The 69963-nt window shown below is 34.8% G+C and overlaps 9 protein-coding genes across 10 annotated transcripts; 4 read left to right on the top strand and 5 right to left on the bottom strand.

The window, feature by feature from the left end:
* Positions 1-279: 279 nt before the first annotated feature.
* Positions 280-8358, bottom strand: LOC122599817 (serrate RNA effector molecule). Its single transcript, XM_043772401.1, has 12 exons — positions 7781-8358; positions 5293-5417; positions 4779-4827; positions 4507-4581; positions 4345-4419; positions 4208-4255; positions 4028-4096; positions 3141-3941; positions 3010-3058; positions 1599-1861; positions 905-1084; positions 280-684 (listed from the first exon to the last, which is right to left on the bottom strand). The coding sequence occupies exons 1-12, from the start codon at positions 8293-8295 to the stop codon at positions 624-626; spliced, it is 2310 nt and encodes a 769-aa protein (XP_043628336.1). The 5' UTR covers positions 8296-8358; the 3' UTR covers positions 280-623.
* Positions 8359-15427: 7069 nt separating this feature from the next.
* Positions 15428-19622, top strand: LOC122600415. The gene is made up of 3 exons (XM_043773127.1): positions 15428-15682; positions 17637-17964; positions 19191-19622. The coding sequence occupies exons 1-3, from the start codon at positions 15529-15531 to the stop codon at positions 19411-19413; spliced, it is 705 nt and encodes a 234-aa protein (XP_043629062.1). The 5' UTR covers positions 15428-15528; the 3' UTR covers positions 19414-19622.
* Positions 19623-21237: 1615 nt separating this feature from the next.
* LOC122600988 (protein argonaute 4-like) lies at positions 21238-29608 on the top strand. The gene is made up of 24 exons (XM_043773765.1): positions 21238-21309; positions 22139-22177; positions 23335-23568; positions 23799-24004; positions 24099-24308; positions 24940-25076; positions 25157-25254; positions 25328-25425; positions 25503-25671; positions 25787-25903; positions 25986-26093; positions 26207-26269; positions 26357-26470; positions 26549-26714; positions 26803-26915; positions 26981-27118; positions 27213-27343; positions 27455-27520; positions 27772-27835; positions 27914-28025; positions 28165-28238; positions 28423-28517; positions 28637-28668; positions 29195-29608. The coding sequence occupies exons 3-24, from the start codon at positions 23344-23346 to the stop codon at positions 29374-29376; spliced, it is 2718 nt and encodes a 905-aa protein (XP_043629700.1). The 5' UTR covers positions 21238-21309; positions 22139-22177; positions 23335-23343; the 3' UTR covers positions 29377-29608.
* A 1032-nt stretch (positions 29609-30640) lies between these two features.
* On the bottom strand, positions 30641-33162 carry LOC122600989 (putative pentatricopeptide repeat-containing protein At1g12700, mitochondrial). The gene has a single exon (XM_043773767.1). It carries the CDS (start codon positions 33091-33093, stop codon positions 31276-31278), a length of 1818 nt encoding a protein of 605 aa, XP_043629702.1. The 5' UTR covers positions 33094-33162; the 3' UTR covers positions 30641-31275.
* Positions 33163-33551: 389 nt separating this feature from the next.
* On the bottom strand, positions 33552-43313 carry LOC122599080 (serine/threonine-protein phosphatase BSL3). The gene is made up of 21 exons (XM_043771536.1): positions 42701-43313; positions 42085-42145; positions 41902-41980; positions 41714-41793; positions 41523-41617; positions 41336-41435; positions 39538-39607; positions 38781-38882; positions 38591-38672; positions 37856-38035; positions 37443-37713; positions 36782-37010; positions 36535-36705; positions 36197-36435; positions 35971-36055; positions 35777-35875; positions 35116-35315; positions 34949-35024; positions 34729-34864; positions 34171-34310; positions 33552-34080 (listed from the first exon to the last, which is right to left on the bottom strand). Exons 1-21 carry the CDS (start codon positions 43119-43121, stop codon positions 33997-33999), a joined length of 3000 nt encoding a protein of 999 aa, XP_043627471.1. The 5' UTR covers positions 43122-43313; the 3' UTR covers positions 33552-33996.
* A 3050-nt stretch (positions 43314-46363) lies between these two features.
* LOC122602311 (glycosyltransferase BC10-like) lies at positions 46364-49528 on the top strand. The gene is made up of 2 exons (XM_043775012.1): positions 46364-47667; positions 48973-49528. The coding sequence occupies exon 1, from the start codon at positions 46564-46566 to the stop codon at positions 47647-47649; it is 1086 nt and encodes a 361-aa protein (XP_043630947.1). The 5' UTR covers positions 46364-46563; the 3' UTR covers positions 47650-47667; positions 48973-49528.
* A 964-nt stretch (positions 49529-50492) lies between these two features.
* On the bottom strand, positions 50493-55892 carry LOC122599626 (protein IQ-DOMAIN 5-like). 2 transcript variants are annotated; one of them, XM_043772163.1, is made up of 8 exons: positions 55536-55892; positions 54811-54944; positions 54535-54639; positions 53938-54183; positions 53232-53447; positions 52896-53009; positions 51842-52322; positions 50493-50978 (listed from the first exon to the last, which is right to left on the bottom strand). In XM_043772163.1, the coding sequence occupies exons 3-8, from the start codon at positions 54616-54618 to the stop codon at positions 50902-50904; spliced, it is 1218 nt and encodes a 405-aa protein (XP_043628098.1). In that variant the 5' UTR covers positions 54619-54639; positions 54811-54944; positions 55536-55892; the 3' UTR covers positions 50493-50901. The 2 variants fall into 2 exon arrangements, with proteins under 2 accessions (XP_043628098.1, XP_043628099.1); XM_043772164.1 differs by lacking the exon at positions 54811-54944.
* A 1992-nt stretch (positions 55893-57884) lies between these two features.
* On the top strand, positions 57885-59149 carry LOC122599119 (transcription termination factor MTERF5, chloroplastic). The gene has a single exon (XM_043771577.1). It carries the CDS (start codon positions 57939-57941, stop codon positions 59016-59018), a length of 1080 nt encoding a protein of 359 aa, XP_043627512.1. The 5' UTR covers positions 57885-57938; the 3' UTR covers positions 59019-59149.
* A 504-nt stretch (positions 59150-59653) lies between these two features.
* Positions 59654-68929, bottom strand: LOC122599117 (protein SEMI-ROLLED LEAF 2). Its single transcript, XM_043771576.1, has 20 exons — positions 68591-68929; positions 68289-68455; positions 67394-67468; positions 67121-67236; positions 66889-67003; positions 66350-66478; positions 66026-66073; positions 65754-65923; positions 65133-65329; positions 64503-64795; positions 64157-64306; positions 63482-63727; positions 63226-63375; positions 62913-62988; positions 62651-62778; positions 61988-62185; positions 61300-61440; positions 61077-61205; positions 60425-60631; positions 59654-60099 (listed from the first exon to the last, which is right to left on the bottom strand). The coding sequence occupies exons 2-20, from the start codon at positions 68421-68423 to the stop codon at positions 59938-59940; spliced, it is 2865 nt and encodes a 954-aa protein (XP_043627511.1). The 5' UTR covers positions 68424-68455; positions 68591-68929; the 3' UTR covers positions 59654-59937.
* Positions 68930-69963: the final 1034 nt, after the last annotated feature.

Genomic DNA, 69963 nt, shown 5'->3' with positions numbered 1-69963 from the left:
TTATTTCTTGGCTCAGAAACAGCTTTTTAACGAAACAAACATCTAGGAAACTTTTTTGAGCGCAAATTGACATCGAAGGGAGATGAGCAAATAAAATACACACAATAACAGTTTTCCGTATAGGCTAGCGCATTTTTCAGCAAGTATTGTTGTTTACTTGAAATGGCAACTACAAATCACTTTTGTTTTATTTTTGCAAGCAGTCTACTCGTCATATGCAATGAACAATTAAAATTCTCCCACAAATTAGGTTTATCAAGGAAATGCAAATGAGTGAAGTGAAACAGAAATTGTCTCAGATGTCCTATTCATCAATCTATAATGCAAACTCAGTTAACTGAAAGATGTGTTATGCTGTAAATACATAGAAACCCGCCAACACTATCCGACATGAAAAAACAACACCGCAACTAAAATAACAAAGGCATCTTAAAGGTGTTTGAAAATCTGATTTGAATATCCACTTCAAGTTCATTTTAATCTCAACTTCGTCTTCCCCAACAATCAAAATAATACAAACTTTGTTCTTGGTTGCTGGTATTGAAATGTCCCCTAGATAAACATGACCATCATCGTTTGTGATTAGTCCGTGCTGACACTGGCACAGGACTTTCAAAAACCGTCTACAGACTCCTATAGTCTATGACTGTAACCTCATCCTCAGGAGCATCAAGGTCTTGGTAGCTGCAGATATTAAATTAGGTCAAGAAGTCAGTAGTAGTAGTAGACTATATAAAACCATTGCAAGTAGAAGCTGAGATTTGGTTCTTGTGACAAGGACCAAAGGTTTTCACGATTCAAACGGTTTATATTTTGAAACTAAAAAACATTAATAGCAGAAGGGCTGGTATCGGATCATGCATCATTGTATAGACATTAAGCTATAACGAAACCAAAAACTTGCCTTCTTAAGCGACGTGGGTCCTGTCTAAATGATGGAGGTAATGCAATTATTGGAGCAGGGCCACTCATCTGAGGCCCAGTTCGCCCATTTCTACCGCCACTTTCAAAAGGAGGACCGCCCTGATCACGAAGCATCCGCATAGCAACTTCAGGAGGAGCAGGGACAAATGGGCCCAATGGACTGCAATAATATTTACATAAGATATTACACCACATACTGACATACTGTAGCCATTCCAATATACTAACAAGTGTAACATCTACTATAACAAAACACTCCATCCCAAAACAATTGTCCGTCTTCCCATTCTGGTTTGTCCCAAAATAGTAGTCCAATGTGCATTGTCGAAGAAGAGAGCATATGAAATTACTTTTTCATATGTTCAAATTAACATTGTATTGTTGTAACCATACAAAAATGTGTGGAAAAGCTGATATGCTGCCTTGATCTTTCTATGAGTTGAACCCCATACAGAAGGGAACTAAGATTAGATGGAAGATCATAACAGCTATTTGGAAATTGTTTAGAGGACAAAGTGTTTTGGGTCAACCTAAAAAACCCGCTTCAACCAAAACTTGTTTTGACCTGGTAACCAATCCCTTAAACGCTTAACCAGCTTACTTTAACACTACTAGAATGAAAAAGATACAAGGATGATGCATCACACAAACATATAAAGATCAATGAAGCTCACCCAGCACCAGGCACAGGCATTAATACTGGAGGTGGTGGAATGTCTGTAGAAAATGGAGTATGAAGGCCTTGTCCACTAAAGGAATCAAATATCTGATCACCTCCACCGCCATCATTGTTCGACTGGAAGTCCATGGACTCTAGATTCTCACCCCTATCAAATCTTTCACCACCATTGTTTCTGCCATCAAGTTCCCTACGATTACCTCGATCGTCTTTCAATCGGTTACCAATACCAGGCCTATGCCTCTGGGGTCTGTCCTTCTGCAAAGAGATTTAAATATCTTATCAGCAATATAAACATAACAGGTATTGTGCCAGTTGATGATCTAATTGGTATGGAGGTTACATATGAAATGGTATCAGATAAAGACGCAAGAAAAATAGCAAGCTATGCCAGAAACCTTAAGGTTCAAAACTTATACATAAGACCTTATATTGCATTAAGTTATCTTATCACCAAACACTTACCTACACTTACGTTAAAACATTTACCAAGCCGGCAAACCCTATGCATAAAAGGCTCCCTTTCAATAATCAATGAACATTCTATGATGTCACTAACCAGCAACTCAACCAGGAAAAAGGCACACAACCAAAGATGATTAATTAGAGAAACCACACTTGTCTCAGCGGCACTTTTTAAGAAACTAAACTTTCTAGCAAGATCACCAAATATACATTTTTTAGAATAAAAGCCTAGAAAAAGTTATCCTCTAATGTCCAACAATCAGAGAGAGACCCTTTTTGGAAATGAAATCAGTGATCACAGTGAGCAGTAACAAAAATGAATAGGGTACCCCTCTATATATTTATTGGGGAAAACGCTTGTATGGTACTCTTAAGACGTAAATAACTAGTTACTCCACCAATTCTGCTGAAAGATGTGCGACCTCGTTTAACTGTATTATTCCATGTGCAAAGTCTATCCATGTAAAAGTCACAATGAGATGGTAACAAACTCTATACTCCAACTTCAACAAAAAGAAAATCATATCTTATCCTAACTTTATGTAGAGTATCAAACAGATCCCAATCAGATAAACATTCCCTAAAGTATACATATGCAACAATAGTAAGACATGTCACCAGCAAGATTACTGGATAACATATCTCTGGGCAGACAAAATAGTTTTAGCATGTATAGCATAGTTCTAACAGTTGAGATGAAAAAAAACATGAATTTGTAGGAATTGTTGTTCTTATGCCTTATCGCACAATTGCCAATCATTCATTGTTTGTTACCAGCAGCAGGGCATATTCTCCTAGTGAAAACACAAATCACATAAATGTAGGCACCAGTAGCAACTTGGATATTGCAATCATTTAGCATCAACAAAAAAAACATCAGAACCCATACACTAACGATCATGATGAAACATTAACAACCAATATAACAGATGAAAGTTTACCGGCAATGGCTGCTGCATAATTGGTATCCCACCAGGTGCATCTTCATCACTGCAATTTCAAATAATTATAATCAACACCATTTCAGAAAAGACACTTGGAATAATAAAGATTAGCAAAGAGGTGCACATACTTCATATAGTTTTGAAAGTATAAATCTTCACGAACTTTAGAAGTAACCTCCATGGCCAGTTCAGGGTGTTTCAGCTTTAAATGTTTATGAACGAACTCAGCAGCATGAAAGAGTTTTGTGCAACCCTTTGCCCCACAACCATACTTCCACCCATACTTCTCATCCCGAATTTTCCGGACATATGGATCCAACGACTCAGCTGCAGCAGCGTCTATCTTTTCCTTTGCAGTCATTATCTCCAACGGATCCTGGCCCTTTAATCTTTCCTGCCAACGTGAATCTAGTTTCTTTTCCCACTCAGTTCCATTAATTTTCACATCAGAACTTTTAGATTCAGCTCTCACATGACGAAGACCCTTAGCTTCACTTTTCTCGGCCATTCCATAATAATCCAGACCATGAATGCGCCAAAGGTAAGTAATCAGTGTATCAAGTAACTCAACACCCTCGAGACCTTTGACTGAGGTTGACCCACGTATAATCACAACTGGGCCACTAGAGCTACTGTGAGACTTATCTCTGTGTGATCTATCATTGTCAGCCCTAGATAGTATATTATCCTCTATTCCCTTTTCAAGGTCAAGTTTCCTAACAAGTGCTTGTGATTGTTCGACATCAACTTGAATCCGCCTGTGCTCAGAACTGATAGGATGAGCCTTGGGAGCAGCTAAGAATGTATCAGCTTCTCTTGGAACCCGTCCATGCCGTCTTCTTTTGCCTCCCACATCTAATTCATCTTCAGAATTGGGATTACTTGTCTGCCCTGGCTTGTTTGGAGCTGAAGCTACAGCACCAGGCCCTCTGTTCCATATTAAGATGTTAGTGGTCTATTTAGTTAAAAGAGAAATGAGACATCACGCAAAAGCTATTGTAGCAACATCTCTTACAAATCTAATGACCCATCCTGCAAGTCAAGCAAAAACTCCTTAGCCAGCTTTCGGGCGGTTTCATTTCTCCTGAAAAAGAATAGGTTGGAAAGAATCAGTAAATTAATGCTAAAAGGAACCTTTCGAATTGGGAAAAGGAGCTTGTTTGTCTATCATTCTATGTAATACAAAAAGGCGCACCTATCGATAACAGTAAGCAAATTGGTGGGGTGATATTTATCTTTCAACCTACAAATAAAAGCAAGCATCAGAACAGAAAAGAATATGATTAATGCAAGGTAAGATCCAAGAGAACGTAACAGAAGATGCAAAAATACCAATCTTCGCCTTTATGAGCATCAAAATAAGCCCGTTTCTGAGTTGATATATACTCTGACTTGTATTCTTGATACCTGTGGAGCAAATAGATAATCAAGTAAAGCACAAGAAAAGACAAACCACATATTTAGTACAAGGACACCATCTTCTGCTCAATATACCTGCGTTCAGCTTCAGATGGCAGAACATCATCTTCAAGCTCCTGAATAAACTGCTTATAAGACATCAACCCTTCTCTGCAATGTCAAAATACAAGTCAAGTTTACATGCAAGTATTAGCAATTCCTATGACTCTATTCTGCTCAAGAGTGTATCTTGGTCAAAAAAGCATTATACAATCAGAAAGTCTACATTGTCGCGCCAATGTATTGTCAAAGAATCAATGCAAGGAAAATGGAGAGCCAAATGCACAATGTCTCGACAAAATGCTCACCTATGCGTATTGGCATGATCATTGTAACCTCCGCGAGCTGGTTCCCAATCTGAAAAAGCAGATTAAAGCTGATAAAACTTGACAAAACAGTATAAATCTGAACTCATTTCATTCTGCATGCAAGGTAATACTAACTTGTGGCTAGACATTTTCCAAATTAACATTAACAAAATGAATATTTATAAGTAATCAACATATTAATCAGAAAAATACTGCACCCATCATAACAAGAAGCATAATAAGGGGACCAGCAGAACAGGCAGAGCTTAGACAAAATTCAGTGTTACCTAAAGCCTTTTAATCATGATTGTGAGCAGAACAAAACAAAACACAGAGATAACTTGAAGCAATCTTACTTCATTCCTCGACACCAGATGACAAGTTAATATAACATCATAATCCACACTACCGACTGCTTTTAAGAACAAACAAAATACTAACCAGTGGTAAGCTTTAACTTAATATGTTACAATTATTATGAAAAAAGAACTAGGTGGATAAATGTGGTGCTTACCAGATGGACCACCATGGTACCCACCAGATGAGCGACCACCATACCTACCACGAGGCCTGTCATCATGATACCCCATCCTGCCTCCCATATCACGATCATAACCACCAGGGTGATCATATCCAAACCTGTGTAAACAAAGATAAACATTATGAATGCCAAACGAATAATTTTATTAAAAAAAAAAAAGCAAGCACCAGCAGCAAGTATGCAATTTACTTCAAGTAGGCACGTTTGTGTATTGAAAGCGAGATCTGGTACATCCCAATAAGAGATAAATAATAACAGACATAGAATTCATTACACTAATTTATAAAACTAGCAGAGGAACTAGGTCCATTTATGTCAGGTTTTAAGATTAGTTTAACATCATTACAAAAGGACTCGCAGGCACTTGGAAGAGCTCACCAACCCCATCGAATTCTAGGTTCACTGACCAATACGATGATTGCTCACATAAGACGTACAAAAGGATTCAACATCTACAGTGCGAAAGAGCTAGGGGTAAAACCAACATATACTTCATTCCAAAGCACCAAACCTTCATCAGGGATGATTAAGATGAACCAAAACTCATTCTGTATTATGAAAGAGATCAACATATAATACGGTTTATTTGATGCCAGTAACCTTTCATAAAAACTAGATAGACAATGGCATCTAAAAGCTAAGCTATTGACCAACATTACAAACAGATCAAAAGTATGTATCACTCACTGCAATTTAGTTTGATTAAGCTAGTTACAATAAGTGCAGAGAAAGTTAAAATGTGACCATGCATTTAGTGTGTGAAGCCAAGCACCAGTAGTTGAGATTCCGTTCAATTTTAGAAGCAGTCTTAAACTAAGACTTTAAACACTTAACGTAAGTTGTATGACATACACAGCCCACAGTTCAATGTCAAACAAATCCTATCAGTTAACAGACTTCCATCCAATTTCTTTTTTTAACTTTTAAGGAGAACAAGTCATGTAGTATATGTAGCAAAACTGTGAAGAAACTATAATGGCAACCCTATGCAGGAATGCTATAAGCAAAAAAGGATGCATGCATCAAAAAAGAACCAACCTTCATACATACTTGAGATATATATATATATATAAATGAAATACCAATTACGGATATTAACATACCAACACCCTACCGTCACCGGTCAAAGGTTATATAAAAGGACCATAAAGATGCACACAATTTGATAACAATGAGAAAGTATAAAAGCCACAATAAATATGAGATTAACGTAACCAGGAAGGCAGACAATATAAGAGCTTAGCTTTTAAGGCATATGGTGAACTTCCCGTATACTTGTCTTTCATGTATAACAGCATTCTACATATTTTTACATATGCATTTGAGGCCCCAAATGGCTGGAGGCCACAAATGCAAAATCTGATTGTACTCCCATAGTTTGGCACTCACACATTAAATAGCCGAAGAAGATGGTTAAAATCTCTAATTTGATACTTTACAGTCAATAGACAGTTTAAGCTTTACTCTTTTGCACACAGTATCTTGTACCCCCACAGGTAAGCACATACTTTAATGCCTCCGTGTCGGGCCATCAAGCAGAATGGAAAATACATGAGCTCGAACTGTAAATGGATTGTCCTAACTGCAATATGTCTTTAAACGAGAGTAAAAGATGTGTGAAGTTATTATAGCTAAAGACTCTGCATTTTGCAATGTATACATACTTCATGATCTGTATCTCTTAAGTGTCTCTAGGAGAAACAAAACTTATTCAGAGTCAAGGTAAACCCAGTCGCTATACTCATTTAACATTTCAAGAATATTATTTATATATTCAGAGTGCAGAATATATCACGTATGTCAATCCACATTTTAGAATAAGAGCCAGATTCAATCAAATCATAAACTCAATACCGGGTCACCCACTTTGTCTCAAATGGAGCCAAATTCTAAACATCATCAGTGCTTCCTTTTTGAACTTCAAGACTCCTCTTCATTCGATACTCCACCCCTTCCAAATTATAAAAGCACTTTCCCAAGAAACAAACTGTTAAAACCAGGAAAGTGCTCCTGTAATTTAGAACGGATGAAGTAATACTCATCCTCTCAATCTCTCTCTATCTCACTCTCAAAATGAATTATTTAGAACGGACAAGGAAAATACACTCGCTCTTCACTCTCTCACTCGTTGAATCAAGTATTTGAAGCATATGAAATAATACTCTCCCTCACAAAATTTCAATTGTATATGATGTAATACTCTCACTCACAATCAAATATTTGATAAAAATGGGAATAACACTCTTACTCTTACTCTCACTCACACTCCACTCATCAAAAAGCTCATCAGCTGCATCTCTATAGAAATGTCATTATAATTACAAGCAATCATTTATCACAATATAATTACTTACAGGATATATAAACAAAGCGATTTTACGATATAACTTATATGATAATTTATATAAATAAAGCAATTACACAAATAATTTCAAATGAATAGAGAAACAGAATTGTATACCTTCTATCACCACGTCCAAAACCACCACGAGGACTACCACGGCGATCGTCATAACCACCGTCATCTCTACGAGACCGTTTAAACGGATGAAAAGGAGGCGACCTCCGGTTCGGCGGAGAATGACCACCACCACCTCCACCACGTCGGTCACGATACGGTGGCGGAGGCGACATAGGACTAACAGCACGCCGTTTATAATCTCTATGAGGCGGAGGTCCATTAGGTGAGCGATTACGGTGGTCATAGTAATCAGCTCTCCGGTTAGGCGGACGGTCAATGTCTCTGTCATCGTTTCTACGTTCTCGTGAGTCGCGGTCGTGGCGCCGTGACGGTGGCGGTGGTGGCAGTATGTGTGGCGGAGAGTCGTCGGGATTGTTGATTAATTTGTCGTTGTTGTCGGAATCGTTGTCGTTGTTGTGGTGGTTGACGGTGTCAATGTCGTCGGAATCGTCTTTGCGGTCACGGCTAGTGCCACGTTCGACTGAATCGACCGGCAAGTTCATCACATCAGCCATAGATGATATGAAATTAGATGTGAAAAAAAAAAAAATCGAAACCCTAGAATGAGTGGTGTGGCGTGTTTATATATGCGCCCGAATAGAAATACTAAAGATGTCTTTAATAGCTCAGTTTATTCATTTTAAAGAATATAATTAAGAAAAAAAACATAGCTAAAACAATTTAAATTTCTTATAATGTTAAAAAAAAAAAAACAATTTAAATTTCTTAATTCATTTCCTTAAATAAAGAATTTGTTAATGATTGATTTCAAATTTTAATATAGATTTTTTTCTATGAAATTCAAATATAAATATGCTTAAACTCGTTTCTATTTGGGTGAGTAGCGGTGGTTGTTTTTCTCTACCAAGTGGGTGGCAGTTGGGGTTTCCGGCTGGGTGAGTGGTGGTGGTTGTTTCCGACTGGGTGGGTGGCAGTGGCGGCTTCCGACTGGGGGGATGGTGGTGAATATTTACCGGCTGGGGTGGGCGGGGAATGTTGACCAAAAGTTGGAGTGGTATATGTGAAGAATGTTCGGGAAAGATGATGTTTATAGGGATAGAGTGGTAGATTCAAGTCTTGATAAAATTGAAATCCATCACACCTTGTCAAAGAATATGATTTATGTGAATGGGGTGATGTTTACATTCTATAAGAATAAATTTTCTTCTTATTTTTATAACCAAACATAAAATGGAATGAAATTTAGATTATAATTCCATCAAAATCCTTCAAATTCCGCCAACCAAAAGCGCCATCATAAAATCATTTCATTTTAATCAACCTTTTCACATTAATCACAATAACTTCTTGTGTTCTCTTTCATGTTTTTTCCTATATCATTCTTTATATTAGAAGTTTGATTAATGATTGATTTCAAAACTTAATTAAGATTTATTCACTATGAAATTTAAGTATAAATATGCTTAGAATCATTTTCTTGTAATCAACCCTTCTATATTAATCACATCTAAGTTATTTTATTCTATTTTAGTTTTTTCTATGTCATGTTTCTATCAAATATAATCATATTGTAATACTCAACATTTAAAAATAAGGATTTCCAAAAACTTTTGCCTAACGGCGTCAAAGAAAGCGGAATTAAACTTTAAAAGTCCAAACCAGCAAAATCTGTTTGGTTTATTCGTTAAATGGTGTTACTAGCCATATCATCAAAATAAGTCTAAATGGAAATCCATCAGTTGCCCAACATTAAACAACCGAGCATATCATCAATACAAGTCATTATTATCTAAACAATAAGCAAATGTCTAAAACGAGCAGCCACTATGGGTAAACTATAACCAGCTTCAAGATCATCTACCCATGTCTCACATCTTCTCACATCTACCTGCTCACTATTGTTGGACCTGAGGGCACAACACATTTTAAAAGAGCAAGTGTTAGTGTAACATCTCAAACTTTTCGTATTTGACTAATTGATTTTCCGTTAGCCACCGTTAGGTCGTTAAGTTTATGTGCCTTATATGTGATAATTTGATTTGATGTTATATGCTAAATGTGATATGACTAACGTGATGTTTAATGAAAGTAATTAAAGTGTCATGATGTAATTAAGTGCTTGTTAATGTGTTAAGTCTCTCGTTATGTGAGTTTAAGCTTAGAACGATAAGATTAGAAGTTAAGGGTCCCAAGTGCAAAATTAGGAGTTGATAGCCAGGGTTCCAGGTGTAATTAGGTATCCCTAATTGTCACCAAAACTGATTGAACGTGTGTGAAAACCTCCAACAGCTCCTAACTCCCTCCCAAAGCAAACCCATCATCAAAAGTCTTCAATTCTAGGTGTTTCGTCCAAGTTTTGCTTAGATCTTGAATCCTCTAAGTCATTTACAGGTATTGTAGGTATTTTCCTCTCTGAGATCTGATCATTTAAGTCTTGGATTGTATTCAACTCAGGCCATGGGGTGTGGGTTGGTTTATTTGATCAAACGTTTTACCGATTTTGTGTTATTCGGGTGATTCAATGATTAATTTATGTGGTGAATGATTCAAGGATTAATTGGTATTTTCAATGAGTGATTTTGGTCTTATTTTGAGTGTATTTGATGTTCATAAGACCTGGAGATGTGTTAAAGTCGTTTGGAATGTGTTTGGTTAGGTTTTGGGGTTGTTTTTCACGACTGGTCGTCGTAACTCCCGTTACGGTTGTGTAACTCCCGTTAGCTGGGTAATTGCGATAACACCCCCATTGTAATTCCCGTTACACATTTTCGTAACTCCCGTTATGCTTGTAACTCCCGTTACATATTTTCGTAACTCCCGTTAGGGACTGATTTTGTTAACATTTTTAAACGACCATAACTTTTGAACCGTAACTCCATTTTTGACAAATAAACTATCTACGGAATCGTGAGAGAGTCTACTTTCTTATAGTAATGCTTTTTAAAATTGAGGATGATGTCAAGTTTACAGAAAGGTTAATTTAGTGAGTGATTTCCGTGTTCCGTCGAGTTATGTAAGCTCTAAAGTATTAAACGAACCTCCGATGCATCAAGTCTTGTCATGGGTGATATTTATAGGTATCTAGGCTTGAGTCATGACCATAAATAGTGGGTAATTGATAGCTCATTATGTCATTTAATGATTATAGGTAGTCGGGAATACTTGCAAAGCTCGGTAACTTACGTTATCATTTCTTGTGCACTCCATTGAGGTAAGATACACTACTTTGACACGCTGAGGGTTTAACATAAACATAGTTTCATATAATAACATCCCAAATGGTATCTTGTTTGCTTATGGGTATTCGGGATTATACGGGAGGTGATATGGGCTATGTAGATGCATATAAAAAGCCTGAAATGCTACCCCAATGATACGTATTGCTATGAGATGTTATGTATGCTTAATGGATGATATGATATGAAATTAAATGCTATGAAATGTGATGTATGATGATGATATGTGAAATGTGCATGATTACATGGCTTGTTCATCTAGTTCACTAGACTTATTAAGTTGTCATGACACGTGCACGTTTAAGGGCCCAAACGTAAAAGATGTATATGTGATGATTGTTTAGGTTGTGTAAACACCTAAACTATATGTGATGTGAAATCGAGCTCGTAAATTTGATGTGAAAGTGTTAAGCTTAACCCGTACTTGCCCTAGCTCGGTTAAGTGCGTTGATGTGGTTGCTCGGGTGGCTCCTTGCAACGAGGTATAACGTGAAGAGTAATACGGGAGGTCTTACCAGCCCCATTGTCATTGAACATACGGATTACTCCTGGAATTGGCTTGCCATTCCTTAACGACATTGATGGACAGCCGTAAGGTGTGTTCATCTAGTCGGGTGTGACTTCAGTTACACTTAAATGATGTTATGATGTGTTATGTGTTGATGTTAAAGATGTTTAGGCACAATTAGGGTGACCTATTTTGTATGAAAGATGATGAATGAGATGATATGTGATGATATGTAATGATATGTATTCTAATGTTGCAAAGCGATCTTTATAACGTTTTAATTGGACAAATGCTTTCTAAACCTTGTGTATTCTTACTTAGCTAATTAGTTAGCTAACACTTGTTTCTTGAAATGTGTTGTCCCCTCAGGTTTAGCAAGCTAAAGGTTGTTGATGAAATAAAGAGATGCATGGGTAGATAGCAAGTGATGATGACATTAGTTTACCCATAGTTGCTACTCCATCTAGACTTTGATTTATGTTTTTGAAATTTTCAGATTTGGAATGTTTGATGATTGGTTGCTTTATGCTGGGCAATCAATGGGTTTCCATTAGACTTATTCAATGATGTGATGAGTAACACCTTTTGAAAGAATAAACCAAACTGAAATTTCTGGTTTGGACTTTTAAACGTTTTTTCGCTTTCTTTAACGCCGTTAGGCGAAATTTTTTTTGGATATCCATATTTTTAAATGTTGGGTGTTACAGTTAGCTAACGAATTAGCTAAGTAAGATAACACATAATTTATAAAACGTTTGTCCATTTAAAACATTATATAAAAGTCATATTAAGTCGTTAAGGCACATATCATCGAACATATCATCTCATATACATATCATAGCATCAACATCATTCATATTAGGATGTGTCATCCTAATGTGCCTAGTCATCTTTTGCATCATCACATATCACATCTGAACATCTTTATAATTGTGACATAAGTCACGCATCTTGTATAACATATACATCATTATAAGTGAGACATAAGTCACATCCGACTAGATGAACATCCTCACGGCTGTACATCAATGTCGTTAAGGAATGGCAAGCCAATTCCAGAAGTAATCCGTATGTTCAAGGACAATGGGGCTGGTAAGACCTCCCGTATTACTCTTCACGTTGTACCTCGTTGCAAAGAGCCACCCGAGCAACCACATCAACGCACTTAACCGGGCTAGGTCAAGTACGGGTTAAGCTTAACACTTTCACATCAAATTTACGAGCTCGATTTCACATCACATATAGTTTAGGTGTTTACACAACCTAAACAATCATCACATATAAATCTTTTATGTTTGGGCCCTTAAACGTGCACGTGTCATGGCAACTTAATAAGTCTAGTGAACTAGATGAACAAGCCATGTAATCATGCACATTTCACATATCATCATCATACATCACATTTCATAGCATTTCATTTCATATCATCACATCTCATATCATTGCATAACATTTCATAGCATATCATTATATATCGTATCATTGCATAACATTTCATAGCATATCATATGATTGCATAACATATAGTTACATTTCATATCATAGGGACTGCATTTCAGGCCTCAATAGTCATGTACATAGCCCATATCACCTCCCGTATAACCCCGAATACTCATAAGCAACCAAGTTATTATTAGGGAAGTTATTATATGAAAACCATGTTTATGTTGAACCCTCAGCGTGTCAAAGTAGTGTATCTTACCTCGTAGAAGCGTACGCAAACGATAACTAAAGTTACCGGGCAATCAAGTATTCCCGACTACCTATAACAAACATAGGACAAATCAACGAGTGTAAACGAGGCTATACGACCTACATCTATATATATATATATATATGTCAAATAATAGTATTTGTTGACTACTTCCTCTATTTGTAGACTACTAGTCTCTTTCTGACTTCTCAAATCCTTTGTAGACTACTATACTCTTTTGTAGACTACTTTCGCCATCTGTAGACTACTTTCGTATTCTGTAGACTACTTTCGTCTTTTGACTGTATTCAGTTTTGTAGACTACTTTTGGCATACAAGACGACCAAATGGTAGAAAACTTAGTTCTTATGAAATGAAGGAAATTCAAATACCTTTCCAGGGATATAAAGTTTGAATCTTGAAGGTTTCGAATGAATGATTTATGACGTTTGCAAGACAGGTCTGCAGAATTCGTCCAGAACCTGACCACTTCTGGAAATCGACATTTTTCGCATATCTCTGAGCAAAATCACAGGAAACTTTGTTCATAACGAATTTAGGGGACACATAGACCTTTTCAAAAATATAAGATTCATCTCTTTTCTCATTCATATCAAGAAGATATGATTTTTGCAATATGACAACAGAATCAGGCCTTGAAATCCTTATCGTTTTGAAAGCAATTTCGATCATCAAACATACATGGCTAATACCCACGACCTCTACAGTTCATATATACCAAAATATGAATCATTTGACACTATGAAATCGTATATGGATTCATGGATTCATTAAACACATCCGACAATTGATTTGACACCCGTTTTTTGACCTAAATCGAATCACAAACATAATCGAATCCAAATCAAGCCTCTAGACCAGGTGTGAACCCTATGTTGGTCATATTTGAACATTAAAATAACATTAACAATGATTTCATACCTGTAGGAAATCTCTAGACTAAATGATTGCAATAACAATCACCGAATGACCCGAAATTGTCAAATCTAACAGCAAAAACGTTTTCTATCAATCAAAACTCAACAAGTCCAGGTATGGACGAAATATATCGATAGAATTGACTGATTTTCAGCAAATACTTTGATCTATACCTTGGAGGATGATTAATGGATCAAATACGTGCATCGATTAAGCATAAATCCACCCGAAATCGCAATAAACGTACTAGGATTGCTCAAGAGACCAAAGGGGCAACTAGGGTTTGAGAAAGAAAATGGAGAATTTGATCTTTGATTGTAATTAGGGTCAAATTTAACCTTTAATCCCGTTTTTAAGTTTCACCCTATGCTAAAACTAGTCCCTAGACTTCCTTTTGGCTCATATTAGGCTAAAAACACATGTTCGGAATACTTACAACACATCCAACACTTTAAGCACCTCTAAAGGCATTAAACTATACCTTTCAACAAGACATTAAAGCCTTACACATATAGAACCTTCATCACACATAAACCAATTAAGACATATAAACTTGACGAAACTTAACGTTGGCTAACGGTCAAGTCAATAAGTCAATCTTGAAAAGTTTGGGATGTTACACATATTCCTTTTGATTACCATGAAAAATTATTTTCTTTCTTATATGTTGTTTCTCGTAAATTTTGATAATTAAATCCTAACATATATACACATTTGTGTTACTTTATTATGGTTTGGTCAACTCATTAAGTTATTTTTACATACAAAATTTACTTATTTCCTGGACAAAATTCATAAAAAAATTTATACTGCATTCTCGAGTTTTTATTAAAAGAAAAGAAAGGAGAAGTTTGGATAGGGGAAGAAATGATAGATAATTACATAAAAAGGAGGCATTCTCGAGTTGAAAGAAATGAAAAGAAAGTTGATAGTTAAATGTATTCTTGAGTTAGAAGGGAAGAAACAAAAAAGATAAAAAGATACAATTTTACATTTATATCCTTGTAATAATTAAAACCTTTATATAAGTTTGAGGGGTATAATAATAATTTCACCACTTTTCCTTCCAAATTTTGCCAAAAGTGGCAAGAAAATTTTAGGATCAAAACATCCAATTTTTTCTTTTCTTTTAAACAAAACTCAAAAATACAAAAACTAAAAGTTTCTTACCTTTTTTTTTTATCTCTTCAAAATAAAACTAAGAATGCACTCTTGAAGTCGTAGAAAGTTTTCATATTTTTGTTAACTTCAGTCCCTCTATAACCAGGCACCCGCCAATAAAACCCTCACCATATTTCATACTTTTCTAAGCTAAAGAGAAACTAATTCCATTTTTTTTTTCCAGATCTCCATGAAATTGCTGCCAAATACTTGACAGCAAAAAAAAAAACAAAATCATAACCAAAAAAGAATGGAGAGCGGAGGATTTAGCGCAGAAGATCTATCAACAATCGGTGGCATAGCAACTGTATCTTTATTACATTCCTTCATTCCAACTCATTGGCTTCCTTTCTCCATTGTTGGCCGTGCTCAAAAATGGACACTTTCTCGTACCCTTTTAGTCAGTACGTTCTTATCCTTTTCTTTTTTCAATTTTTTTTTTTTGTTAAAGTTTTGATTTTTTTCAAAGAAAAGTTAGTGTGTGTTATGCGGGTGTGTTAGTAGATTCAAGTTTTGTTAGATATTGCGAAGAAAGTGGGGGTAAGAGTTATGGATTATGTATATAAAGAATTAAAGATTACTTTATTTTATGGATTATGTTAAATGTTTAAGTAGAAAAGTAGTGCATTTGATGTGAGAAGGTAAAGTTGATAAAATGGTTTGGTGTTGGATGGTTAAATGGTTTGTTTTGTGTATGCTATGACAATGGTGTGTATATAGGGTTGACTTTTGGTGTGAAGCGGGCCTCAGGTAGGAAATGTAGGAAGTGATTTGGTGTGTCCACGTTTCCCGCCTTTGTCCGCCAAAAAGGGTACCTTGATGCACCTAACACTTTGACGTAGCTGACTTACTCTTTGATGCACAGTGCGTCAAGGGCATCAAAGAGCAGAGTCAATTGCGTCAAAGTGTAAGAGCAGGTGCATCGACTTAATCAAGGTCATTTCACTCATTTGCATCAATTTTAAGTCCCCTTTTCAGATGGGTATGGGCGGGGACATGTGGAACAACAAAAAGCATTCCTTCTTGATTTAAGACTTAATACCCCAATGTTATTGCTTCGAAGTTTGATCAGATATATATCGCATGGTTCAGATCTTAAGTGAGATATTGTTAGAAAATGTTATCTCTGTGTGTACAGTCTGGTACAATTAGGCCGTTTTTAATTGAATCTATGGAAAATATTATCTATTTCATTTTCTGGGGGTCTCCTACCTGAAATATTTGGAGGCAAGGGATCTTAGATGTTAGAGGATGATCTTATTCTTTCTATTGATAATCATATCCATTGGAAAATTTTGGAACCTGTGATTTTGGAGGACTTTTAGTACCGAAATTATGCCATTTTTTTCCAAGAGTCTATATGAATCACCTTCAGTCTAGAGATTTACAAGATACGATGAGTTTAGATATAGTTAACAACGCATGTTGATCTCCATAAATTTGTCCATGTACCAGTGGTATGTTTCGTGATGTCAGATCATTAGACTTTGTGATGAATCGAGTGTGACTGTTTCATCAAAAAGAGAAAAAAGCTTCTGCTTTATCTTCTGATGGTAGATGCCCAAAGAGATCTTACAAACAAACTCTTTCTTACCTAGAAGATTCCATAGTCACCAAAGGGCACATATCTAGCTTCATATATTCTTTTTCTGTAACAAAACAGCTCTTACAGTTTTGTGGGCATTCGATGGTGGTTCAGGGTGAAATGAGACACCCTTTTCATGCATTCTTTTTCGGTTGTCTGCATATATAAACTAGAATACTCAATCGTGCATAATGAACGAATACAAGTAACTTGTTTTTTCTTAGCATTACTGCTTATTTTTGCCAGTTGGTATTTGTGTTGTCGTTGAATCAAGCCCATGTATCATAGATGGGTCACCCTTCCCTGCAACTTTAAAGTTAACTAGACAAAGCAGCTTATCTCATTGAGCTATAAGCATGTATTATCAAATAATGTGGAAACATCCCCTTTTTGAAAACTAGATTAGCTGTTTTAGATTGAAAATCAGTCAAGCGTTAATAAAGTTAACATGTATAGTTTCTTGCGTTATTGTGTCTTGTATAATTAGAGGTATGATGAAGAATATACTCTTATGAAGTATGAACCATCAACGTTATACATATTTGATCACCAACGTAGTTTATGAAATATGTCCAAAAGTGGGGAATATCGTTCACTATATGGTCTTTTTTGGTAATCAAATATGGTGAGCTCAAAAAGTAAGTTCCGCTTGAATACTTCACATAAATAGAGCATCTGTTTACAGGACAGTCCAAATTGTGAATTGTTTAAGAGTTAGTTGTATTATATGCCACAGGGTATACTTATTCTAGATTTACTATGCTGCTTGACAGCTGCTTTTGGTGCTGTCTTGCACGTCTTATCTACATCGCTCCTAGGCATTACTGCAATCACCATATCAAACACCATTGCGGGTGAAGAAACCGTGCACAAACTTGCATCACTGCTACTCGTTGTACTTGGTGGTAGCTACATATTATTGTTTATGTGTGGAAAGGGTGGTCATACTCACGCCCACAATCAACCCATGGAAAAGATGGCAGTTGCTGGACTTGTCCTCGTTCCTGCATTGTCTCCTTGTGCAACCACACTTCCAGTGTTTCTTGCTGTTGGGAATTCCTCCTCAATGATGGTACTTGCTATCATAGTGTTGTTATTCAGGTAATTTTAGTACTTTTCTTAGCCTTGATGGCTGGACACAAAATCTCATCTATATATGATAGTTATACTGGTTTTATTTATAAAAGTTGAATTAGGGCTGCACTTCTTTATATAGATATGCGAATTTTAGCCCGTATATATGAAAACCTGTCAGTTTGGGTTGTGGTTTGATGAAAATTGGTCAAACTAGTAAAAGAAAGATGTCAAACATTTCCGAAAATGGTTCTAAATGTATGCAATCTCTTAATTTATTTTATTTGTAAAAAATAGACCATTTGTTTAATAATAGAGTAATTATAATTATATTTACCACATTAACTGTTAGAAAGTTAAATAAAAAGGAAAAACTATTCAGCCCACCGTATTACATACTTGTTGTAAAAGGGTGTCAGTTACCCATGTACATTTTGGCCCGTTAATCTACCTGTATGTTTTGCCACTCTAGTTTTTAAGAACTTCCCAAAATCCCTTTGACTTGATTGGCATGACTGATAAGGGTAACATGAAAGGGTATTATTATAATGTTGGTGGGTCAATGGGAAGGGTATTCGTCATAAGAAATGTGTCATTTCCCATAAGAAGAAATCTTGGGGCAATGAACTGATAGATTAATTTTTGCTTAAATGAGGTAAATTGACGGTGGGGCCAAGATGACAAAGACGTGCTACTAGGAGTGTTTGCTGCAAACGAACGACTTTCTGACAGTGATTTTAGTTTATACTTGTTCAATTGTCAATATAACTTTTTTGGAACTGCTGAAATTTTGTGGAAAAAAGCTATAAGCCAAGATTAAGGCAGAGAGCAAGAAAAGTATTAATACAAATAAAGAATCTCAAGAGCAAGAGTCCATAAAGAAAGTTAAGTTATGTATAAATACAACCAAATTGTCCGAGAGCTAAATTTAGTATTTTTTCTTAAGGGTTTAGCAATCCATACAGCCCAATTGTGTTTGAGATTTCTGCAGTGATTTGAAATCCAAAGCAATGAAAGTTGCTGAATGTGGGAATTAAATTGTCGTGAACATTTTTACATTGCATCACTAGATGCGTGCATCATTTTTACAGCCAGTGCTAATTAAGTAGACAAACAAGAATCAGAACATTTCTGAATTAGGATTCCTGATTCTTGTTTGTCTTCTTTTAAAAGGATGGCCCTGGTACTGACATATATATAGCTATTTTGCTTTGACAAAATGGATAAATGACATCTGTTTTTTGGATTTGCAGCACCGTAGCTGTGATGACTTCATTGGTTGCTCTATCGTTCTATGGTGCTAGTCAGCTCAAGTTTCACTGGATGGAACGTTATGACAAGCTTCTTGTAGGATCTGTGCTTTGTTTAGTTGGAATCTTGACACTTATCTTCCATGATCATGAGGGTCATACGCATACACATACAGAGGCAGTCTCAATTGGAGAGCATGTGCACAGAAAGCTCTTTATGCTATAAGAATCTTTGTTAGTTTCGTAACCCTTGAGTTCCTGTAAGAAAAGATGTTCACTTTATGGGTAGAAACCAATTGTACTTTCTGTTATGTGCCCCACAGGTTTTCTGTAGTCTCCTTGGTTGTCTTGGAATATTTAGTTGGCATATATAAATCTGATGTATCATGTATATGTAAAGTTAACATCTTATTCTACTCATGTTTTTGGTTGGTATCCAGATTGTGTGTTTGCATTCGGAAGTTGTCGGTTATGTTGATATGCTAGCTCTGTATTTTACTTTGATGTTTACAAAATTCTAAAATATCCCATATATAGAGAGACCCACATGAGAAGGAAAATAATGAGTAGCTACAATAATAAATGATAGGTTATCTTTATAATTACAGGAGATGAGGGTTTTCATAATGTGCTACGCACTTGTATAGGTTAGTCTTTATAATTACTACAATAATAACTTTGGCCGATCCATAATCAAACTTGCTAAACATTACACAACTAATAATTATTAATACAGTAATTTTGAGCGCAATAATAAATGATAATAATAACTACTGGTATTTAGTTACACTCCCATTATTACATTTCCAAAATGATTTCCAAATCAATTATTTCCTAACACATTATTTTTTTAGGGTTTTGTTAATGACAGCCCTTAGGGTAGTCAGTAAAAATTAATTGGGTGTATAAAATTTTGTACCTTGCTGTAGGAAAATCAGGGGGCCAGTATTTAATATATAATGTACAAGTTTTTAAGCATATAATAAGTTGTTAGTAACAGCCCTTAGGGCTGTCATTATCATTTTCCATTTTTTTAAGACCATATCTATATCTATAGCAACATTTTCGTCCAGAATAAATAGACAATCAACTTATATCACACATTACCTTTTAAGACCATATTATATCATTCATCGTTATTTTTACACAATGTTTATATAGTGTATTACTCCCTCCGTCCCAATTTAAATGTCACGTTGACTAACTTTGACCGTAAATAACTTTGTTTGTACTATATAGTAGTTGATGATACTTATATGAACGAAAAGTACATTAAAAACTCAATTCATTCATATATTTTATATCAAGTGTTACATGACACAAACAAAGTTATTTACGGTCAAAGTTAGTCAACGTGACATTTAAATTGGGACGGAGGGAGTATATGTTTTGTTATATGATTGATTATCTTCATCTATTTTTTAATATAGTTATTGGGAAAATGATCCGTACTGCAGACTTTACCTAATCTTAGATACTGTTACTTTAAAAAAAGTTACAAATTAAACTTTTGAATTTGATAAACATACATAGACCCCCTAAATTTTACATAACCTCTTCCTGAATTTTACATAATCCCCCTACTTTACCTAAGATAAGTACTGCATTCTTTACCTAACCTTTCCCCATAGTTATTATGTGATAATCGGATGACAAATATAGTCCGTCTTTTTAATTAAAAATAGGGTTTTGTTAAGTTAATATAAGTTATTTGGGTGCATTAAAATTTATATTTTTTTATGCGAAAATTCAAAGGGTGGTTTTGTTAATGTCAATATAAGTTATTTTGGTACATTAAAATTTATATTTTTTTTATACGAAAATTCAAAGGTGATTTTTTTTTAGATAAAATATTACCTGTAATTTTTATGCACGTAATAAGATATTAATAACAATTATTTTTAAAAAAAATAATATATTGTCATTATTTTTATACACACAAACAAAAAAGCGCGCGTGGATATAACAGAGCGTGTGCGTATCAGTTGAAAACGTCACACACCATTGTAGCAACTTCACCGATAAATACTCTCACTCCCCTCCCAACTCTTCACTATCTTCTTTTTTTCTTCTTCTTCCCTTTTTAGGGTTTTTTACCCCAATTATCATCTGTAAATTTTAGGTAAAATCTTTTACGAATTTTGCTGTTATTCTTCTTCATTTTTGCTTCATTTTCAGCGTGTGTTTACGTATTTTTTTATTTCGTTTTTTTGGTAAGTTCTGTAAAACTCGAGATCAGTGTAATGTTGTTAGTATATATTTCTACTATATTTGTATTTACATCAAAAAACTTGTTAAGTTTTTCGTGTGTATCATTACACTGTTCAATGAAGGTTTTTATATTTATATATATTTTATAAATAATAATGAGCTTCAAATTTTTGATGTTTCAAACACTAAAATTTATTCAATGCCGATGTATTTGTAGGATTTCGAGTTTGATTAATCTATCTACATCTCTATATATATTATATTATATATTTGAAAAACTTGTTAGTGTTTTTTTGGAATGAATCATTATTCTGTTTTACTTATTGATCAAAGTGGTTTTACATAAAAAAGTTTTTATATATATATATATATATTTGTATTTGCATGTATGTCTATATACTGTATATATTTTCTAGGATTTCGAGGTATATATTGTTTTGAAGACTGAGTTGGTTTTTTGTTGTGATTTATTTTAACATTTTACTAAAAAAGTGATGAAACGTGTTCAAATATATATTTTTTTTATATATTATTACAGCATATATATTTTGTATTTATATGTTGTAAATAAGATCACTAGAATGTGGTATTTTTTAAATGGATTTTCTAATTTTTATATAGTAATTTTAATATGGTGCATTTTATATTTCACTAGACCTTATTCTGTTCTTACTTTCTTACTGTATTATATTTCAATGATTTTTTTTTTAACATAATATTATAATATTGTTTTGTTTCAGCGGTTTTGCTGTCCAAGCAACGGTTGTTCTAACGCTGAGGTATAATAATTCTTCGTATTCAATGAAGTATTGTGTGTTGATAATTAAGTGTAGTTTAATCATGCATGAATGTTTTATGTGTTAGAAATAGAATAAATCAATATATTAGTTGCTTATTTGATGTTTATTTGTTGATTAGTACTAAAAAGAGTGTTTATATTATGTGTATATGTTGTATATGAAGGATACTAGTAGTCGAGAATATATGTATAAATTTTAATAGTATATTTGATTTTTTGAACTGGGTATCCTGATATGTGGTGTACATGTATATATATGTGTGTGTTTATAAGTTTTTTAGACTAAAAATTTAGTCATAAAAGTAGTGGTACTTGAATGTTGATTATCTGATGTTTTTTGTTTATTTTAAAGTCGGATTAGATGATGAGTGGTTTATAATGGATGAATGATCATTTTTTGAAGGATTCTGGTGGGGAAGTTCCAATGATTGATCTATTTATAGTTATTTAATGATATTATGTGAATAGTTTGAAATTTTATATGTTATATATGTATGTGTGTGAATATATCCTGAAGGATTTGATTGGTGGTACAAGTGTACCATCAACCATGTACTTCTTTGCTGTTAGTTGTTGATATTAGGAACAGGGTTCTTATGTTTAAGTTGTGTTGATATGCATGTTCATCGTTCATGAAGGGTGTGGTGCCATCGTATGTTGGCATTCTTCATTATTAAATTAATTGTATATTTATCAGATTTGTTGGAATCTGTTGATTAAAAATTACATTCACGTATTTTTTCTTTTGCTATATGTTACATGCTCAGCAGTCTTCATTTATTTTACTGTATTTTTTTTTAATTAATTGAGGTTTTATGTGTTTGGCTTTGTATTGTGTGGATTTATCATCCTTGCAGAAGTTTGGGGGGATCAATGATGAATGTTGTCATGTTTTCACTTTTTTCCAAGGAGAACAAAAAACACATAACAGAAGCGATTCCAATCTATGGTTATCTTCTGTTTTGTGTATTATAATTTGAATAAATTTTGTTTCTTGATTCTGCAACCACCTTTTTTAAGTGTTTTCCATAGGCTATTGCAGTTTTTTGATCATGATATGAATTTTCAGTTGGTAATTTATATACTAGAATGATTATTTATGACTGTGTTGACTTGTTTGACCCATGTTCTATCCAGTAATCAGTTATGGATTCAGCAAATGGCAATGGTGAGGCGACGGAAGCTTTACCACCACCTCCACCTGTTTCTGAAGATGTTGTTCCATTAAAAGGGGACGAGCTGCCCAAGAAGATCATGCGTGTCCCAATGGCTAGGCGTGGCTTTGGCAATAAAGGCCAAAAATCTCAGCTGTTGACTAACCACTTTAAAGTGAACGTCTCTAATGTGGATGGCCACTTCTTTCACTACTGTGTAAGTTTTTGGTTAGGTAAAGCATATTGGACATTTCTATTAGTGGTCAGTCTTAGTTTTAGCAGAGAACATTTCTATCCGTGGTCAGTTAATTTTTTTCTGTAAAAGCGGTTTCTTAGAAACAGTTTAACAAACGACTGATGCCTATTTTGCTCGTCTTAAAGGGGGCTTTGCCGACAATTGTTTTGCAACAATTCTGAAGTCATGTATTTTGTAATTTTACCATACAGGTGACCCTTTTCTATGAAGATGGTCGTCCATTTGATGGAAAAGGCGTGGGAAGGAAACTGCTTGATAGAGTTCATGAAACATACGGCTCTGAATTAGCTGGAAAAGAATTTGCATATGATGGGGAGAAGAGTTTGTTTACTGTTGGTGCACTTCCAAGAAACAAACTCGAGTTTACTGTTGTACTGGATAATGTTAATTCGAATAGGTATGTTTGAATATTTAGAAACAATGAAAATGTAGCAGCTCTAATTCAGACAAGCTGTTATTGAGATGAACTCCTAACAAGTTCGAATATTCAGAAACAATGGAAATGCAAGCCCAGATAATGATGCTGACAAAAAAAGAATACGCCGTTCGTACCAGTCTAAAAGTTTTAAGGTGGAGTTGAGTTTTGCAGCGAAAATCCCGATGCAGGCAATTGCACAAGCTCTGCGCGGTCATGAATCTGAGAACTCTCAAGAAGCTTTGAGGGTGCTCGATATCATCTTAAGGCAGCATGCAGCTAAACAGTAAGCTGTTTAAATTGATATGTAGAATTAATTAAAATAATCGGAGGAGTTGTCTAATTTATTGAGTGCCCTTCTATTGGCTGGGTCTGGGTCGCTGGTCAAAACTGGCGCTGGTTTGACTGGGTAAGTTTTTGTAGCATGGGTCACAAACTCACAATGGATCAGGCTGAGCTTGTTCTTCCTGTTAATAGTTCCCTTTTTCTTGAAACTTGATTTAGTTAATGCGTTTATATATGGTTAAACGACATATATACTGTGATTTAATCTAATATTTTCTTTAAAGAGATCTGGTAGCTTGTAACATTCAAGTGGGCTCTCGGTCACTTTTGACTTATTTGTACTTGGTTTTTAACAAACTTTGAAGTTTACGTGGTACAAAGTATTACCCAAATCAACCCTTTCATCATGATATGAATCAAATTGCCACATCTAATTGAACTAAGGAAGAAAGTTGGTTTACCTAAAGAAGAGCACACATTCAATGTATCTTGGTGATATTGATGGTCATAAGGTCATTAGTTGGTTTTAATTTGAATTCTCCCAAAAAAGAAAAGTTGCAGTTTTATTAGCAGGAGTAAATTATTGGATTATGTATTAATCACCCCCCACAATTTTCTTTTTGAAAAATCAGGGGATGCCTTCTTGTTCGACAATCATTTTTCCACAACGATGTTAAGACCTTCACTGATGTGGGTGGTGGTGTTCTTGGATGTCGTGGGTTCCATTCTAGCTTCCGTACATCTCAGGGTGGTCTATCCCTGAACATTGGTAATCCCCTTTTTACTTAACATTTAAAATTATGGAACCCAGCAGGGATCGACCAGTAACCATGTTTTGTAATTTATCAGATGTAACTACCACGATGATTATCCAACCTGGGCCGGTGGTCGATTTTCTGATTGCAAACCAGAATGTGAAAGATCCCTATTCCATTGACTGGGCAAAGGTAAAGATTTTCCGATAATTTCGTGAGGTGCTACTTTGCAAGTTCTTGCTTTAAACTTGTCTACTGTCAACAGGCTAAGCGTACCTTAAAGAATCTTAGGGTGAAGAATGAGGAGACTAATGTCGAGTACAAGATAACTGGTTTGAGTGAGAAGCCATGCAATGAGCAAATGTATGTTTTTCTCCACCTGTTTGTATTATTTTGCTAGTGTAGAAGCAAGGTATCAAGAAAGTAAGTGGCTTTTGCAGGTTTTCGTTCAGGCAGAAGTCCAAAGATGAAAATGGTGAATTTGAGACTCTTGAAGTTACTGTATACGATTATTTTGTGAACTATCGCAAAATGAGTTTGCGCTATTCTGCTGATTTGCCTTGCATCAACGTGGGGAAGCCTAAAAAGCCAATATTTCTTCCCATTGAGGTAGAATACTAGAACAATGGGACTTTGTTCGAGATTGATGAATTGTTAATTATGAATCTTTTATTAATATAATATCCTTAATTATTTGTAATATAATATTTTTAATTATTTGTAGCTCTGTTCGTTGGTCTCTTTACAACGATATACAAAATCACTCAATTCGATGCAAAGAGCCTCTTTGGTGGAGAAATCTCGCCAAAAGCCACTGGAAAGGATGCGGGTTTTGACTGATGTATGCCTCCTGAACTTGAAAATGATGTTATCAAGTTTAGAAAGGTTTATTGTTTTGTCAGTTTAACTCTATTTTTTTCTAGGCTTTAAAACTCAATAATTATGATGGTGAGCCCTTGCTGCGATCTTGTGGCATTTCAATAAACAACAATTTCACTCAAGTTGAAGGAAGAGTTCTTCAAGCACCGAAGGTATGGTTGTTAAAAATATATATTATACATTCTAAATGCCATACGTGCACGTGTGTGCGCCTACACCAACATTATTGGTTACAATTTATTTGGCTACTTTTATTACGTTCCAGCTGAAAGCTGGGAACGGTGAAGATTTCTTCCCACGGAATGGTCGCTGGAATTTTAACAACAGGGTACTTATTTTGGCTCTTGAATTGTTTCTCTTGGTCCTATACATAACAGACTCGTGATTTATTCTGAGAAGTTATTTTATCATACAGAAACTTGTGGATCCCACTAAAATTGAACGATGGGCTGTTGTTAACTTTTCTGCTAGATGTGACCTTCGAAACCTTGTAAGAGATTTAATCAAATGCGGAGGGTTGAAAGGAATTGTATGTTCTCATCTGATATGAAATTTTGTTGTTTTAATGTATATTTCTGTATCTAATATGCTCTCCTCCGATTTGTAGAAAATCGATGAGCCTTTTGATGTCTTTGAGGAAAGTCCTCAAAATAGGCGGGCACCACCTGTTGCAAGAGTGGAGAAAATGTTTGACAACATTCAGTCTAAACTTCCCGGTGCTCCACAGTTTCTACTTTGCTTGTTGCCTGAGAGAAAGAATTCTGATCTCTATGGTATGTCGTCAACTCGTCATCAGTCTATGCTTACCTTTGGAGATCTAGGTAATTTTTTCTAATAGAACTTTTTCATGTTACTTTGAAGGTCCCTGGAAGAAGAAGAATCTTGCGGAGTATGGAATCGTAACTCAATGCATTGCTCCCATGCGTGTCAATGATCAATATTTGACGAATGTTCTGCTTAAGATCAATGCTAAGGTGAGATTACCATTACTAGCTTCACAAAATAAAGCAGCTAATATTTTACCTTTTTTTGCTTCCAGCTCGGAGGGTTGAACTCCAAATTAGCTGTTGAGGTTTCTACATCTATTCCCATGGTATCAAAGTCGCCTACAATCATTCTTGGAATGGATGTGTCGCATGGCCAGCCTGGCCAATCTGATGTCCCCTCAATTGCTGCGGTAACTTTAACTATTGAAATTTGGATACTATTAAGTACTTCCAAAAATACGATATATGATGAGTAGGTTTTTGTATCCTTCTTTGTTTCTACAGGTTGTTAGTTCACGACACTACCCATTGATTTCTCGTTATAGAGCTTCTGTGCGCACACAATCTCCAAAGATGGAAATGATAGACTCTTTGTTCAAAAAAGTTTCTGAAACAGAGGATGAAGGCATCATGAGGTATGATTCTCTACTTTCCTTCACAAAGTGTCATGAATTGATCTGAATGTATTATTTTATTATCTTCTTCGTATATGTCACCAATAAGGCAATAACTACGTGCATATGCAGGGAACTTCTCCTTGACTTTTATGTGACTTCAGCCAAGCGAAAGCCCGAGCAGATCATTATCTTTAGGTAATTTCTTCAAAAATGATGTGGTATATGGATTTATGTTTTTAACTTCTTTCTTCTAAAAAGGATCAGCTTTATGAAACATGTTTTGATTTTGTAGTCATACAAGTATTGTAATTTTGTTCACGAAGTAGCCACAGATTCACAAGTGTATTATCATATGATGCCTTGTTACTAGATGTTTTCTATAGCATTGGCGTGAATCAAGATTCCTTGTATTGAAGTTAATAACTAGTTTTATGTTGGATTGCAAGGGATGGTGTAAGTGAGTCTCAGTTCAGTCAGGTTCTTAACATCGAATTGGACCAAATTATTGAGGTTTGAGCAAGCATTTGAATTTATTCAGTTATATTCTTTATCACACAGGAACTTTTATAGTTTATTTAAATGGTGCAGGCATGCAAGTTTCTTGATGATAAATGGTCCCCCAAGTTTCTCGTGATAATTGCCCAAAAGAATCACCACACAAAGTTTTTCCAGCCAGGATCTCCTGATAATGTTCCACCTGGTACGTCTTTATAAAATGTGAAAGTAGGTTACAGTTCAAATGATATTTGAATAGATAGTTTACTAATAAACTGCAGTTTTTAGTTTACTAATAGATAGTTCCATTCAATTCTAACATGGTCATGCTTCTATTAAAACAGGAACTGTGATTGATAACAAGGTCTGTCATCCTCGTAACAACGATTTCTACATGTGTGCGCATGCTGGGATGATAGTGAGTATATACTTCAGTTACTCTTTTGTAATGCTTGGAAAAGACATGTTTGGCATTGGGTAGTAAGCTATAGAGTGATAGTTGCTTGTATTAACTAGATGAAAAGGAAGCACCAACCTTTGAATATGTATGTTTAATTTAAATGTGATTGTTGTGCTAATTGCATGAACCAATTTTACAACAGGGGACGACCAGGCCGACACATTACCATGTGCTATATGATGAAATCGGTTTTTCAGCTGATGATCTCCAGGAGCTTGTGCACTCTTTGTCTTATGTGTAAGTTTCTGGGCTTCAATTTATTTCCTCGTATTGTTGGATATTGTTAAATGAAGTGCATGGGTATCTATGTTGGGTCACAACTTACTTTTATTTTCTACGTCAATTTATTGTTTCAGCTACCAGAGAAGCACCACTGCAATTTCTGTTGGTAAGTTCTATCTCGTCTTTTGTGTTCAAACGTATAGTTATGAATATTTTATCCCAAAGCCATTTGTTGTCTCCTCAAATATCAAACTTTCATATTTTAGTAGTTGTTTTTGCATATAAATTTTCAAGATCTATTGCAAACTGTAACTTTTGCGGGTGAGAAAGGGGTTTTACCATGGTCAGATTTTATATCAGCAATCAAAACAGGCAACATATCAAAACATAAGTTTGTGACCATTGTTTTATAAAAAACCATAAAAGTTTTGTGGATGTACTATTGTACTGTTAGTTCATGTAAAAACTTTATTACATCATTTATAGCAATGCTTCAGACCTTCAGTCCACTCTTTTTGTGGATGTACTATTGTACTGTTTGTTCCAAGAGGTTTTTACATATAGCTTCGAAATTAAAGATCTTTTAGGATAATATAATTTAAGCTGGTCTGGTTGAACCTCAAGTTGGGTAAACCTGCTTTTTGCTGCTCCCGTTTGTTATTTATCTGTGTTTTTGATTCTTTTGTATGTAGTGGCACCTATATGCTATGCACATTTAGCAGCCACACAGATGTCTCAGTTTATGAAGTTTGAGGAACACTCCGAGACCTCTTCGAGCCATGGTGGTACTGGTGTTACCTCAGCTGGAGCTGTGCCAGTTCCTCCGCTGCCAAAACTTCAGGAGAATGTCTGCAACTCCATGTTCTTCTGCTAAATCCCCTTGATGGTTATAAGACGAGTTTGTACATAAGTTTGTTGGTATGATGATTAGTGGCTTTCTGTCATGGAATTGATGCGAAGTCTGAACTTCTTTAGGATTTGTGGGTCTTTTAGTTGGTGGTTAGGATAAGCTGCTATGCGGATGTCTATGATGTCTGATCTTAATGCATGTGAATGTCCAGGATGCTTTGTTTGTTATCTAATGCAGCTTTTGATGTTTATCGTGATTTTTGCTTTATAATTATCCTACCAATGTTTACCGCGTGTGATGTGTATAGAGGAGAGTTGTCAAAGTCACTTTCAGTGAATCTGTTCATTGAACCCTTGCATCCCATTTCCCATATCCACATGAAGATAATGTAAACATGTGTTCCTACAACACCCAATGTTCACACTTAAGCGATCTCAAGCCATGCGCATTTATGAGTATAAGGAAGCCAAGTCCTAGCTTTTTGAAAAGCTTCATACTCATTTAGGTGATTCTTTAAGTTTTGCACCCACATTTTCATACTTCTTCAGAAAAAGATATATGCATTAATTTGGGGGCCTTCCACATTGAATTCTACTCCTAGGCTTAACAAAAGAAATTGGGTATCTCACAGGCAGCTAAAGAATTTAAATGGAAATCTCATTCTTTTTTTTTTTTTTTAAATTTTTTTTATATTAATCAGTTTTCTTTGTAATCCTTTAAGAAGAGGATTTACAAAAACTTACTCTATCTTAAGCTCGTAATCACTCAATTATTAAATGATTGAATAGTGTATATGTCTAAGAATTTTGAGACTTACCATTGTAATCCAAATTCTACATCTTCGATATAATGAACCTACAAAATGCACAAAATACTAACATCTATTTTGGCAATTAGGTTATTAAGAAGTAAGAACTCTTCAGCCATTCGACTTCAATAAATGAAGAAGTAGATTCAACAAGGTCTAATGTCATAGTCCAAACATTGTTTCTTTGATCCGAGACACTTCATACACATCAATTGTAAAAAGACAAAAACTCGTGGACGCTGTTAAGGCGTCACCTCCTTGATCAATGATACCACAACTTGTATCAATACATCCTTATATAATGCTTAGGGATTGTCATTGTATCATAACCATAATCCATGGGTTTTTTTTCCAAGCAAGTATTTGGGTACTTGGCCAACATGTCATATAAACTTTCAACCGCTGCCTGTTATTTTTCCACACTTAGCCAACACGCCACATAAATTTTCACCACGGCAGGAACAAAGCAATGCTTGAAAGTTGAAAGATGACACATTAAAATGTGAATAGCACATCAAAAAGTAAGTACAAATGAAAATCATCATTAAAGAAAGGTTCTTATTTTCACACAAATCTCACATTGTATATAAACACAACACCTCATCCTCTATGATGCAATCATCACCTTCTTTCCAAGACATACAACCTCATTTATATCTATATTCCCTAATAAAGCAATTCTACTTTTTTTTTTCCTTAAACTTTTCAACCTTTGAATTACCAAATATGTCCTTACTTTAATAATAACTATCACTATCCATTATCCCTTTGAATGTCTCAAAATATCTTTATCTCCTAACCTAACGTATCTCACACACACAACAAAAAACACAACCATCCTCTACAGTCTTTACCATCAGACACTCACCCACATAGCACTACCAATAGCTCATGAAAGAACCAGCACTACCAATAGCTCAACCTCCCCGTTTGCCAATGTACAGAGGGGTTGTTGACCGGCATTTGGTGCACTTTTCTGATCTCAGGTCTTCATTTTCATATTGTTTGACTAACTAAATGGGGCACGGTCGGGCTTCAGAGGTATGGTTGTTGATATTCTTGTAATATCTTGAGTGCCAAACCAGATACTATACTTGCCATACTCCATTTCTCATCTATGGGGAAAAAGGGGGAGCATTCCTCAATTCTTTTGGGACAAGCTTACCTATCAAAGTGAGCATCGCTCTATCAAGTGATTTCACTGCAATTTTATCAACTAGCATTGACAAACTTGTGACATCAAGCGAGTAACCTCGTTGGTCCATTTCCTTTAGAAGCATTTCCACGTCATCATACTGTTGGTTCTTAAGACATCCTTGGAGAAATACATTATAATTGACCTTGTTCGGTGAGCAACCACTCTCTTCCATTTTAAGAAACAACTGCTTTGCTTCTTCCACAAGGCCCTCCCGGCACAAACCATTGATCATCACGCTATATGCACGGACATCAGGTTGAAAACCTTTGTTAATCAGCCTATGGAAAAGATCCCTTGCAATATCAAGCTTCCTGCATTTGCTTGCACCATCAATAAGGGTAGTGTACACAACAACATCCGAATTTAGCTTGCTATTACCCATTAAATTGAACAAAGAAAGTGCCACATCTAACTGGTTGTTGTTGCAAAGTCCCTCTAGAACTATTCTGTAAGTCCATTCATCTGGAATTTGGCCTTGCGCTCGCATCTCATCAAAGAGTAGCTGTGCATCCCTACAATGTCCAGCCTTAAACAATCCTTGTATCACGGTGTTGTAAGTAACTACATCTAGTTTCAAACCCTTTCTCTTCATTTCACTAAACATATGCAAGGCCTCATCTATCATTGACTTCTTGCAATACCCATTCAGTAAACTATTGTAAGTAAAAACATTGGGGATGATACCTTTAAACACCATGGTATCCAAAACTATCCTTGCTTTGGTCATTTCACCTCGCAAACAATAACCATCTATGAGCGAACTATATGTCACTAGGTCAGGAAGTTTACCTTTCTCAACCATGATGTTGAGGACACTCTCTGCTTCTTTTGTCTTACCTTCCTTGCAAAATGCATCAACCAATATACTGTAGGTACGCACATTTGGAGAGATCCTATAATCATCCATTTCTTTTAACATTGTAGAGGCCTCATCCCACCGACTTAATATACATAGACCAGAAATCAAAGTGTTATATGTGACGACATCCGGTGGAATACCTTTTTGAAAGACCATCTCTTTGAATAGATTGAAAGCATCATCAATCATTTGGTCCTTGCAAAGACCATCAATGATGGTACTATATGAAAAAACATCAGGTTTAGAGCCTTTTTCATCCATGAGCCTAAGCAAAGAAATGGCAGTGTCGTTATTTCCGAACTTGCAAAGGCCTTTGATCATTGTGTTAAACATAACAACATCTGGTTCACAGAGTTTGAGTTTGATGAGTTTCTTGAAGAAGATCACAGCCTCATGAATCCTGTCTTCTAAGACGAGTCCGTCTAAGAGTGTACTAAAAGTGTAGACATCAGGTACAATGGCTCGTCTAAAGCAAAAGCATAAAAGTGCAAAAGCGTCATTGGTTCGACGCAGCTGACAACAACACTTGATGGCAACATTCACAGTGTAGTCATCAACAGGAAGGCCAATGGCACACATATGGTTGAAGAGACGAATGGAATGTGAAAAATGTTTCATTTTGGTTACGGAATTCAAGAGCTGGGTGAAGTATACAACCGAAGGAAGAGGTCTTGTGTGAGTCATTTGATCGAACAGGTGGAGGGCATCTTCCAAATTGGTAACCTTTTGATATTTAGAAAGGGTGGGGGAATGGATATGAAAATGATTTGAAGAACATGATGAAAAGATGTAGGGGTTGGGGACGGATTTACCTTTAAATCTTTTGATGATGAAAGAGCAGCAGCCTAAAGGTGTTGTCTTATTACACATCATCATCGTCCCTCCTTTTTTATTTTTTCTTCTTTAGCAGCTGAGCAACAGAAAGAAACCTAAGCCCTCCCTCACTTCTTGCTTTGCTTACTTGTTTTTCTTTTGCTCTTCTACTTTTCCATTATAGATGAACAAATATTTTAAGTAAAACTCCATGTCGTAACATATTATTATTATAATTTTCACTTTGTAGACATCTTTTTCTTTTATATAAAAGCACATTTTAACATAATTTCCTTCTTTGTAAAACATAACCAATACAGTTTTCAAAACAAAATTCAGCTACAAAAACAGTCAACAAACATTATTCAATAAACCTGAAAAGATATAACCTATTCTACGCGAAGGTATTCATTATACATATTCGGCCACTTCCGTTAGTTTTGTTAAATTTAGCCAAAATGTCACAAATAATCTTTCGCGTTAGTGTAAATAGCACATCAAAATGTAAGTACAAGTGAAAATAATCATAAAAGAAAGGTTCTTATCTTCACACAAATGTTACATTGTACATTAACACAACACCGCCTCCTCTATGATACATTCATTACCTTCTTTCCAAACATATATAACCTCATTCTATCTTTAAACAAAAAACCCAAAAAAATAAAACCAATGATACATCTAACAAGAAACAAAAATCATGTAAAAAGGACTAGCAAAGAAAATCATCACCCATGAAAGAACCAACACTACCAATAGCTCAAACCGCCCCGTTTGCCAATGTACAAAGGGGTTGCTGACCGGCATTTGGTGCACTTTGTAATCTCAAATCTTCGTTTTCCGATTGTTTCAATAACTACATAGGGTCCGGTCGGGGTTTCACAGGTACGGTTGCAGATATTTTTGCAATATCTCGAGTGCAAAACCATAACAAGTATTCTGAGTGATTTTAGGAATGAGCTTCATCTATATCCATGCAAGAGAGCCACGATCATTTGTAACTTGTGGACGACCCCTGGTCGGTGTCGGTGGTCTATTTGCATTAAGCTCCTAACCCCAAGAGAAAAACATACATTAAAAGTCAACATTGATTTCTACATCAAATAGAGAAATTTAAGTTATTAATAGCACAAAATGTACCTGCATCCATGTGTCTTCTATATGGCGTTCAGGAGAAGTTTCAGGTGACGAAATTGCAGGTGGCAATGGATGAATGAGCTTTGGCACCACCACAAGATCTCTACCCAAGACTAAAATTGCACCTGCATTATTTGCAGTCCCTATAGGATACACCCAATGGAACAAACCAATATTCAAAATCAGATGTTTCAATTTATAAATGAGTCAATTGAGTAATGATTCATTACAAAATGGAGAACCATCAGATAAAAAACGAAATAGGTTGGACGGGTCAATTTTCCCCAAAGTGGATTCATAATGCATAGAATCTCCTATATTACATAATTAAAAAATTTAAATCGTTATCTTAATAATTCTGATCATATAAAAATTATTTATTTATAAAAATTACAAATTTGACGGCAGAAGTTTGTCAACCAGACCCGTTTCAGTCTGCACAACAGCTACATATTCTGATCCATTAAAAAAGCCACCCGACAGGCCCATTTTGCCACCTCGGCATATCAGAGCTGTGTGCCAACAAAGTCATGAACATGATCAAGAATTCAGAAGGCTTACCACAATAATTGGTGGCCGAGAAAAGGGTGATCAAATGTCCTTGGGCAAAGCGTTCAAAGCCATCCATTACACATTCATGTGCACGTACAATCAATTGTAGATCATTGTTATTGCAGAACTCCATCACGCGATCAGGCTGTGATAATCATATAATTCATGTACAATGATGAGTGAAACAAAATTTCCCATTTATAATAATTAATAAAAATACAACACTCACCCCAAAAGTAACTAATCCAGGACCTCTGGCGTTTGGCCGCAGTCCTTCCACACTGTCATTTTCTGTTGGATCAGACCTATTAAGAAAGAAAATCATTAGAATTTCTTCTAATAAATTATATTCATATGAAAATTTCAAATAAAGGATATATGGTTCGAAAAACCAACCACAACAAATCCATAAGTACAATTGAACCAGCCTCCATTGTAATCGGTCGCTGTAGATTTTCGATCTGCTCAATATGGTTAATCGACCTCCCTATACCCCCATGCATACAAATGATCTTTTTCTCAATTAAAGCCGCCAAAGGCAACCAGTTGAATAGTCTGTTTATCCGGTGCCATACCCAAATCCCATCTCTTTCTCCCTGCTCAGCATAGATCATGACAATTGCTTGGAATTAGAGTCAGCTTTGAACCATTTACCTAAGTATGTGTCTATTTGGGTGATGTTTTATCTCTAACAGCTAAAACGAGCAAAAGCATACAGTTTAGTTGATTAAAAGACAAGCAAAATGTATCTAACAGATTGTAGGTCACCCAGAATGTAATTCTAATACATGGAAGCTTCCTAAATCATTTAATTTTTAAGGTATTGATTATCACCAAAATAGCATAAGTTTTATATTCATAAATGACGCACTAAATTCTTGGAAATTTTATTGAAAATTTGGATAACGAGGGCTTAGGGTCAATCCAACCTGTCCCATTCAAAACATACACACTTCTGTATTGACCCATCACTCAACCCACCATTTTGCTACTTGTACTGGAAACAGAAAAACCCAAAACCAGACTTGCATCTATAAGATCAAGAACATGAAATTACCATTCGTTCAATGCACTCAATGCGAAAGCCAAACAGTGCATTTATATCAGCAGCTTCGTGATTTCCACGAATTAAATGAACGTTTTGTGGATACTCAACCTACAACATCAACCAATTGCAACACGCATGTGAATCATCCTTCTAACAAAACTAAAAAGCAACACTTCATGAAAAGTGAAAGAGACAGCTAACACCTTTAAAGCTAACAGAAGACTAATGGTTTCCAAGCTGTGTTGACCTCGATCGACATAATCTCCTAAGAACAGATAATCAATATATCTGACCATTGAAGCATACAAATTAGCTCACAGACCAACTTAGAAGTTATAACTAGGTGAAGAACTTGACAAAAAAAAGGGGCTCAACTTCACATTTAGTTATGAACAGTTGTGAGTAATAAGTTCTAGAGGGATCTCTTACGCTATGTCTCCAGCAGTTGATGGAGATCCATACTCGTCAAATAGTCGCATGAGGTCTCCAAATTGGCCGTGCAGATCACCAAATATCTTAATAGGAGCCCTTAATTGCAGAACACTAGGTTCACTTGAAAATATTCTTTCAGAACTATCACAAAGATCCGCGATCTCATTACAATCCAGAAAAAACTGTCGCCGAACAGGTGGTTTCCACCCACGAGGCTTTAAGAGGTGAGCTATCACCTGAAAGATCGCAATACAAACAGGTTCAACAATATTTCATTAACAGTAGATAAATGTTTACTTAAACAGATATACCAACTTTTCATGGAATTTGTTTACCTTTTTAGGCACACTGTTAATTGACATCTGGCGATCCAGAAGCTTTCTTGCTGCGGTTGCATTTTCTGGGGTCCCATAGCTAACTCTCCTGCCTTCATTTTCAAACTGATCTATTGAAAGCTGTCTAACCATCCCACCTAATGCTCCACCAGTCTCTGCAGCTACTACCACCTGCCAATCCAAGGAAATCAGATTGTATAGCACATGATTCTAGATAGAGAAAACATGAACAGGGAAAATAACTGACAGCTCGATGATGCAATCGTATGCCAGCTGGTGCAGAATTAGTTACAGCATCAGATTCAGGTTTTATCATTTGTTTCCCACTAGGAGTAGCCTCAGCTCCACGATCCCTATCAGGAAGATCAACTTCCCCGTTTGACTGACGTGCTTTTGCAGCAGCTAGGGTTTTAGCTATTGCCTCAGCTTCTGCTGCTGATGCCTCAACCAAGTATTCAACACCTTTGCTTAGTCTCCTGCATAATGTCCATGACATGCTCGCTATTAAATTTATTACATCCTTCAAATAATAAGAGTAGACTAGACCGAGCAACATGAAAAGATCAAGCAGCTTCTGTAATGACTGTCGGCAGAACAAAATGGGTCGGTCATGATACATAATCCGTTAACACTAAACAATCACTTGTCCATATTGTAATATTTTTATATGCCAATTAAAAATATTAACTAGCAATGATATTACTATCTTAGAAAGCTATACATGCAAAAAAGCAATTAAAGAGGTCATATACATCAAATATATTTAAAAAACTATCAACCCATTAAAGCCATTTCAGTTAGCTACTTATTTATGTTACTTTTTCGACCAATGAGAGAATCAAAGGTAACCCAAACGAATGGATCAGAACCACCACTAATAAAGTTCATTGATGCTTGGCTAAAACTACCTTGAGCCTGGGAGCATAGCATTTTCAGTGCTGAGATCTGTATACATGTCACCATTCGCTGGTGGAGCAACAGGATCCCCTAGTACAACTGCACCATCAGCATCTGTTTCAGAAATCTGCTGCCTCGTTCTGTCATCAACAAATCCATACCGTCCAGGTAACCTCCCTGCCTGTGCATTAGAGGCTGCAGCTGCTGCTGCATGTGATGCAGCTGTTGTCATTTCAGCAGCAGCTAGGTCTTCGGCAACTAAGAGATCGTCTAACAATACTCCTGCAAATAAAAGAAGCAACACTATTTAAGTGACAATTGGTTGATACAAGTTTGTAGTTTAAAAATATGTTCTACAATCAAGGGAACTGTTCCTTGGATCGTAAAAAAACAGGAAGAATGTGTAGTGTTGATTGGCTCTTACCTCCACGTAAACCACCATAGATAAAGATTAAGTCACCTACGGCAGCAGCTGCATGCCTACAACGCCTTGTCAATTCAACTGCTGCATCTCCACCAGCAGCATCAGCACTGTATCTACCTGTCCGCGGAGAGGTCACAACAGACTTTGTATCACACCACACTCCTGCTGCAGTATCAAGAACTATACACAAAAAATACGACATAGTGAGAAACATGAGAAAAGAGCATAGAAGCAAATATAAACACTAAAAACCAAGATGATATATTTCAACATTCTACTCTTCTATTTTATTTTTTTTTCATATTTTTGGGCTTCCATTTAAAACTAGATGGAATCTTCACCCCCCTTGTCACATAATGGTGATGACTTTACCAAATAAAGGTCAAATGATGTAGAACCATATTGCAAACTTTTTTTTACAATATACCAGTAATATTTTTCCTAGTGCCTTCTGCTTGGCAGTACTAAAAAAAAGAGTTCCAGTTTATACAGCCACTATGGAGCATCAACAATTTGCATCATTTGTTTTTAGCAATTAAAATCAAAAAGATGATTTCTCTATGATCTCAAAGACAAGCATGGCATCTTTTCAGAAAGAGCTTTTTTGGAGCCTTAAAGCAAATAAAAAAATATTGACTGTTTACTTAATGTTGAAACATAAAGAGTTGCTAGTTCCTAGTAACAGGTCCGTTTTATTGCAAACAATGTTGGGTCAAGAGTTCACCAAGATCATACCTGCCACACTTGATGAGTCCTCCACCATGCGTCCACCTCCAAGTGCCCCACCAGACACATGGAGCCTAGCATTCACAAAGACCTGAAACAACATATTAACAGCTTTGAATACCATGGATTCTTGCGTGTGTGTGTGTGCTTGAGACATGAACAGTCCACTATAACTAGTATATGGTATTAAAAAACGCACTGCTGCATGTTGATATCGAGGAGATGGTGAAACCCCAGGGGCAATTGCCCATTCCCAGCGACCATCTCTGTGCTTTGCAAGCCCATAAGCACTTGCCAGAGGCTGCAGATAGATTTCAAAGTCAGAAAAAATAACATATCACAGTGATTATGTTTGACTAGTATGGTACCTGCACAATGCACAGTGATTGATAATTTAATCAAAGACATTTAAATTCTGAGGTAAATCAAATTTAAAAATAAAATTTATGGTGGACAGAGGATGGATTCGCCAAACCAACAGCTTTATGTTATCTAATACACGGGAAATTTAAAACGTGTTCTTTATTTGTTGGAGTATCCAAATATGAAAGTAAGTGACCAAAATAATTTTCATTTGAGAGGGAAGGTAGTATAGTAATTTTGCAGTTTTTAAAAATTCAAATTTAATGACTCTGCTTCAAGTGCTTTATAATTTAGTATAAAATTGAACATATTGGCAATCTACTGTTTGCAAGGTATATCAGAGATAGTTGATATTTAATACCAAAGCAGTAATAATCCATAAGCTTTCATTCTTCAACAATCAAAGCCCTTTCAAAGTTCCCCCCAGGGAATCAGATATCATAACATGTAAATATTGTTTGTTTATTCAATTATTCTTTCAGAAATGCAAGTGATTATGTTTTTTATTCTCATTAACTCTATAGAATTAACACTCACGCATAGAAATTGCATGATCACTTTCGGTAAAATCATAACATATGCTAACGCCTTACCACACTATTCGCATCCCGTCCTCCACAAAGCAAAAGAAGACCATCAGAACGTGCACTGGCAGTAGCATACCTATAACATATTACATATTGCAAACTTATTTAATCAAAGGGAGATCAGCCAAAAAAATTAACTGTGAAGTGTACATATTTATTGAAGTCATCCACAAATATCTTATCTTCCCATAAATAAGAGCCAACACAAAAAAACCATAAGAACAATGAATAAATCATCAACTTAAAGATAGGATATATATATATACACACACGTATACATAAAACATCTCCAACATACACTGATATAGTGCAAAGATGGAATCTTTTTGGCATATTCTTACACTAAAAAAATTGCTCTGATGTTTACACTTATATGATATATTTGGATTTTATTATGTTATGTTAAATATTTTATAATTTATAAACTCATTTAAGAAAAAACATTAGTGAATATGTTATTATAAAATATATGATAGCACACTATGACAAATTTCAAACATTTACGGTACTCAATTTTTAAATAAAACAATTACGATAACATATTGTATATAAATCAATTATTATTTGCTATACATTAGATATGTAGCCCTTTTATAAATTGATACAGATGTGTATATATATATATATATGTATATATATATAAGGGTATAAAGTAAAACTACATTAGCTCAAAGAGTAAAAAAAATGGAAGATTTGAAGTTTCAGTGCATTAAATGAACGTAGTAGAGTTTCAATGTAGTAAATAGTGTAGAGTTCTAGAGTAGAATGTTTAGACCAAATTAAGTGTAAGATAAGCTTTACTATTCATTACACTAAAATTAAATTCAGTGCAGTCTTTAATGCTAAAATTGGTATAGATGATTTGCACTATTACACTAAATTTAGTGTAAAAGATACATTTAGTGCAAACATTGGAATTGGTCTCACACCCATCTGATTGAGTTTTAAATACGATACCTATGTACTTATAAGTTTGCTGTCCAAAAAAAGTGGCTATAAGAAAAGAAAAATCGAAGAAAATATAACCTATATGGTCATATTTACTTCACTGGTCGAAATAGAGCGCAAAAGTGTGACTAAAATGTCAAACATCTAGTCGATAGAACAAATTGTCCACAACTTATTAGTGATTCACAAGGCTTAGTGAATACTCAATTATCAAAAATTAAAAAATGACAGGTAGTGTACAGCATTCATGTGAAACATAATCATTCAAAACGATCAAGACAAATTTTATCAGCCAATTACAGCCTCGCTTTCTGGATTTAGCATATTGACTCTGGGCAAAGACATAGGATGCAGATACGATTTTGTGTAAGTTGCTTTTAACTTACCCAACATCTCAATGCGCAAATAACAAAGTATAATGGTAAAATGACATGAAAACAGAAACGGAAACTTGAATAATTAAAATCTTTTTTAAGTTAGAGCAATTATATATGGGGCATACTACTAACAGAAATAAGCAAGGCAACTACTACAGATGTCATCGCCAACAACTCACAGTTTTAAGGCCATCTTAAAGATAAGAGCCGGAGCACTAAAATTATTCTAATCATGACCAGACAAATCCCATCGCCAACAATTCACAGTTTTAAGGTCATCTTAAAGATAAGGGCCGAAGCACTAAAGTATTCTAATCATGGCCAGACACATATCTTTTTCAGTGATAATTACTTCCCCAAAAAAGATGAAAACAGTTTCTAATCAGCTAACAAGCAGGGAAAGTATTATTAAGAAACCATAGAGGAAGAATAAAGTGAAGGAAAGCAATAACTACAAAAAGAAATGTCAGTAGACATACATGCATGGTGGTGGACCCTCTCCCTCTGGTTCTAATTTCCGCCACTCATACGGCTTGGCAGCTGTATCCAAGGCCCATACATCAGCAAGAGGCCGCTTTCCTATTAACAAAATATGGTATGAATCAAGTCTATAAGGAAAGCAAAAAAATTCACTACAAGTGAAACAGTAGACTTAAGAGGACTGACCATCATTTCCACCAATTGCCATAAGATATCTTTGCCCCACCAGAGCCATGACATGCCCATATCGTGGGCCAGGGCCTGGGCCTTGAACGACCACTCTACAAAGGAACATTTTAGTAACCAACACAAAAAAATGTAACTTTCAAGGAACAGAGATGTGTACAAATAAGCAACAGATTATTTCAAGCTCAGACCTATGCCATCGAGGCCGTTGTTGTGTCAGGTCAAGAACATGGAGATCCTCGGCAGACAGACCAGCTGGACCAATTCCACCCTGTGTTGGATTAAATCAATTACTAAATGCATTTGCTTGTTATGTGAATAAACTAAAAGTTGTATAGCGCGTCTACAGCAAACATGTTTATGAAATCTTGCAGTATACCTGAATAACCACCATAGTACCCACAGCCGTTGCCACATGAGCTGCCCTTGGTGTAGGTGGTTCTCCAAATGGAGTTATTCTGCAAAATTCCTTGGTAGCTCAATGAAATGTAACAAAATGACATTCACTTAAGCACAAGCATTGATGAAAAAGGAATAACATTTGGAGTTAAAAGTCACTAACCTAGACCATTTGTTTGTCAATACATCATAACAGTGCACATCAGCAGTCGCACCCGATAGACCTGTCACAAGAAAAACATATGGAACATGCTTTAAGGAAAGTAATCAGATGCCAAAAAGAATGTGTCATTAAGAATGGAAAATGGAATCTTATCCTGTAGTTCTTATATATGTGGAAAGTTATATACCAGTCAAAAAGCAAAATGCTATTCTAAACAGAAAACCTAGATCAAAGATCCACGTATCTACATTACCATGATGCATTAGAAAGGCGTGCATCATATATACAGACTAAATGCAGTTGCAAATAGACGCTTTACTGCTAGGTTAACGTTGTCGTTACCCAAAGTCAACGGCAACAAATTATTGGCATTAGCATCTAAATACTACGTATATTATTCATTTGGAATATCAATATTAAATATAGATAGCAGCAGATAATGCAATTTCAACACCTCAAATATAAATCAAAAAAGAGCCTCACTTCATTTAATTTAACATGGGTATAATCAATGCCTGGTTATTCAACTAATTCAATCCGAAATATATGTCAACATAATCAAAAGCAGAAATCAATAAAGAACAAAACTTGAACAAAAAAGGAGCAAGAAACATACGTATTCCTGCACCTCCAGCCGAGGTCGGAGTCCCAGCATTCGCAGAGTTACCCTCTAAAGCCGTTGCACCGCCAAATAATATAAGCCTAGGTCCCATATAATTAGCACTTCCTTCCTCCCCAACAGCAGCAACAGCCGTCAAAGTATGTCCACATCTCGGACCAGGACCATCTTCCTTCTTTTCCAATATAGCATTCACAACCGAATAATTTGGCGCATGTCTCGGCCCACCTACCGAACCACCACCACTACTCTGATTCAACGCCACCGGACTGTCCTCCCCTGCCACTCCCACACTAGCAGCAACCCGACTCTCCTCTACCTTCTCCTCCGATACCGTACCATTAGTATCGAGATTATTCTCACTACCACTATTGTGATCAACTTCTAATGAGGACGTCATTGATGAATCCACATCCATATCTTATATCTTAATACCTTAATTAATAAATTAACTAGATCGGAACTTAATTTATCACTAATTAGCATGCCTGATCATTATCATAATCTCTTCAATTATATAAACCCTAGCTTCTAGATCCTTACAGATTCAATTTAATCATCACAATAATTATACTTACATATAACTATATATATAATTTAATAAAAATAATATCAATACTATATATGATAATTATAATAATAAATAATGATAACTGTACTTGGTTGATATATACTTTCTCACTCTAAAACCCTAATATATTCAGTATAATTGTGAATTAGGTTTTAATAGAGTGAATTAAGTGAGTATGAGTTTTTGGAGTTATTTTGTGATTGACGGTTGACTCACCGGTACGGTGGTGAGCGGCGGAGTGACGGAGGTGAATGATCGCCGGCGAAGATTCGTTTGGCTGATTTTTTATTTGATTATTGATTTGGGTGGGTGGGTGACGATGGATATGGGGGAGAATATATTAATTTTGATTTAGATTATTACGTATTTATTTTTCTTAAAATTAAATTTAGAAAGGTTATACAGTGGAGACAGTGGATTACACGCGCATATTATTATTATTATTTTTATTTTTTTTTATATTTTTCTTAAAAATATAGAGCTTCCCTAATGAAACCTTAAATGGGATGGAATAGCGTCTGTTTTCAAAGAAGGCATAATGAAATGTATGGATATTTTATTCATATTAAAGGTTGGAGAAAAAATAAACTTTCCTTTATTAGGTATTATAAATTTGCAAATGATGTTGCTATATTTTTTTATAATGTGATTTTGATAAAAATAATAATAATAATAATAAATCTATAATGCTAAATTGCTAATAAATATTTCACGAGCATGGTACCCTCACAATGCGACGGCAGTAGTGGGAAAGGTGGTCTACTTTATTATGAATTTTAGGTAGTTATGTAAAAAAAAAAATCAAAGGACATATAAGGTATTTTAAAGACAGAAATATCAAATATTTAATATGGGACATTTACTTTATTAGGGAGTAGAGATAAGTTAAAAAGTTATAAATTTATATATGAAAAATATTCATATTATTTTTCTTGTCATGTTTAAATCATATATCATTCGTCAATGAGAAATTTTACGTTTGTTAACATTTGTTGTCACCACCACCACATTATACGGATACCTATTTTGAATATAAATGAAATTTTAAATTAATTGATTTATTTTTGTAAACGAAACATTTTATATAAAGGCTTTGTTAACATGTATAAAATGGTTGTATCTTTAACGTACAATTAAAAAGGTAAGTTGATATTATAAAAAGTATCATTCTTTTAGTGCATGTTTTATGTTTAATTTACAAGCGATTTTATGTAAGAATTTTATTTATAACGTTTTTTCTTTAAGATTGATTCATATTATATCATATGTTTTGTTTATCTACAAACATCATATGAACAAAGTAAATTTTCTTGTTTGGTAAAAAGTTCAATAAAGTCGCAAGAATCCTCATTTACATATGTAAAAAGACAATATTGTTTCTAGCATGAAAGACACGTAAGTTAGTTAACGGGTAAAATTGACGAAGCTATAGTTTGGACTAAGGTTGCAAAAGAGTACAAACCGCAAAGACCCCATTGTATTCCTCATTGTAAAAACATACAAAGTAAATGAATCAAAGTTGCATTGAACTCCAAGTATATATCAAAAATATAAAAAATTTGAGATAAGATGAAGAGGAAAACGAATATATATGTGACTTAACATTATTAAATGGGTAAATTACAAAAATCATATATGAGGTTTGTTCAAAACTACATTGGTCATACCTACAATTTAAAAATTACACGAGCCATACCCATCGTTGTCAAAAACTTACACTGATCATATCTATCACTGACGGCCGTCAATTTGGCCGTTAAGTCAAGTCCGTGTTGTGCATGTGAGGTATCAAAATCGTAATTTCGTGTATACTTCAGGTATCATTTGTGTAATTCACCCTAATAAAAATTATTAAGATAATTGTAGTTATATTTCATTTATTAAAGTTGGTAGATATTCCATATTAAAATTCACACACACACAAATATATATATATATATATATATATATATATATATATATATATTTTAAAAAAATCTATTTCAAAATAAAAATTAAAAAATTTATAAAAGCATGTCATTCATACGATACAAGTTTAGGCTTAGAAATTCTAAGATTAGACTAACGATTAACCCTGAAACTTTAAACACAAAATACTACAAATTGCTAACTTTGAGATATATTCTAAAACCATAAGGAGTATTCGATATTGCTTTACCCCTCTAATCTGAGGGGGATGTCAGCAAACCATACGAAAAAATTATATTGCTTTTTAAAATTATATTTTTTTAAATAGGTTTTTATTAAAAAGAATAAATCATACATTAATAATAATAATAATAATAATATAATAATAATAATAATAATATAAAAGTGAAAATTTTAGTGGTTTTAATGGTTCTCATCTTTGTTATATTCACTATACACATATAACAAAATAATAATGACATGTTTAATAATAATGCATTCTTGTATCAACTATTTTTTTAATATACTTTTCATTATAAAAATTATTGTTTTATAATAAATGTCATATCTACCCAACTTAATAAATGAAGTATAAATAAAACTCTAAAATTCTTAATAATTATTTTTATAGTGAATTACAAGGATAGTACCTGAAGTATGCACGAAATTACAGTTTTGATATCACACATGCATGACACGTGACTTGACTTAACGGTCAAATAGACGACCGTCAACGATAGGTATGGTTAGTGTAAGTTTTTGACAACAGTGGGTATGACTCGCGTAATTTTTAAATTGTAGGTGTGACCAGTGTAGTTTCGAACAAACCTCAGGTATGATTTTTGTAATTTACCCTTATTAAATTTGATATCTGATATGTGAATTCGAAAAAACATAATCCGATATCCTAATCCAAAAATTTAGATATCCAAAAATTAGATATTTAGGATACTTGTATGAGTTTTCAGATATTTCGAATTGCGGATTCGAATTCTCTGTAACAAGTAACAACCCTACGCGAACGGCCGTAGATACAAGTGACTTAGGGTATCGAATTAAAAAATTGAAAAAACAACTGCAAATATAAAATTATTTTACCATTATTAAATCATTGATATAGGTTGTTTGTATATCACTGTGGTTTTCCTTTTTTATTTGTAACATCTCTCCATTTTATCATATCTTTCCTTAACTCCAAAACATCTCACTTTCCATATCTTACACCCACAATCACAATCACAATCACACCCAAAACACACACACATTTCATCACTCCATTTCAAAACCCCTCAAATTCAATGACCCAAATCTCACTCAAACCCTAAATTATTCTCCAAAAAATGTCTAAAAACCATTTCATATTCAATCAAAACACACAATTATGATTTCATCATCACCATCTCCATGGCTTCCGACATTACTTTTATTAACACTATCTCTCCCAATTCTTTTCTTCTTTGCTTCACACATCTTGCCACCACCGCCACCGCCGATCTCCTTGCCGGACGAACTTGATGACCTCACTCTTTTCCGGCGAGCATCCACCGTCGATTCCCAGCCGACCCATAAACCCAAATCAAGGCTTGGATCCACCAACAGAAAGCCCAAGATTGCTTTTTTGTTCTTAACAAATACCAACCTTCAATTTGCACCTTTATGGGAGAAATTCTTTAATGGGAATCAATCAAGTTTGAATCTTTTTAATATTTATGTTCATGCTGACCCAACTGTTAAGACTAAAATCGAAATCCCAGGTGGCGTTTTCACTAAAGATCGATTTATCGCAGGAAAAGCGACTCATCGTGGCACTGCAAGTCTTATCGCGGCTGCACGTCGTCTTATTGCCAATGCAATTCTTGATGACCCAAGTAACCAGTTCTTTACTTTGATATCTCAGCATTGTATACCTTTACATTCGTTTCGATATCTTTATAATACGTTATTTGAGTTGAATACGCATCAAGTAGCCGAATTAAGGGGTTTGAAATATAAAAGCTTTATTGAAATTATTGATCAGGATCCTAATTTATGGGATAGGTATAATGCTAGAGGTAAAAATGTGATGGTTCCTGAGGTTAAATTTGATGAATTTCGAGTGGGTTCCCAGTTTTTTACACTTACACGAAGGCACGCTATAATGGTTCTTAAGGAAAGGAAGTTGTGGAAGAAATTTAGGTTGCCTTGTTTGAGACCGCAGTCTTGTTACCCTGAAGAACATTATTTTTCAACGTTTTTGTCAATGGTGGATCTAGATGGGTGTACTGGTTATACGTTGACTCGGGTTAATTGGACTGATAGTGTCAATGGGCATCCACATACTTATTATCCGAATGAGTTGTCGTCAGAGCTGATTTACAATCTCCGAAAATCGGATTTTGTTCAGCCTTATATGTTTGCTCGCAAGTTTTCGCCAGATTGCTTGGATCCTTTGATGGAGATGGCCGATAAAGTCATTTTCCGGGACTGAATACTTCTGATTTTTCTGGTAATACCTTTTTCTCTACTAACTTGAGTATTTAGTGTTGCAAAGCTAATTGCGGCTAGTTAGATTATTTGTATGTGAAGTTTGGTTGATTTACTAAAGCAGCTAACAGCTTCTATTTATACGCTTAATTTCACTCATTTGATGGGCACTAATGGAACTTTATCATGTTGCACATGTTAGTTTGATTTAATTACAGATAGTGTGAGTGGGATGTTTTGGTAAATATGGCAAATATTCATGTATTGGGGTTTGAGTATTTGCTAAAGTAGCCTCCTTTAAAAGGCTTGAATTTGACATGTTTGATGGGCACTAAAGGAAGTTGGTCATGTTGCACATGTTGTGCTTCATTATTTGAACTATATTGTTGGTAGTATGATTTGGTTAATGTGGCAACCGTTTCTGCGTTGGCTGTATCTTTTTTGAGGGTAAGGTGTTTTGAGGCTCTTTGGTTTTGCGAAATTTAGGAGCAGTGGCGGATCCGCTTTGTGGGTTTGCACTGCCAATATAGTTTGTTATGTTCTTAAGTTTTAACTACAAATATTACATCTTTTCGAGGCTTTTTACAATTTTGAAGCGTAAGTGTACCATTTTGTACCAGTGGTTACTTGATTAGTAATAACAAATACCATAAAGCAGAAACTAAAGTCATGTCCTACATACGAGTAACAGACCAACAGTTCCTTGATGGACTCACAAAGTTACTACCAGCATACCTCTTTTGTTTTTTTGGTCGGAATCCAACAAAACTGCTGTGTATTAGTTAAATCATCTTTTCATCTACATTCTGTGGGGATGTTATCATTTACCTTAAGCTGAAGATTATAAGAAAGAATTGGCCAATATAAATGGGAGCCATACCAAGATACTTGTAAAGGCATCCTGGATAATTTTTGGCAAGCTCCACATTGGGTATAAACTAGATTGGCTGTAGATCAATGGGAATTCTCAATTGGTTCCAAACAGTCTAAAGTACTTAGCGAGTGTTGTCAAATTGGCTGAACAGGTCAAAAGTTGCCCCAGTTTTTTCTTTTGGTGCTCACAACCTCCTATTGTTATTTCTAATATTTCATTTATTAGTAATTGTATTCATATATAATAAATTAATAATCAAGTATTTATGCATGTTTCTGAAAAATGGGCAAAAGAGTGTTTTGAGCAACCTGGCTTGTACTAAAAGTTACTCGTATTTACCCTGAACCTATTAAATTTGCTACTAACTGGCTGGAACTGCCTATTTCCGTCGTCTATATGAAAGGTTCCGCCTTTAACCCTGTTTGATCATGCTTTGGTTACTTTTGTTAACAGGTGAGCCAAATCCAGGTGCCGCAGGAAATCCTTTCAACGGCAGTGTATATACGAATGCTAAAAGAGTACATCAACTAAATTCGGTCACGATATGAGGACGAATGATTCAACAGGGCTCAAGTGATCAGTCGGTGGTTAGCATAAACAAGAACAGCAGCCAAACAGTCCTGTTGTAGTGCAAATTAACCTCAACTTTATCACAAGCCCTCTTGTTCATTTCTGTTTTTCTTTGTGTTGTTTGTATAGTTTTTGCAGTTGTTTGTGCATGTTTTTTAGTGAATGAAGGGCTAGATGCATCTTTGAATCATGATTCTGCAACCATAAGATTTCGAAGAGTATTTTGGTTGGTTTATTGCTTGGCGAATAAAGTGGCTTAGTGTTACTGGGACACGTGTTCGATCTCCGGGATGATCATTCTTCAGGTCTTGGGTAACTAAGGGTCTGTATGAAATTGATGCACATACATACATGTAATAATCTGAAACAGAGAACCCGGAAAGGGGAAGTGATACACCTCTTTTATGCAATCACACGTGTATACAAAATACGTTTTCAACTTCGTGTGTTATAAATTTTGTTTCGAAAACAATATTTATAATGTTTTTGCGGATAAAAAGATGAAAAAAATCAAATGATAGTGAAAATAGTTCGAGTAAGATGATGCAAGTGTAAACATACCTCCCGTTTTGTACACCCTTCTGAGTTATTATGAGAATAAATACAATGAAAAAAACATGTTTGTTTACAATTCTGGAATAAAGTCGTTCATTATACAAGGAATGTGATTACTTGCGCAACTCCTAATTTCATTCAACGGAGGCCTTCAACATTTTTCTTATTCTGTTTAAAGATGCAACCAAATTTACTTCTAATATTATTCTATTTCATCAATCAACCAAATATAACAATGAAATGGTAATGCCTCGTCAAGCTATGATGTTCATTTCATTGCTTCATTTATCCCAATTTTTCACCGTTTCATTCTATCCAATCAAATATACCAGAGTCAAGTTTTGATGGCATGTACCTCTTAATGGAAAAGAGAAGGGGATGAATTGACAAGAAATAAACTAGTCCATCCAGGTGACATTTTGTAAAACAACTTTCAACTTGTCAAAGCAGGGGGCATGCTCCATATAACCGCCACGTCATTTGTTCCCTAATTCCCCAGTCGACTCTGTTATCATCCCTCCATTTTATTCCCACAAAAAATAAAAATAAATAGACCCTCTCACTGGACCAAAAATACTTTAAAAAGAAAAAAAGAAAAGGAAGCAGGGATTGAATGTTTTGGGTTAAAGCAGGGCCAACGGATGGCGGTATAGTGTTCCTCATGGCGTGAAGTTTGCTACGTTAGAGAAACCCGTGGGGTTAGATGGCATACCGAATGCTCTTAACAGATGGAGACAAGTGGTTGGTTTAACATTGACCACTGGTCTGATTAGTTTACCGCTGAAAATCACACATTTCCTCCAAAAAAAATAACAAACTCGAAAAATAAGAACAATTGTCTCGATAGATTGATAAACAACAATTTGGAAATTTAATAGAATGAAATCTGAATTCATACAGCATATGCCGGCAGAACATAGATATATAGATGGTACTAAAGTATTCAGTGAAGTTTTGGCATTGTACAAACAAGACCTCAAGACCTGATGGTTTCCAGCTCTTAATGACATAATATAACACTAGTTACAAATATAATGACAATGAATAATTACAAGGTTACAAGATTCCCAAATAAATTTCATGATCTTTATTCACTTCTCTGGCAGCATGCTTGGCATAGCAACCCGAAAAAATGCTATCTTGTATTAACTGCTCATGTATATACAGATATTTAGATTTGCAGCAACTGTTGATTAAAAGGGTACCATGTTTCTGAGTGGCAGCAGCTGACTGGAGATGTTATGGGCTTATGGCTAGTCAAGTGCTCAGCGTTTTTGCAGCAGCTTTACCAGGTTGTTTGGCCATTTGAGCCCCTAAGCCTTGCCTAGACTTGCCTGTTCAAATAGACAAATTTGAGTTTGTAAGAAGGTGCAATTTAACTCTTTTTTTTTTTAATTTCTCCAAGAACAAAAAATGACAGAGACTATGAATTGGCTTGAACATTGTGGTTTGCAGATGTACTTTAAATATGTCTTTATTATTGCACATATTTATTAGTACAGTATCCAGAGTAACATTTCCACAATGCCAAAGCAGGGCACTCATTCTTATTCTTCTTAAGTTCCACACAGATGTTCTGAAAGGCATCTATCATTCAGCACCAGTTATAGCGATGGCAAAATGAGTGGTCCGGGTAGATCGGTAACATGTCAAAGTGAGTTCCGGTCAAAATGGGCGGCTTTTATATGTGGGTCAAAACAAGAAGGGCTGGGTTGGGCCAACCTGCTTACACTTTTTGGTCCATTTTCTTGCACCTTGGCACCTTGCAAATGATTAATGTACCGAATATTACTCTATAAATATATTCTTACAAAAGTAACATAAGCTCTTTCAAGGCTTAGATAATGTAGTTTAGGACATTGTAAACATTACAATACATGTTCAGTGACTTTATATAAATAAACTCCATGACTTCATTTTTGGCTAAGTTTATGTATTAGCACATTTTTTGACCCTATACAACCTTAATTGATCCATTTTTCGTATAAATAGATGCTGCTATGTCTAATCAAACCTATACAAAACCTCTAAAGCAGAAGGTCTCTTAAATCCTTCAACAATTTCATTTACTATACCAAACCCCACCTAACTTAAGTGCCTTCAACTGAAACTCAGAAATTCAAGTCTACTTTAAAGAAAATGCAATCTATGCACATAGTCTTAACGGTTTTATTATGTGAGTAAGAGATGGACTAACCACCACTAGGCAAAGATCTTCGCTTCTTTCCCTGATTTCCCACAACTGACGATCTCTCTTTAGGATTGCTGTGGGATCTTAACCCAGCACCAGGTCTAGGGCCTTGCTCATCAATTAAATCAACAACTACTGAGTTGAACCTTGGGTCGACACACTCAGTGGCAGGTACTTCTTGCATGCTTGTTGACTTGATAGGGGACGAACCCAAGTCATCAGAAGGTGACTGCCCTGTTTTCTCATTTGACAAATCTGATTGAAGGTTTGATGCATTAGGTTTCTTGCCAGTAGATTTCGACTGGTTTTTGGTGCTATGATCCTGCTCTGGTTTAGCAGAACTCGCTCCATCTCTTGTATTAATGTCGAGAAAGCGATTCTCCCATGGACGAACAGCCATCCATCTCTCTAACCAGTTCCAACCCCAGTTACTTTTATCTGGTTCAAATCCAGATAGGGTTGAGTGTTGTCTCGATCCTGCTTGCCACTGCAACGAATAAACATAATATTGTTACTATGGTCAATAAGGTAGCTCTTGGTTCCTTCCTCTCAGTTGATTTTTCCATTATGTTGAATTTTGTATTGCACATATTAATATCAACATCTTCTATTGAATATCGTATGAAGAGTGGTAACATTAGACATTTTATAAAAAATAATAATATCCATACGAAAACTCATACTACTACATGCATAAGGCCATGATAATAGAATGAAATGATTCATTCCATTTTTTTTCCCTTTTTTTTTCTCTCTCTATTATAATTTTTTTAAAATTTTGGCTCTTTGCTTATTTTATCAACTCACACATTACATTACATTACACCCATTCCAGCCACAACTACAATCATGTTGAAGCAACAAACCGCTCATAAACACAAACTTCCTGCGTGATATCCTATTAACAATAGTTATCCTCTAAAAACTGAAGTCCATTAATTAAGGCCAAAATGTTCAGTGTCTCAAATTTCAGATTTCATAGAAAGATTTGATTATAGCAGAAAGGAAAAAACTTTAAAACCGTTTTATCATAGCCAAAGACTATGACATTCAATGTTACCTGGTGAGCAAGAGCATATGCCATGGCTCTCTCACGTTTAGCGGCAGCCTCCTGTCTCTTTATCAACTTTGCTTGGATTTCTTCAACTGAACCAACACTATCACACCATCCTTCCTGATGATTCAGCAAGGGATGAACCAAAAGTTTGAGTAAGATAGACTTCAGTTAAAAATGGCAAACTAATGGCTAAAAGTTTGGTATGGGCCAGGTTGATCCAAAACATGATTACAAAGTTATTAAATCACTCAGGTGGTTTTATATGTAATAAGAATGTTTAGGTTTTATGGTAATGACAGACAGACTGAAGCTCATATGCTTGATTGAACATAGAGTTACCTCTATTTCTCGAACACGGGCCTCATTTTGTAGTTGCTGTTGTTCTGATTGGTCTTCCAATGCAAGACGAACACGCCTAGCTCTAACACGAGCCTGAACTCTTACCAAAGCTTGCATACATCGAAGGGTTGTTGCAGCTTGCTTTCTCACTGCATGCCCCCTCACAAGAGCTTGTAGTCTCACCAATCCTTTTAGAGCTCGTAAAGCCCGCCTAGCCTGAAGATTGTAAAGAGAATACTTAGGTTATTTATTGTGTCAACAAACTAACTAACCAAAACAATTGCTACAAGGTGAATGCACAATCACAAAAAATATCAGAGAAAAAGACTGTAATGATTAAAATACATCTTTATCTGACTAAAAATAGTAAGCACAACAATGGTGTGAACAAACTCTTGGTATCCCTAGGTGTGAGAAGACAACTCGTATAACTCATGTGTAATGTTCTAACCATCTGGCACACTATTATCACAATTTCCTTTTTCCTTTTCAATTCATAATTTACAAATAACATATTAGCTCACAGAATTCTTTATGAATGTTTAAAACACAGACACAGCAACAAAAACAGTTAAAACGAATAAGAGTTTAAATCCTTATACATCTATCGGTTAATGGCCCTATAAATCTTTACTCTTGGAAATAAACAGGGATAGTTAGAAAGGAAGATTGAAAGCATGATGCATAGTGGTGTAATATATAGTACCAAAATTCCTCGGAAAGCAGTTTGGATTCGTATAGCTGCCCACTCTTCTCTGGTTTGCACTTTAGTTTGAGATGAATTTTGCATTTGAAGTGAAGTGGAAAGGGAGTCAGGCACTGCATAACTATGCCCATCTTCAACTAGGTCAGTACGATTTTGATTGAGCTTGTTTTCAAATGAGTTACCATTGATCTCTACAGAATTCTTTCTCTGGTGCCGGAACTTCCCAAAATTCACTGTTTTTTGAATCTGTTTTTATAAGCCAGTATAAGATATACATATTACATGTGCTAAGATATAACACTTCATTATGAGAGTAGTAAATTATTTGACACTTTAGCATATGAAAAGTTCTCTTTATATATCCACAGTAAACAAGCCGATGAGCCTGATAAAGGAACTATGAAATGTTCTTGAGCATAGATTATAAAATTTGAAAACAAGTTTCTTTAATATCAGAATGTAAACAGGTCAAATATAGCCCAAAGTGTATGACTGCATTCAACATGCATCAAACTTCCTGAACCGTTTTATTAAAACTCAAAACAACACAACCAATATCTATTGTCTCAAATTAACAAATGGGATATGAATACTAACATTTTCATTACTGTCAGATTGTTGAGTCTTCTCGGGTTTCTTAATACCAATGAGTGATTTAATCCACTTTCCAGAAATACCCATATTTGTAGTTTCTATTCACTCCTGCCAAAGAAATTTTTAATAATTACAAATAAGTTAGGCAATACCACCTACTCCACGACAATTACAGGTCTACATATCTCACTAATTCTTTCCTCAAGTAGAAAACAGAAATAAAATAATGAATCAAAAAATTAAAACATAAATAGTATATGTTATTGAGAACTAATATACATATTAACAACAAAATCCCTCCATGGGCGGGGTATGAGGGAGGTGAGATGTAGACGGTCATAACTCTATCTGACAGTAGACAGACCGCTTTTAAGGAGACCTCCGACAAGAGTGGGTGGATGTGTACTATGCGTCTGCATGTAAAATACATAATTAATAATCCCAAATTGATTGCTACAGATTATATAGCATAAAAACGAATCCACACCACAAATCTCTGAAAGTCCCATTTTAGCTACCCACTTTCATTGGAACTACTCTACATTGTTGTTGTTTTTTTTTAACATATGATCATCTTAACATATTTAGTATAAAAGTACTCATTTATTTTATTTGTCCCTTCCTCATAACATAAATCATTAGAATTTCCTAAACACTACACAACATCAGCAAAAAACAAATATGATTATGTAAAATTAGTACATTAATTATCTTTTTTCTTTTCTTTTCTTGTTATGACTATTCAACATCACATACTAATTATCGAAGTAAGGACATCCAATTATCCATGCACAACCTAAATCTTCAATAACACACCAAAATTTCAATCTTTAAATAGTCAACTAAGCATTTCACAGATACCCAAAAGGACTTTTTCACAAAACTTAACAAAAAGATTCAACTTTAAAATGTACTAGACTAATAAATCATCAACAAAGGAATAAACTTTCTTACACCATCTACTAATTTAAGTAAATCCCATAAAGAACTATCTCAAAACTTACTGTTTATACTGAATGGCATTAACCACAATGAAGAGATCACAAGATAAGATGAAATGGGGATCTTTGAGGTACAATATATAGATATTGGGGTTTATATACAATGGCTGTATGTATAAAGAGTAGATTTGGAATGTAGCGGCTGGCTGGCTGGTGGTACAGGATTAATAAAGAAAGTAGAGAATGAAAATGAAAACCTAGTAGAAAGGATCACATGCTATCTTCACTTGCTGACAAGAAAAACATGTATCATTAATTAATTACAGTAGTTTATAAATTAATTTGGATTTTATTTTGCAAGATTTGACCGCAGGGGATTGGTTTCTTTGACTGACTGTGTAGATACAGATGAAGCATGGTACCGCGCGCGGAGGTGGTGGGATAGTACTATGGGTGGCAGAGGCTGCGTCAAGTTGTGCAAGTTAATAACGAAATATTTTATAAACAAAAGCATAAAGCGTTAATTATTAAAATAAAAATTTATATTTTAAATTAATTTTTTAATGATAATTTAATAATTCTTTTGTATAACTATTTTTAAAACTAAGAGATGTAATAATTTTTATAAAAGAGTATAAATAATATAAAATGTCAAAAGTAATTCTAGTAATTCAAAAACATAAATTACTAAAAATAAAAATGAATCTTTTACTTCGAGTAGATATAGTTTGTCTCAAAGCTCACATAGACGGATTAATTTTCTTTTAATTTATACGAGCATGGTGCTCGCGCAATGAGACAGTGGTAGTGATAAAGGCGGTCTAATGACGCCGGTGATAATATTGTGACAGTGTCAAGTTGTGTAGGTTGATGTAATTGTGATAGTGAAAAATTTTTAGAAGATAAAAGCTTAAAGTCTTAATCTATACACATTATAAAGCATTTGTTCCCTCTATATTTTCAACTTTACACAAGTGAAAACCATAAAATACCTCTATCACTTATTCAACCCTATGAATAAATCTCAACCACTCATTTTTTTTTCTCTCTTCAAATCTCAATCACTCATTTTTTTCTCTCCTCTATAAATTTTTCTAATTCTTTCAAAATCTTTTAACTCAAAAACCGTAAATCGATAAATTATAAAAATTATATAGGTGTTCTTAAAATTTCATGCTCTTTCATTAGAGATATCATCCGATATACTTTTGATGAATTTTTAAATCCGATGGTGGACCCCGTACGGCTAAGGCATTTGACTATCACACTCTATGACATATCACAACCTATGACCTATCACCTTATCATCTTACCACCGCAACGCGCGGGTACTTACTCTCGTTATTAGATAAATGTTTAGAGTGTAAATTAATTTAATAATGATAAATTTGGTATTTTATAAAAACTTTTTCCATATAAGGTTTTCTTAAGGGTAATTTAGTAATTTCGTATGCAACTATTGTGTACCTATTTCTAAAAATGGGGGTGTGATAATTTTTATAAATGAGTATACATAATTTTACACTTTTACTACAAATTTTTTTTTGAAGTAATCAAACATAATTCGAAAAAATATTTTGGAATACATATAGAAATGCAAAAATGCAAAAAAATTAAAAATTAAAAAAAAAATTAAAATCCAAGTTAAGATTCAATTTAAAAACAACAATAGATGAGTTTTTTTTATGACAGATGCATCCCTGGTTTTTCCCTAAAGGTTTTGGGTTCGACTCTTAGGAGTGACAAGTCTGTGGGTTTTTTTCCCTGAATCACGTGTAACGGCTTATGGTCTACATCTCGTAGTCTAGAGTACGTGCAGGGCTTCACCATTATACGGTAAGGTGTTACCTGATGTCGAATACCGAGTAACTGTTAAAAAAAATGAGTTATTCATTTAAAAAAAATAGTTATGTTACTCAGACGTTAACATTGTTTTCAGAAACATTATATAGATGAAAGATACATTTGTTTGTTTATTATTTAAAATTGTGTCTGAAAACATTTTTTTTTAACAAACATAGCATATAACAATGATCAGTTGTATACTATGTAGCACCTGGACAAATATGGCAATGGGTAACGGGACGATATGAGAACGAAAAATGACAAAACACAAAAATTAAAGATAATATGACAATAAAATATATAAAAAGTTGAAAAAATATAAAAAGAAATATAATTTGGTTTTATAATGAGTTTCCTATCAATAAAGTTATACGAAATTACAAAAAATGCCCGAAACATATTGTTAAAAATGAGAGAAGTTAAAAGATTTAGAGGGTTTTTAATTTTTTAACAAAAGGAATCACATAATTTGATAAGTTTAACAAAATGAAAGCATTAACATATTTGTATATGCTATAAAATATATACATTGTGGAAAATGAATCCCGTATGATTCCATTTAACAAAACATCCCAAAACCCTAACCAAACTCTGTTCTCCAAACTCCATACAAAACCAAAAATGGCGACTCAATTCGCTCGTTATCTTCACACAATTTCATCATCACCATCATCATCATCAAAGTCAACCATATTAACATACTTAACACAATCATTAGGCTTTCGAAAATCAAGAGCCACTGTTTTCTTCAACAAATTCTCATCAACAGAAACCAACCCACAATCTGTAATCACATTCTTGAAATCACTTGGATTCTCTAAATCCGATATCCAAACATGGGTTACTCAATCACCCCAAATCTTGTTTTCAGATGTTGAAAAAACACTTAAACCAAATATCCAGTTTTTTCAAGATTTGGGTCTTCAAGATTCTGACTTGGGTAAGTTTATTTCCAAACACCCGATTTATTTATCGAATAGATTTGAAGAAAGATTGATGCCATGTCTTGATGTTTTAAAACGATTGGTTCTTGATAATGAAAATATGATTAGGACATTGAAAAGGTGTAATTGGGTGGATGTGAAAGACCCTGTTAACCGGATTTCTCATAACATTAAGTTTTTAGAACAATGTGGGATTGTTGGGTCACAACTTGTTACCGTTATAAGTAGGCAGCCTAGGTTGTTGGTTAGAGGTGAAAATGAGCTTAAAGAGCTCGTGTCGAAAGTTTTGGATATGGGTTTTGAGAAGGATTCAAGAATGTTGGTACATGCTCTGTATACTGTTAGTTGTTTAAGTGACGAGACTTTTGAGAGAAAGTTTGAACTGTTTCGGTCGTTTGGGTTTACTAAAGAAGAGTTTTTTGGTATGTTTAAGAAGGCACCTGCTCTGCTTAGGGTGTCGGAATCAAAGTTAAAGCTTGGATTTGATTTCTATTTTAACACGGTTAAGTTTGATAAGCAGGTGTTGGTTCGACGTCCTTCGTGTTTAATGCTTAGTTTGGAGGAAAGAGTGATTCCTCGCTTCAAAGTTATAGATATTATGATGTCGAAAAAGATTTTGACGAAAATGCCAAAGTTTCAAAATGTGATGTGGTTAACCGAAGAGGAGTTCTTGGAAAAGTACATATCTAAGAATACAGATTATGCTGAGGAATTGCTATTGGCATACAAATGTGGAGATTTGATTGATCAGAAATAATAATAATACAAAGTTTTATATTGTTTTTTGTGATTTTAGATAGTCCAATTTTGGAATGCAGATTCCCCGAAATATCACTTGGAGATCATGTTGTGTCTACGAGTGCAAATATATTTCTTGGCTTAGTTGGATTTCATTTTGTCTATTCAACAATATTGGAAGTTGATATCTATAATTTGGATAAAAAAGATTGTTTACATGTTTTGTTTATAACCTTGAACAAACCATGCTCAGTTTTTATAGATTTTGTAGAAGCTTGCTGGTGTTTGACTCATTAAAGAGCTTTTAAGGTGTTGGCTAGCATTCATGGCTGGCATATGCAAGAGTTCAACCTGGTTAGAGTTGACAAGTAACAACTATCAAGCATGAGCTTTCAATAGCATTGTCATTTTGTTGAATCGCATATTGGGTGTCGCAGGTTTTTGCATCCATGGAATGTCCAACTCCTTGACTTAAATTCATGTGTTGACAAATGTACAAGATGGGTATTCTATAGGTACCTAAAAAAGCAGTGTTCAAACAAAATATGTAATTACTTTGTACTTCTGTAGTTCTGTGGTAGTAACAAAACCAAAAGGGCACCTATGGTCAAGCACCCACAACTATGATAACAAGTAACTAATGTTCACCACAAATTTGGCAGAAAAAATTTCATCATCTCCGCTTGAATATTGATATAAGTATTTAGTCATATGTTCCATGTCAAATACAACACATAATGACAGTAATGGAGCACACATTAAGACAAAAAATTAACAAATCGAATGGCTTCTTTTTCTAAACACCAACATTTTCTTCAACAACATGCTACCACTTAGATGGCTTCTTTTTCAAATCCGGAAAATCCAACCTTTATACAGTAAGAACTATATATATGATAAAGAATATGATATAATATAATTTGGACTTGCACAACTTATTAACACCCAGCAGCTTTCAAGAACTTGTCATATGGACTCGAAGGTGGAAGCCTGAAAGATTGTTGTTGACTCCACCCCTTTGTATAAGAAACAAGTTGATCATTCATAAGAGGCTGGTCACCATTTTTCAACAGTTTAACATCTTCTGTGATCTCTGTTTTCTGCAGGGGAAAAATAAACTGTTCATGTCACAATATAGAATATATGCTATGCTGATTTTCTATGGTTGACTTTTAAGTATCATATATGGGATTCATATATTTATGAGAATTATTCTAAAACATTACAAGAAATGATAACTGATTAATCCTATAACAAGAGTATCACAAATTTACAAGCATAAAGATTTCCAGCTAACACACTTGAAATGTCAAAGTAAATTTTAGAGTACATAAGGTTTGAAATATCAAATTTTTTGGAAGAGTGATGGCAAACTAATGGCAAGAGTGGTAAGATTATGACTCAATTAATAATTAAGAATCTTACAGCATCTGATGTAATTGGACTTTTCTTTTCATTTTCGCCTGATATAATTATTGTCATGCCTTCTTGTTGCTTCTTAAAACTGTGGAGTACAGACATCTTCTGCTGTTTACCAGTGACTAGAGCCTCACACTGATCTTTGACTTGATCATATGAAACAGGAGTCGAGGAAACTGGTAAACTTGCAACATGACGGGCTGTTTCCAGTACCTGTCAACGGCGCATAATCAATATTTCAAATAAAGCTCTGACAAATTTAAATTTTCTTTTCCAGCAGAAAGTTATAGAAAATACCCAGATATCATGCTGGAAAATAGAATATAGATTAGATATACCAATACAGAATAGTCCTTTACGTTTCTTGTATGAATTCATTCTTACCATACCACAGACAGCATTAAAAAAACTAGGTGGCAAAAATGGATGAGTAAGGTAGTGTGAGTACTTTTTTGAACTAAAAGCTTATATGGTTTGCTATATATATTATCTTTGGGTGACTTTTGAACCCTTCAACCTATTTGACTCGTTCCATTTGAAGCAAACAAATTACCCGTTTGACACGATAGACATATAACATGACCCGAATCGACGCGTTCAAAAGTATATGGGTCAAAATTGCCATCTCAAACTGATACAAACATGAAAACAGACATACCGATTCCAGTAGCTGGTTCACACTCAGAATGTCAAGTGAATTAATGGAAAGAGAATCTTTGCGGTCCGATTGGTTTCCGTATTGGTCTGGAAACATATCGTCATCTATTTCATCAGTATGAGGCATTACCTGAAAAAGCACAACCACTTTATCAATATTATTTTGATTTTGGATCTACATTGACTCATAGAAACAATAAACCACAAGATATCTGAAACATTACCTCATCAAAAGCCTGAAACTCTGTTTGCGCAACCGGAGAACATGGCAGTGGTGTCTCCATAAATAATGGTCCACCCAACGGATATTCATCATCAGGCGAAAACCCCTGTGAAAGTTGTGCCTTCATATTCAACTGTTCTTCCTGGAGAACATAGAGATAAGGATCATAGTTAACTTATGACATCATTGACTGTCATTTTTAAAATTTAAACATGTATAATTTGAAGAGTCAATTTTGCAAAAGGTGTAGATGGGCAGGAACACCCTGATTCTGGGTACCTTTTTGGCACCAGTCTCTTCCACCCCACAAGGAATTAGCTCCAGCAAATACCCTTGCACATGACCCCGCTGGAGCCTGGGGTTGAACCCCACACCTCAAATTGGCAAAGAAAACTCCAATGGGCCCATGTGTTTTGTGGGTGTGGGTACCAATTGATAAATGCTCAACTGGTAATATAAACTTTAAAGAGTCAATTTTTCATTTAGCATCCACGTTACTCCTTCCATTTTCTTAAACTAAAAGGGAACACATCCCACTCAAAATACAAATGATTTACAAGGAACAATACAAGACAAACACACATTTATTTACATTTCAAGGAAACCATTGGAGCACTTCAAATTCTGGTTCTGCACCTTAATGACAAAAAGTGTAACAGACAATGGACTGAACACTGAAATATAAATACCTCGGATAATTTATCAAGCTTTGATACCAAGTGGGTCAAAAGTGTCTCTTTTAATGGTAGATCCTTTAACTCAAATGCAGAGAGTGCTTTCATTGCAGCAGCTTCATCCTTTTGCGATCCATACAAGTTATCTACACCGGGTTTTATACAAGTTACTTTTAGCCCCATATCTTCGTCCAATGCTAGATTAGGATCCATCTGCATTTGAACCAACTTTAGCAAATAGAAAGTACTTTGACGGATTGACAGATCACAGATGACAATTTCCTTACTAGTGAAACAGCTAACAAGGTAAAATGGGCGAGTTGGTACATGAGTCAAAACAGGTAATAACTAAGGTATCAAATAAAATTAAATAAAGTATTAAATAAGATTATAGAACTACTATATTAGAGCAATAGGTTAATTTCTTTGAATTAAAAGGATTTAGGATGTCAAAAGCATTTGAATAAAAGTTAAGAGACTTTTACCCCCGTTTACTGTTCAATGACTTTGATCCAGTTGATCCTTTTCATTTTAGCTATTTTCCGTACTTTACCCAAATCGAGCTGTTATCGATAACAGCAGCCAGATTTGACCAGTTACCATATTAATATTAAAACGTAACCTCCAGAAACAGCCATATTTTATGAGACCAGATAGTAGCATGAAGCAAAAACAAACCGTTTCTTCCGTCAACGTTGCTCTAACAATGGGAATCAGCTCCAAAAGATCCGCTACCTTGGCAGACATGATAACCATGTAAGATGCTAACGTGAAGAGAGACCTTCTCTGGGATGGCTGTAGACCAGCTTCAGAACATACATAATCGATATTAGAAACTACCATAAAAAAAAAAAATAATTGCGTAACATACTTAATAGTTCGGCCAAAAAAATATAAAATATTACAACAAAGTCTTGTTACTGTATATCTAAAATATTACCTTGTTGATCTAATGAGATGCTTCTAAGGGAAAATGCCAACTGGAAGCACCGGATTAATGCCACATGATTTAAGTTCTGAAAAAAAGCAGTGTAAAAACTTCATCAACTTAAAAAAAAAAAAAAAAAAATCAATTTCATGTAAATGTGTTATTATTGTCATTTTTAAACGGCAAAGAGCTAATTTGTGCTATACAACACATTGATGAGGTATTATGTTGAAGCATTCACATGCTCCACCATCAAGCTTAAAGTTCAAAAAAGAATGTCCATTAGATATTTGTTAAGAAAGTAAAAAGGATAAAAAGAAATCACCTTTGACAAAGTAAACAATACAGCAAGACTAAATGTCTGTGCCATTGCCTCAAAATTTTCGGGGGTATTTCCAATCAATGTTGCCTGAATCCAGATTGATGAAAGCACAAGGCTCACTTGATGGCGGCTCAGTCTCAAGGAACTCGAGATCTGCATACATTTTTCAAATACAAAAATATGAAACAAATGTGGCTGAGTGTTTACATCAACTTAAAAGGCAAAATAATCATAAACTCTCAATAAAAGTTGCACCAACCGTTTTTCCATCAAGCATAGAATTGTTGATGCCACCATGAGATAAAGATTCTGTGGCAAGATTGTCTTTCTCCAATGTCCCTTCATCTATGGGGAACTTTTCGTTTGTTACTTTCCATGATAGCAATGGGAGAATGCCAGATGGCATAAGCACGGCGAAGAACAGACGATGTGAAAGAACTCGTGTTTCATTATCTGGGTGTGACATCGCTAAAAGCAAGTGGTGAAAGAGAGCATCGGGAAACGCCTGAACAGATAACTATTAGTTTAATTTGGTGAATTACTAGAGGTGGTGATATAGAGTATCAGCCCATTTACACAAGAATGGGTCTATTTTTGGTTTTGTTTATCTCAAATTGGTCAAATGAGAAAAATAAAGAACCTTTAGCCTTTCAAACACCCAAAGCCTATTTTAATACACGTAACCTCTTATCGAATAATTCAAGGATTAAGAATATTATGTGAATAATATCGTTTATGTAATCTTCATAGCACATCAATAATTTGTAGGGAAAAGGGACAAAAAAAGTGTTTACAGGTCAGCCCGACCCAACTTAAACTACGGACCTATTTCAGCCTGAAGCCCTTTAAACCTACACAGCTCACCCATTATGCCATCACTAGAACTTGCGAATTACCCATGCAACATGCTGCTCAAAACGTTACTTGCACTCACCTTTTTGTAGTAGGCTATGTTTGGAATGGAACTGATAACTTGGGAAGTCCGATAAAGAGCAGACAAAGTTGTTCTAGCTGAATCTGCACTCGTTGGAATATTCTCGAGCACTATAGCCATCATATCAAGAATTGGTCCAGCATCTCCAACCTAATAATTATATTCATTCAATATATCATCAGAAAGGAATACATAAATCAATTAAACTAATTAATAAAGGGGGAATTTTGACCCATTAATGTGCAAATGCGTCAACTATTTCAAACACCCCCACCCCCAGCCACAAACACAGGCTGCATATGTTAAATGCAACAGAAAACATGAAAGAGACAAGGGATGTAAGAACCTTGAGTGAAAGTTTTGAGATACAATTTTCCAAAGCACACTGAAGATCCAAATAACAGCCATCAGATCCCCCTCTAGGACTTGATGGTTCAGACAAATTCTGTAAACATTTTCGTAGATGTTTAACGAGATCAGTTATTGCACCAACAATGGCAACCGAATCATTCTGCTTTATGTGTTGTGACAGTTGGGTAGCAACATTCACAATGTGCATTTGCATAACTGGTTGTTTGATAATATCCTTGTGATCCAGGTGCTTGACCAAGATAGACAAGAGTAGATGGAATTTGTCATCTGCGTTAAAATGCAATATAGGTTATTATGGTTGACAAGTAATATCAATATCCCTACTGCAAGGCTTTATGGCTTATCTTTGATTCCGTCTCTTGCCTAACAATGTTTGGTCCAGTTACATAGAAACCAACAAAACCTTTCAGTCCATATCCCACCATTATATTACTTTTTTTATTCTCAGCCATTCTGTGTTTCATCTCCATTTCCTGTAAAAGTATAGAGACACAAAGCCTAAGCCTTGCAGTAGGGGAAGATAGATGTTCTAAGCAGCAGGGTTGATATTCCCATATTTACATCAAAAATGAAAACAGAGAGGAATAAATGTTGGCAGTGTAACCTGATTCCTCCAACACCATCTGCAGATACTTTAAAATAGAAAAAGCCAACCCATTCTCAGGAAACCAGTGCTTTTCAGTGTCAAAACAGTGGAAAAAAGGTTCGAGTATACGTCGGACAGTTGTTCCCTCCTTTGCCAAGTTGGCCATATTATGCAAGCAAACACTGGACCAGTAAGATGGGCTCTTTTGGGCATCCCTGTCAAAATGAGAAAAGCAATCATATTAATCGTTTAAACAAGAGCCAAGATTGACAATCTGTAACTGAGGCGGCAAGATAGGTAGGTTGGGTAATAAAACAACTTTTATAAATATAAAAAGGGGATCGTGCAGGTTGCATTGACCCAAAACATTTATCTTTAGAATTTTGCAATTAAATTAATACGCCGAAAAAGATTATGAAATATATACAAGTATTATTTAACATACTCAAATATGAACAAATGAGTTAAGAGCTTATGGCTTTATGCTTTCTAATACACTATAGACAGCTTTTGACCTATTTGACCAGCTTCCTTTTACGCTAATTTCTTTAATTGACCCATACATACAGCAAATCCACCCATTCATATGTAATATGATCAAAATTGCCATCACTAATCTACACGTGAAAATGCACTAACCCTGTGAGGACATCTTTTTTGAAGTTAACAACATTTGAGATCATCTTGTTATCCAAGAATGATGGCCCACGGTCAGTGTCTTCTTGTGCTTGAGAAAGTTGTTTATCGTACTTAGCATTTTCTTGATTGTTTTTTGTGTCCATAAAATTCTCCAAGGTTACTGATACGATCTATTTCAAATTATATAAAACAGGACTTAGATTCAAAACAACAAACTTATAGAGTATGCCAATTATCACAAATTTGATAAATGAAAAGAAAATGGAACATACATTGTCAAAGTCCATAGAAATATGAGATTGCTCCCCCATGAATAGCACCTAGTTGACAGAAGTGATAATGAAGAAAATGAGACAATGCAGTGGAATACATTATCACGTGAAAACTTTAAATTTATCATGTATTCACAAGACATTACGTGAAGCTGGCACCAAAAACACAGAAACTATCAGATGAAATGATAAAGACTACTATTTTATTACTGTATGCTGACGAATTAAGATAGCTCATAGGTTGGAAAACAACATGCATTAGTAACCCTATTCACATACACAGACACTGATGAAATGAAGACAATGCAGAACATATATGTTTACCAAGAAGGCCAAAACTTGAAGTCCTGCTGACCTCAACCGTAGTGCTCTTTCACCTTCTCCAACTTCTTGAGCCAGTTCACAAAGTTTGGGGATGAGACCTTCTAAGTTGAACATGTATGTACCATCCACCTGTATTTAAGGAGGATAAGTACTACAGTCTTCATTCTGCCTTCCCTTTTTTTTGTTCACTTAAGCAAAGTCATGGCAATTTGACCCAATCACTTATGAGTTATAAAAGGGTTGATTTGGGATATGATTTATCTCTAATGGGTCTAACAGGTCAAAAGTCAAGTGGGATGTGTGTTTCAAGCAAAAAGACAGCATGCATCTTTTATCTTTTTATGGAAAATATATAAGATGATTATTAAACAAAGCTGCCTTTTGCACGTCCTTTAAAAAAAGGTGTTTCAGGTCACCACAACCCAGCCAGACCAATCCGTACCAAAAATGTCCATGTTTTGAACTAAATGAACTACATTTGAGTCACACTTGTTTAAGAGTTCATCCAACAACTACCAGCCCTTAGAATCACCATTTACCTGATTGTTTATAAAGCTGACAAGAATTTGACAACCAAGGATTTGGATTTCATCATTTTGGGTTTGATCTAGTAGCGTTCGAACAACTCCCAGCAAACTGCTAGCAAAAAGTGGCCTGAAAATGAAGAATAAATTTGGCTCTAAGAAATACAAGTATATTGAACACAACCTCCAAATGCTCAAAGCGAAAATATAAACTGATTATGCCAAGGATTAATGCATTTAGACTTACATCTGATCCTTACATGAGGATGGTAATTTCCCGTAAACAAGCGATACATTTTTTACAGAGACCATATTTTTATTGCGCAACTCCTTGTAAAACTTCTGTTCTAAGTAATCAGTGATCTGTATGGAAAAATTCATCAAGCAACATACCATATATATAACTGAACATAATCCTTATAATGCCTCATACCAATATACCATAATGATAAGAGGTTCTCTAATAATGAAGTTATAAATATGTTAGTTCAGAACTTCAGATAAGTAATAGAAGCTTTACCTTTGGTATACGTAAAGGATTTTTACAAGCATATTCACAAAGCTTCCCAATCTTCCGATCATTTGGCTCAGCATTCTGTCATTTAAAGTTGATTATAGTAGGAATCTTGTAGAAGAGTCAACTATCTTAATAGCAAAATTTACATTACTATAAACTGAATAAAAGTATTTGTAACACAACAAGTACTAGTGTAAATGTGTAATGATACTATATGCACTCTTGTACAATTTTACAACAAAACTTTATAAAACTAAGATACCCCCCCCCCACCCACCCACCCACCCCCACCTTTTTTTTTCCCTCTTTTCTGCAAGTTAACATGTTTCTCTTGATTCAACATAAGTGCCCAATGATGCTATTGATGTGATTTAAAATTTAGTGTCTTCATATTAAAAGGGAAAGTAACTGTATCAATGATGTGGAGCAATATAAGAAGTTATCCCAGATATTCATAGAGCCACAACATGGAAAAATGTGTCTCTTTTGAAGCAAGAGAAGGTATATAGACGACTTAAAGCCCACGTAAAGGTCTTAACTCTGAACACTTGTCCTCTAACGTGTGTCTTTTTCTTGACTAATGCATATCCTAATTCAGTCAACATTCTATACTCGTGCCATCAAATGGTTCCATATATGCGGAATAAAGTTGTATACTATTTCTTCTCTACTATTATACACAGTAAAGCATTTACCATGAAGGACCCTCCCAACTTTAAAAATGTTCGTAAAATGGACTACACAAGATATCAGGCATCGGATCATCCGTTTAATCTAACCTTGGCATTCTACTGCATATCCTAGCAACCAAACAGGCACTTACATTTTATATGCACATTTCCAAAAAAATTCAACTCAACCAAATTAATACGATACAATACAAGTCAAAACTCATCACCTGAGAGCGAGGAAATATTTCCGCAAGAAGCTTCTTATACCGTTTAACCGGCTGTCTCGACCTCGCCCTCATCGCCGGACAAAATATACATAGGTTACTACATACAGGCAACACTTTCCTTGACATAACCCCCATTTTTCACAACTAACTTTACTTTTTCAACTTCTCTGCAAAAATATAATATAATTATAAACTCAACATCACAAACTGAACTGAATTCTACTATTAATTAATTAATTAATTTCAACAATATAATAAATAAATAAATAAAGTTATGATCAATTAAATTAAACTATACTTACAATATGCAAATAAATTATGAAGTTGATGATCGCTTATCCCTAAGCTTATGATCTCGATCTGGCCGGAAGTGATATCAAAATTCACCAAAGTTTTTTATACTCAACAAATCGAAATTAAAAATAAATAAATAAATCAGAACGTTACTAACTTTAATTTAGTTTAATTACCAAAAATAAAAATCGAAAGGAAAATGAGTAATTAGAATTAAAACTATTTAAACTTAAAAATCACATTATGAATTTTCTTAAGACGTGGGGAGATAGTAGTCTTTGTAATCTCCTCCTCCCCCAACGGTTTTTTTTGTTTTTTGATAACTTCAACTACAGCTGCTTTAATAGAATAGAAGAAAATATTTTATAAAGTTTTCTTCGGTGATTAATATTGTGTGATTTTTTGGGGATTAATTAAATTAGTTAATGACCTACGTGGGAGGGAATATGTGAATGAAATTATTGAGTATGTCGCAATTATACTGATCAAATGTTAGCTGTATTTTTCTATTTGTTGTCTCAGTTGATGTTATTAAATCATGAGTCAAAATCTCATACGTTTTTTTATCTAACGGCCAACAAAATCAATTATCATTATAAAATAACACCAAATAGCTTAAAACATTTGAAAGTTAAATTGACATCAATTTCCCTACGATAGCGCCTTGTATCTTGAGCGGCTTTTAATCCAAATGAATGATAAATATCGAATATCTTCAATAATCGTACTTGCCAAACATGTCTTTGAGTTGAAAATAACATCATTCCTATTCTTCCAAAAGCACCAAAATCTCATACGTTACTTCTTCTCTTTCTATATAAAAATTCAGTCTCTCTTTTTTAGAGATAAGTGTTATAAATGACTCAATTGAAAATTGTCCTTACTAAACTTATTGATACTCATCTAAAAAAACATTAAAAAAAATCCTATAATCCAATTTGCCCATAATGAATTAATTTACATCGTAAACTCCAATTTTTATTAGTTTACATTTTAAGTCGTTGTCTTCTAAAATATTTTTACTACCAACTTTACATCAATTACATTCACATCAACCTACGCCACTCGACATAGCCAGCGCCACCAATAGTTACCACATCTATCGTTGCCGCATTGCACAAGTATTGGTAATAACGGCAACCATGGATAATTAGCGGCTGTGATTGTGGTAAGGAATATTGTATGTTATTTATGTGAATGTAACTAATGTAAAAATTATAGTGTAATTAATTTAGGAGTTAAAAAGATAGATGTTGTCAATGATTTTATTAAAGTATTTTTGATAAATTATCTTTCTTGTTTGAATTATATATTTGAATGTAAGGGCCAATTTAGATATCACCATTACTTTACTTTTAAAACTGAATCTAAATCATGTGGC

The sequence above is a fragment of the Erigeron canadensis genome, chromosome 5 (assembly GCF_010389155.1).
Source record: "Erigeron canadensis isolate Cc75 chromosome 5, C_canadensis_v1, whole genome shotgun sequence".
NCBI lineage: Eukaryota > Viridiplantae > Streptophyta > Magnoliopsida > Asterales > Asteraceae > Erigeron > Erigeron canadensis.
Note: the sequence above shows the minus strand (reverse complement) of the source record. Positions and strands in the feature narration are given on the sequence as shown.

Coding starts and splice junctions, on each gene's coding strand:
- LOC122600989 (XM_043773767.1), bottom strand. CDS start 33,093: ATGATGATGTGTAATAAGACAACACCTTTAGGCTGCTGCTCTTTCATC.
- LOC122599817 (XM_043772401.1), bottom strand. CDS start 8,295: ATGGCTGATGTGATGAACTTGCCGGTCGATTCAGTCGAACGTGGCACT. Junction 4,097..4,207: donor TTGCTTACTGTTATCGATAG/GTGCGCCTTTTT, acceptor ATTCTTTTTCAG/GAGAAATGAAACCGCCCGAA. Junction 3,942..4,027: donor CAGGATGGGTCATTAGATTT/GTAAGAGATGTT, acceptor AATATGGAACAG/AGGGCCTGGTGCTGTAGCTT.
- LOC122599119 (XM_043771577.1), top strand. CDS start 57,939: ATGGCGACTCAATTCGCTCGTTATCTTCACACAATTTCATCATCACCA.
- LOC122600988 (XM_043773765.1), top strand. CDS start 23,344: ATGGATTCAGCAAATGGCAATGGTGAGGCGACGGAAGCTTTACCACCA. Junction 24,005..24,098: donor GATAATGTTAATTCGAATAG/GTATGTTTGAAT, acceptor TCGAATATTCAG/AAACAATGGAAATGCAAGCC. Junction 25,077..25,156: donor TGGTCTATCCCTGAACATTG/GTAATCCCCTTT, acceptor GTAATTTATCAG/ATGTAACTACCACGATGATT.
- LOC122599626 (XM_043772163.1), bottom strand. CDS start 54,618: ATGGGTATTTCTGGAAAGTGGATTAAATCACTCATTGGTATTAAGAAA. Junction 54,184..54,534: donor AATCTGACAGTAATGAAAAT/GTTAGTATTCAT, acceptor TTATAAAAACAG/ATTCAAAAAACAGTGAATTT. Junction 53,010..53,231: donor CCCGTGTTCGAGAAATAGAG/GTAACTCTATGT, acceptor CTGAATCATCAG/GAAGGATGGTGTGATAGTGT.
- LOC122600415 (XM_043773127.1), top strand. CDS start 15,529: ATGGAGAGCGGAGGATTTAGCGCAGAAGATCTATCAACAATCGGTGGC. Junction 15,683..17,636: donor TTCTCGTACCCTTTTAGTCA/GTACGTTCTTAT, acceptor GCTGCTTGACAG/CTGCTTTTGGTGCTGTCTTG. Junction 17,965..19,190: donor ATCATAGTGTTGTTATTCAG/GTAATTTTAGTA, acceptor TTGGATTTGCAG/CACCGTAGCTGTGATGACTT.
- LOC122602311 (XM_043775012.1), top strand. CDS start 46,564: ATGATTTCATCATCACCATCTCCATGGCTTCCGACATTACTTTTATTA.
- LOC122599080 (XM_043771536.1), bottom strand. CDS start 43,121: ATGGATGTGGATTCATCAATGACGTCCTCATTAGAAGTTGATCACAAT. Junction 41,436..41,522: donor GGCAATTGGTGGAAATGATG/GTCAGTCCTCTT, acceptor TTTTGTTAATAG/GAAAGCGGCCTCTTGCTGAT. Junction 35,025..35,115: donor GTACTTATGGATTTGTTGTG/GTTGGTTTTTCG, acceptor CTTTCTTAATAG/GTCTGATCCAACAGAAAATG.
- LOC122599117 (XM_043771576.1), bottom strand. CDS start 68,423: ATGGGGGTTATGTCAAGGAAAGTGTTGCCTGTATGTAGTAACCTATGT. Junction 67,237..67,393: donor ATCCTTTACGTATACCAAAG/GTAAAGCTTCTA, acceptor TTTTCCATACAG/ATCACTGATTACTTAGAACA. Junction 62,186..62,650: donor CAACGTTGACGGAAGAAACG/GTTTGTTTTTGC, acceptor GTTCAAATGCAG/ATGGATCCTAATCTAGCATT.